At 35.9% G+C, this 60,948-nt stretch overlaps 1 long non-coding RNA gene across 4 annotated transcripts; it reads left to right on the top strand.

Moving 5' to 3' along the window:
- The first annotated feature begins 7,859 nt into the window (after window positions 1-7,859).
- On the top strand, window positions 7,860-50,529 carry LOC106550333 (uncharacterized). 4 transcript variants are annotated; one of them, XR_015697296.1, is made up of 6 exons: window positions 7,860-7,911; window positions 14,364-14,428; window positions 28,780-28,839; window positions 30,726-30,863; window positions 40,544-40,674; window positions 48,719-50,529. It is a non-coding gene; the product is annotated as an uncharacterized LOC106550333 (long non-coding RNA). The 4 variants fall into 4 exon arrangements; XR_015697298.1 differs by having other exon boundaries at window positions 7,860-7,894; XR_015697299.1 differs by lacking the exon at window positions 14,364-14,428 and having other exon boundaries at window positions 7,860-7,894.
- Window positions 50,530-60,948: the final 10,419 nt, after the last annotated feature.

Raw genomic sequence — 60,948 nt, forward strand, 5'->3', positions numbered from 1 at the left:
GTGAAGTCCCTGAACCTGTCAAAAATGCCGGTCGCACCATGTAAGGTCCTGCCACCGTCCCCACCTCTGCGGCCGTGCTTTCTGGTGGCCATGCGGCCCTACGCTCTAAGCAAACCCGGGATCCATGCAAGGCCGCAAAAGATCACTGGACTCACTTATAGTGCAGGACCGCAGCAGGCTGCTCCAGATGGTCTGCCGCTGCCCCCCCTGCCCTGCACTTAGTTGCAGCTTACTTACCTCCTCAGAGTCGGCAGGCATCAATAGAGAGCCAAGCAGGAAAAAAGGTAAGTGGGTTTAGATAGGGTTCTTAGAAGCGGGCGGGGCGATTGGTGACCCAGCCAATCAGTGAGCGGTGGGTGGGGCTAGGATAGTGCAGACGGGCAGGGGGAGCGAATGATGGAGCGGCTTCCGGATGGGCGGGGGTGAGTGAGCGAGTGACAGGACTGGGGCAGGGGTTCCGGAACTTACTTCAGGAACCTCTTCTAACTGGTTTGGTAGATTTGACAAACTGGTTCTACCGAACCGGTGCAAACCGGTAGGAACCTACCTCTGATCTGTATGTACATAAATCCTGGAAAAGATATATTGAAATGCAGGTCTTTCCTTTACAGAAATCATCCTTTTGTGCTCAACACTTTTTGGCCTTTTAGATTCTTAAATAATTCTACTGATAATGATGGGTCCTGACTCCTGCTACTAAATTGGAATCTAACCTAGCTGGCTTATGATCCTCTGTATTTTCTTTTTTAAAACCATGTTATCTAAAATTTCTAATGTATGTACTTTCTCCTCAGAATGTTTGCAAAGACACAGAATTTGAGTTCCTAAATAAATAAATCTTAGAAGTATATCATTCAAACCCAATGGACTTTTAATTTCTTTGTATATCCTAACATTTTTAATTTTATTCTATTTCATTCAATAGTATCGCTGATTTAACACTATAAATTTATCTTTATTCAAGATAAATATGTATTTCCTTATTTGTTCATACCATTATTTTACAAATAACTCAAGGTGGCAAACATATCCAACACTTTCCTTCTATTTTCCCACAACAACAACAACAACCTTGTGAGGTATGTTGGGCTCAGATAGAATGAAGATTACCCAGCTAGCTTTCTTGGCGAAGATGGGTCTAGAACTCACAGTCTCCCACTTCCTAGCCTGGTGCAATAACCAGTAGCACAAACTGGCTCTAGACTCTTTAAATGTTTTAAATATGTCCTGCTGTATGATTTCAACTTTTCTGCCACCTTATAATTTTTCCACCTCCTTTTTGAACTAACAAACTAAATGAGCAAAATGTTTGAATCATCACTGCCATTGTTGATGTTTATTTAGTTACTATATTTTGCACATTTTATTCCCTTCATCAACATCAATTTTCTTTTTTTAAAAAATAAATATTGATTGACCCACTTACTTGTCTCGTTAATTATAATTTGCCTATTTTCTTGCATTTGCTGTATTGCTAGCTCTATTTCTTTCTTTCTCTACTGTTTCTTTCAAAGGCTCATATGTTTGGCAGAGATACTGGCTTGAAAGAAAGCTGAACAGGCCTAACCAATTAGCAAGTGAAGGAAAGTTTATTAACATCTCAAGTGTCAGTTTTATATCCTAGGTTTCAAGTGCAAATCAGTTGATTCCAGTGACTTAGTTCAGGTTATAACCTTAGTAAGCAACAATAGTAGCTCCCAAAAAGATTATTACTCCAAAGGAGCATTTCCTTTCATTGGCATGTTCTCTGAGGATGAATCCACTGTGAGGTGTTTCTTTGAAGTTATAGATGATGACATCATCCTAGGAAGGGATCTTCTATATTAGGCTCTATAATAGGCCATGCATACTGTATGTGCTGTAGCTGCACAATACATTCACAGATATAAATAATAACATTCATTTTTTGGGGGGGGGAATCCAAACTTATTATGAATTTAGCCACTTGAAATGAAGCTAGTAAAACCCACCCATTATTACAAGTTAGGATTTTTATTTTTTGCTTTTTTCTATTTGCCTGACTTCTTTATCTAACAATTACTATAACATTTTGGTCTAACATTAATCTAATATTTTATTCAGTGTATAAAAAGATCTGGTTTTGTTATCGGAAGCTTTGTGGAACAGTTTGTGTGTGTGTGTGTGTGTGTGTGTGTGTGTATGTATGTATGTATGTATGTATGTGTATATATGTGTGTGTGTGTGTGTGTGTGTGTGTGTGTGTGTGTGTGTGTGTGATCACTCGCCACTCACATAACCATTTACCCAGCAGACAAAGGTAATGCCACAGTGGTGATGAACATGTCTGACTACCAAGCCAAACTATCCAACCTACTCCAAGACCCCGCTTAAAAACCTCTAAACACAGACCCCATCAACTACCTGGAAAAAACCACCAAATCCAAAATGAAAGCCTCTCTCATCAGTGAAGAGATCCAGCAAAAAATCATCCCCAGAGAGAAATCTTCCAGGTGCCCCAAACTCTATGGCCTCCCCAAGATACACAAAGAAGGAACACCACTCAGAACCATAGTTAGCTCCATAGGCTCACCTCTACAGAATCTTGCCAAATTCCTCGCCAAATAACTCCAACCCTATGCAGAATCCATCACCTCACACATACAAAACTCACTCCATAGAAACAATAAAGAAACAAAACCTACAACCCAGCGATCTACTCGTGAGTTTCGATGTCATATCCCTCTTCACCCAAGTGCCTATAAAAGAAGCCTTGACAGCTATCCAGAACAAACACAACCCCCCTAAACACATCCTGGACTTCACCAACCACTGCCTAACCAACACATACTTCATCCATAATGGACAAAGATACAAACAGATAGCAGGAGCACCCATGGGATCACCCCTCTCACCTGTCATCGTAAACTTATACATGGAACATTTTGAAACTAATGCCTTAGATAAATCTGAACACAAACCCAAACTCTGGCTTAGATATGTTGATGACACTTCATGATTTGGCTACATGGGAAAGAAAAACTGGACAACTTCCCCACACATCTCGACAGCCTACACCCCAAAATACAATTCACCATGGAAATAGAAGCAAACAACCAACTTCCCTTTCTGGATGTCCTAATCTACAAAAAAACCAATGGCTCCCTAGGGCACACCATCTACCGGGAAAAAAAAACACCAACCGCTATTTAAATGCACAATCCCATCACCACCCTGCACAGATGAACTCTGTAGCCAAGACCCTCATCTCCAGAACCAAACGCCTAGCCGACAAAGACCACCTGAAAACTGAATTACACACTCTCACAAACGTATTAATCTCCAACGGATACCAAAGAAAAACAATTACCAACCTAATCCAAAGGGAGACTCCCCCCAAAAACCGAGACACAGAACAGGACAACGGCATCGCCCTCCTCCCTTACATCAAAGGCACCACGGATAAAATCAGCAAAATTCTCCACAAACACAATATCAAGACAGCCTTCAACACTGAGCAAAAAATAGCCAACATCTTAAAAAACCCCAAAGACAAAATACAGCTAGAAAACCAAGGAGTCTACGAAATACCATGCAAAATCTGCCCTGCAACATACATAGTACAAATGAACAGGAGAATAAATGCACGCATCACAGAACACAAGAACGCAGTAAGAAAAAAGAAGAAAAAACTTCCTCCCTTTTCCAGCACCTTAAAGCTACAGCACATGAAATTAATTTTGAAGGAACCAAGTTAATCTCCAAAATTGAACACTTCAACAAGAGAATAATTATGGAAGCCATCGAAATAGAGAAACACCCCCAGAACATGAATAAACATGACAATACCTCCCACCTACCAAACATCTGGAAACCAGCCCTAGTCAACAAACGAGCCCCACCCACCACCCAGACAGTTTCAACACGAAACAACAATGTACGCACAGCCAGCACCAATCAGCAACAATCTACCAATCATGATACAACCACACAACCAATCATTCCATTTACTGAAACAAAGCCAGCACTCCACACACCCCCACCAAGATTTATAGAAAGACGGCAGCTCTGATCACACTTTAAGCCCAAAACCCAGCCTGAAGATGGCAAGTGAGACCTCGTTGAAACGTTGCCAAGACAATCTCAATCTTACATGGCAAAAGACCCGAATGTGTGTGTGTGTGTGTGTGTGTGTGTGTGTGTGTGTGTGTGTGTGTGTATGTATGTATGTGGATATATATATAAAATAGTTTTTATTGAATGTTTTAATCTTTAAAAACAGAAAGAAAAACACAAGAAAAAACAAAACATACATAAAACTATAAAGTAATTATACAGCCTTCTGCATCTGCTTTCAGGTTTTGCCTTTATTGTTCTCCATTCTGCATTGCCCTCCTATTGCTTTTACCTTGTCCTATAGTATAACAACAGTAGTACTAACACTTATAATAATATTAATTATTTAAATCACCATATATTTACATTCTCTATTTTCTGTTTTGGCTTCTGTTTTCTAGCCACTTATAAATTCTATTCCATATTTTATAGAAATCTGATTCTTCTCTTTCTTTTAGTTCTATTATCATTTTGTCCATCTCTGCACATTTGAGTACTTTTCTAATTATTGTTTCATCTGTATTGATTTTTTTCCAGTTTTGTGAGAAAGCAATTCTAGCTGAAGTGAGTCTGTGTATTATTATGTATTGAAGTTGTTTATCCATTTTTTGATCTAATAGTCCTAATAAGAATGCTTCTGGTTTCAGTTCTATTTTTACTCCGTAATTTCTTCCAACCATTTCCGAATTTTGCACCAGTGTTTCCTTATGATGGGGCACATTCACCACATATGGTAAAATGTTCCAGACTTGTGGCTACATCTCCAACATTTTGGAGATAAATTTGGGTACATTTTGGCCAATCTCACTGGAGGAAAATGCCATGTATAAAACATTTTATAGAGGTATCCTTCGTAAGCTACTGCTGTCGTAAATTTATAATTTCTCTCCCATAATTTCTCTCATTTTTCTAACTCTATATTATGGCCAAAATTTCTTCCCCATCTAATCATTGTCTCCTTTACCATGTCTTCCTCCATTTTATATCTTAAAAGAAAATTATATAATTTTGTAATGATTTTTCCTCCCATTACCTATAATATTTTTCTAATTCCATTTGTTTCTCATGTATTCCATATTGTTCCCGATCTTTTTTAAATCTTGTTTTAATTTGTAAATAGGGTCACCATTCCATATTTATTATCTTGTGTTTTCAGCTCTTGTACTGATTTTAGTTCTCCTTTTTCATCTAACAGTTTTGCTGAGATCTGTAGTATTTGGATATGTCATCCTTTTATATTTTCCAAGTCATTGTACTTGTTGTTTATTTGTTGCTCATATATCCTTGAATATATGTCTTTCTTTTATACAGTTTATACCTAGAGATAATTGTGGATTCTGTCCAGTCTACCAATTTTCTCATAAGTGTGCCATCTTGTTCTTATTTCTTATAGAAACAGGCACTCCAGTTTGCCTTTCTAAGAATATGATATAGTTCTATTGTAGGATCGCAAGGCAACTGATTAATTAGATTTTGTTAGGAACACAAATAAGAAAACAAATTGATTTTCAGATTGGAATACAACTCAGAATGTAATAGATTTTTTAAATCTATTCATATTTCTGTGGCTTGGTTGTCTGTAGATATACTTCAGTAATGTTAATGTCATTTACAATCTAGAAAAGTCTTTTCTTCTTTTGTTACTTTGTACCATGTGTACCTTTAAAAGCTATTACTAGATATGCTCCTTCTGTAATTGATGTTCTGATGTTTGGCAATTTTATCTATTTTGTTACCCATAATAGGCAATTTGTTCTGTAATACACTCTGATATAGAAAATGCACCACTTTCTTTTAAGTTTTGCAAGATTTTGCAAAACTTGTTTCGCAGCAAGATGGATGACAAGCAAATCAAACAACTAAATAAATAATCTTGGTATTCCCCCCCCCCCCCGCTCCATATGCACTAGTGGTGGGTTGCTAATTTTTTTACTACCGGTTCGGATGCACTTGCGTGCACGCTCGAACGCTTCTGCATATGCGCCGAAGCATCCAGGCGGGTGGGCGGAGCCTCCCACCACCATTACTACTGGTTTGCCCGATCTGGGCTGAACCGGGAGCAACCCACCTCTGATATGCACACTAATTGTTCTTTGCTAGTCAGAAAAGGATTTATGTAAGCTAGCTAACAGGTAGCCAGTATCTGTCCATGACCTAGAGTTATTCAGTGTTTTCACTAATGCAACTAAATCCATAAAAGTCACCTCAGGCACATGTATGTCATTTTCTGTTTTATTGCCTTTTGTTTTCAGATATTCAATCTAATGAATGGATTGATTTCAAACTGATCTCTTAAGGTTAAGCCAATTGATATCAACTTTGTATTCAGAAAATTGTTTGTTGTTGTTGTTTTTACTTCTCTGAATAGCAGTCAAGTCTCTTGGCAGCAAGAGGTTTTGTCCTGTCAACTTTTAAGGTCCAATCTAAATGTTTATCACTTTCCTAGTTTAATGAATAAGTCAGGATTTACCTAATGTGAGCAATTTTTTTCTTGTAATCATGCAATCTATATACTCTTTATAACCTATAACAACTGGGGGCAAATCTTAGGGCTTTGAGCTAAATTGAAAAATATGGCAAAATAAGGAAGTGGTAAATTACTTGCATATTATTGTCCAAGAAAACTGCATGGTTGTACGAAGCACAAATCAAGGCAATCTTTACCTCATGTCTAATAATAAATAGTTCTATTGGTTATGCAGTACCAGATCCTGGAATCAAATGGCTAAATTGTAAATATTTTAATAAAATAAATAGCTCCACCATGTTTCATATTTTATGTAAATATATACATATATACATATATGTGTTTGTGTGTGTGTGTGTGTGTGTGTGTGTGTGTGTGTGTGTGTGTGTGTGTAGTATTTGTGCTGATAAATAAATAAAGGGAGACTAGTATAGATCTATTTCAAGCTATTTAGCTCTCATCAGCTAGCCATACCCTTACTGGGATTCGAATATCAGCACAAATACTACACAAATGTAACAAAAGGCAACAGTAAAATATTGGGCTTTCTGTCTGAATGGTCTCTTGTGACGAGCCGATAGACAGAGAATGGAAGCAGTTAGCTTCCTCCCATAATTAGGGTATACCAGGGGTTGTGACTTTACATATATATATATGTGTGTGTGTGTGTGTGTGTGTGTGTGAGAGAGAGAGAGATATATATATTTGTGCTGATAAATAAATAAATAAATAAATAAATAAATATTATTTATTTATCAGCACAAATATAACAAATGTAACAAAAAAGGCAACAGTAAAAAATATTGGGTTTCTGTCTGGATGGTCTCTTGTGACGAGCCGAAGGACAGAGAACGGAAGTAGTGATCTTCCTCCCATATTTGGGCATACCAGGGGTTGTGACTTTAATATATACATATACATATACATATACATATACGTATACGTATACATATACATATACATATACATATACATATACATATACATATACATATACATATACATATACATATACATATACATATACATATACATATACATATACATATACATATACATATACATATACATATATATATATATACACACACACACACACATACATACATACATACACACACACACAAACACATACACATACAAGCACACACACACATACACACATACATACATACATACATACATACATATATATATATAAATCCATATAAGAAACGAATATTGATGCATCAATAAAGGCAAAGTTATTTAATATATTTATGTTTTGTCACTTTTCTTCTGCAGTTATCTTCTGTATTTTCTCCTGTCCTTTGAGGGAAAGTATCTCTTCTGAAAAGAAGAGATCCACTTTAGGTATGTATTTGAATAAGGTATGTATGCATAGAATATATATAATATATTATATATATTCTATATATGTTTACATGCTGTATTGCAGGTGTTCTTTTAGTTACTTAAGTATTCTTTTAGATACTTAAGTTTGTGTTTGTGGACATTGTATATTGAGTTAATGGTGGGTTTTGGCCAGTGATTCCCAAACTCATATGTATGAAACAGAAGTGTGCCTAGAAAAAAAGCTTTCTTCTCTGTCTTCCAATTTGTTGGTATGTCATAAGAATCCCAAAGGTGCTTTTTCAAGGGACACCTGGACTTTTTTCTTTTTTTCTTTTGAAGACATTTTGCTTCTTGGATGAGAAGTGAAACGTCTTCAAAAGAAAAAATAAGGAAGTCCAGTTGCTTCCTGAAAAAGCACCTTTGCAACAACCCTCACCTGGATGCCTGAGAATCTCTACAGACTTATGTTATAAGAAGCATCACTTTCTCTTGTTCCTATCTATATATGGGCAATTATATTACTATAACAAATAAAGATCAGCTTGTCCTGCAGTTAACTGAAAAGTAGGAATTTCATACGCATTAATTATGTTCAAATTGCATATCTTGTACATATCTTAATAAGCATAGTGTCAACATATTTGACACTATTTTTGTCTAATGGCTTTAAAACCACCTTTCAACCTTATATAGAAAGAGAGTATTATCCAAATATTATTTTGGCAATCCCTAAGCGCAAAAGACTATTCTGAGAACTTTTTAAATGTTACAGCATAGTTAATATTATATTATTAGTAGTAGCAGTGGTGGTACTGTTACGTTTTTAATCTACCTTCAGATTATACTCCAATCTGAAACTCATAAATGTTCTCCATATACCAGACATTTGTGAATCACTCTGCGGTGGGTGGGTGTATTTGGCATCATAATTAAGATATATTATGTATGAAAAAACAGATACTTTTGCATGTTAAAAAAGAATTTGTAGGTTTATTAGACTGTCATTATTTTGTTTAATGTATATGTGTTTTCTTCACTGAATACATCCCAAACAGTTGACATATAAAAAATATACATTTTTTTTTCAGTAAGGAAACAGGCCATCAGAAGCCTTTACAACTAATTTCCTATTTATAATAGCATTGGTGAACTTAACGAGTTAGGAACTTGACCTGTTAACTCTACACTAGAAGTGTTTATAATTATGACACACACCAACACACTATTGATTTTCACATATGTTTTGCTTCATCACTTTTCTACAAATGGATCATTTAGTTTAGCAATCATTGATAAGCTTGTTTTCAACTCAATGAGTAAATTCTGGAAGTACCATAACATAATATCAAATAAATATATTTTGAATAAAACTACAGTCAGTATAAACAGTCAGCAAGATAAAGTTTAATTTGTTAACACCCACTTGTAAGTTTGTCAAAATTGCTCTTTCTAAGTATAATCAGAAAAGTTTGGGGTGGGTGGGGGTGGAAATCCCATTGGTGCCAGCGATAAGTTTTGTTTTATTTTTCTTAATGTAGTTTGTTTGGTAAGATAAGATTTTTTAAAAAATTAAACTGAATAATAGGGGGGGGAAAGGAACTAAATAATGTGGTTGAATCCTGTGTGCTATAATTCTGAATCAAAATAAACTTGTCATCTTTATTGTTCTATTTCTTTTTTAATCCACGAAGTGCTATTGCTTTGAATGTTACATTTGTTATGTCCATCATTGGGTTGATACAGTTTAATTTTCAATTTGGACACAGTATAAAAGATTGAGTTTAAGGATGGCTCCCATATGATGCAAGCTCTTGATAGTTGATGACTCACTACCGAACATATAAAATGACTCCTGAAAAGGAACAGATTTGAGATGGTTTGTCATTTGCCCTTGGTTGCCTTTTTTCCCCTTAACTATAACTATTTGTGATTATATTTAAGAACATGTATTTACCAACCTCTGGAGGAATGTTAAAAAGTAAAGAGGGTGATCTAATACTGTCCAATCATGTATAGCTGGAGGCATTTTAAAAAAAAGAGTCTCTAGTATTAGGCTCTGCAAAATGTAGTTGGCCTTTCAGGAGCTGTGCAACTCTCTCTTGCAGTTTGAGTATCTTATAACCACACTGGGTTCTCACTTTGTGGATGTAGCTCTCAATGACACTAGACAGTGGTTGCATTGAGCTTCCAGCTGTCTCTGTGGCCATTTTAAAGGGAAAAGAGCCTCTAATTTACTTGGCTTACAATTCTAACCACAACATCAAGGAATAAGCTTTTTTCCCCCAATGGGAGGTTTTCTTTTGCAGAAACAAGTCCTGCTTCTAGTTATTAAATAGGATACTACAAAATTATCTTCCCAAAACCTTTCCTGGAAGAATTTAGACTATCAAAATCACAGCAGAAGTAACCCTTATCTGTTAATTTAGCAGTATGTTATTGTACTTTTTTAAAAAAAGTGTCAATGTTGTTCCCGATTTGCTATATAAAATCTTTGGAGAAACTTTCATGGCAGTATACTGTCGAGAACTATAGGTGGATTCAAATCATGTTTGCCATTTCCCCCCATTCATAATGGCATTAGCAGTCACCCGGTAATGATAATGTTTAAATTATAGCCAGTATATTGGAAGAAAAAATAGCAGGATGTGCATGCTAACGCAAGTCACAACTTATCCTAGTAATATTAGAAAATGGTGTTATGTAATAGGACTATAAATTCTTACAGGGGATTTCCATCTTAGGACCCTGAGCCAATTTGGAACTAGTGGTCTGCTTCTATGAACCCACAAGTTGGGCTTTCTTTGAGAGTTGAGCTAATGTCTGACAAGACATTTGAAACTGGAGGTTTGTGAGACTTGTGGGCAGTTTAAAGGTATTTTGTCACCTCCCTTCTAACTCCTGACTTTGGGTTTTTCAAAGGGAACAGTGAATATATGGCCCCTCTCCAGCTCCCTTTTATATGACCGATTCTTTAAAAAAATTATACTGCTGTGGGAAGCTACCCCTCTCCTAAAAGAATGAAATATTTTGAGAAATATTTAAAAAGGCAGTGTTAAGTACTTGGAGTAATCTACATGTAAATAGCCTTGTAAGTAGTTTTCACTCAGGTCCGCTGTTACCAGCAGGAACTCATTCAAACCTGATTGGTTGGAGACCCTGCCTGAGCCCTATAAAAGGGCTGTTGCTGGATTCTGAGTCACTAATGAAGATCTTGTTGCTGAAGCCTGAGTCTGCCTGATCCATTCCCACGATCTGACAGGCAGGATAAAATATTTCCCCTAAAAGAGTAATAAAAATCTTAAGGGAGACAGAAACTCAGAGCCCCAGTTCCCTGCCCCCAGCAGATATTTCTCCCCATTAAGAAAGGCTGGGCCATCCTCTTTACAAAACAAAAGACCTTCAGCTCCAGGATGATGAGATTAAGACATGATCCTTTAGGACATAATAGGATTAATCCACTACCATAAAGCAGCAGAGCTCACTACATTGCACAATCTCCTATGGGCATTGCATCATCCTCCAGACTTCAACCAAACTTACTGTATTTTTTGGAGTATAAGACTCACTGGAGTATAAGATGTACCAAGATTTTGAAGAGGCAATTTTAAAAAAAAGCTTTTGCACTCTGCAGACCTCCCAAAAATGTGGAAAAGGGCATGAATAGCCTTTAGGAGGCTTGTAGAGTGCTGCTGGAGGGGGGACCCAAAAATGAGCATAAAACAGTCTGTTTTTTGCAAAAACAGGCCCATTTTTTGTCAAAAAAAGAGCATCCTTAGCCTTTAGGAAGCTTATAGAGTGCTCCTGGCAGCTGGGGTGGGGGAACAAACTTGAACAAAAACCAGCCCATTTTTCACTCATTTCTGCTCTCCCCAGATTTTCAGCCTCCTTTTTGAGGGGAAAAAGATGTGTCTTATACTCTGGAAAATAGGGTAGCTCAGACAATCTATAGAGCCAGCTATGATCCCTACATAACCCCTACAACAGCCAATAGAATACATTCTCTTGCACACGAACAGGAAGCTCAAATGCAAAGCCCACGAAAAGGTATAAAAACCCCTCACTCTCAACTCCTTGTGGTCAGCTACCTAGAGCCAAGTGCTTGGTTGTTCTGCTTCATCAATAAATGGACCCTCTTTCCAATCAGCCTCCATTTTGTCTCCAGTGTCTTCCTCCTGGCTTGGAATTTAACCAGATGGATATTTCTTCCAACACTGCCAAACTCAAAAGCAATTCCTAGTAGTTGACATCATAACAATGTTGGAAAGGTTTGGATGTTGGGACAATAGCAAACAATTTATTTCACTTTTATATGGATAAAGAGATTTTTGTTCCCTGAAGGACCTGGGTGTCAAGCCTGTAATTTTTGTGAAGTTGGTAGTTCAAGAATGCCATGCATGATCTTCAAATAGTTTTTGAAAGAATGGAGAGAAGTAGTGGTGAGATGGAAGTGTTCAGAGGGTGAGGGTTCTTTGCTCTGGAAGATCTTGACTTACCAGTGTAAAAAACCCTAAGAAAATACTTTATTGCAACACACACCTTCTCCATTGGCTATTGCTCCAGAATTGCATCATCTCCATCCTTGCAAGGTGATGTTGCCATGTAAATGTGTCTTTGATATTCAATCTTTTATCTCAGTCTGTTAACACTCAGTTTACATCCATCTTCCCACTCTTGTCTTCCATTTGCTTTTGTAACCTCAAAAAGCTGGGTGGATGAAGTTGCTTCTGGATGTCAGGACCAGGGTGTGGCTAAATTAACACAGATATAGTATCTGATTTACTTCCAGAAGTATATGAATAGCCTCAGCACCTGTATAAAAAATATATGAATGATATCTGTCTTTTAATATTACATTTTCAAAATGCTAATCAAGTTTTTGTCAATTCACACTTAACATATAACCTTAAATTTTAATTTGTCAGTAAAAAACCTCAACATAAAAATGTTAAAATGTGGATCAATTTAGAGTTTTTATTTTACACTGTTTCTTGAAATTTTAGAATTTGGATTATTAGTGAAGGGAAAATTCTGTGAGGAATAATGTACATCAAATCAACTTTTGGAAGAGACATTAATAATGGAACTCACTGATCTATCTCTTTTTTAAAAAATAAATTTTATTTTAAACACATATACACATAAACAAAACAGAAACATAGATTAAAACAACAAAGGAATCAAACATTCCCTGATGGAGCAGTTCCATATGGGTATGTATATACAATTGATCGTTCACCTCCTATACATTCCTATCTTACATTCGTGGTGTTCTTATTCTATATTTATTTATACTTAACTGTTTATATTAGAACATCATATTACCTATATTGTACTTTGTGTTCTAACTAACTCTTAACTACTTTTCCTTAATTTATCTTAACTGTATCTTATCTTATCCCTCTCTCTTAATAGTTCTATTACATCACTGTTTTAGGTTTCCTTATTTTTTATTTCTGTCCTCTAACCATTTGTACCATTTGTTCCAGGTTAAATAATATTCTGATTCCTCCTTTCTTTGTATTTCTTTTATCAGTTTGTCCATCTCTGCACATTCTAATTTTTTTTCTTATCACCTCATCTTCCTTTGGTACTAGATTGTTTTTCCAATTTTGGGCATACGTTATTCTGGCTGCAGTTATAATAAGCAGGATTAGATATTGTATTTCTCTACTATATTTTTTTGTGATTACACCCAATAAAAATAATTCTGGTTTCCAATCTATATGGTCCCCTGTTATTTCTTCAAGCCATTTTTTAAGTCCAGTATTTTTTTGCCATCTCGCACGTCCACCATGTATGATAATAAGTCCCATATGCATTTTTACACTTCCAACAAATTGGTGATATATTTGGGAACATCTTTGAAAGCCTTGCTGGTGGGAGGTACCATCTATAAAACATCTTGTACTGGTTTTCCTTGTATGTCGCAGATATACTTTATTTTCCAGATTTTTCCCCATTTTTACAGCCCACTTTATCATTGTTTCTTTGACAACTTCATCTTCCATTTTGCAGCTCAACAAAAGTTTATATATTTTCCTAATCAATTTTTTATCCATACCTTGCAATATCTTGTCTATTTCCTGTTGCTCCAACTAAAACTCATACATTGTAATGTCGCTGTTATATCTGGACTGAATTTGTGTGTATGTAAACCAATCTATATTTATGTCCTGGTCTTTTAATTCTTGTTTGGTTTTCAAAATACCCTGTTCTTTAATTAAATCCTTGTACCTTAATAGTTTATCCATATCTATAAAATTTGAACTCACTGATCTCTCTCTTTTCAAGCAAGCTTTTCTTCTGTTTTCCAGATTACAGAAAAATAAAACTAGATTAAAGATTAGGAGAGATGAACTAATATGTTCTAGATGCTTTTACAAAAGAAATACTTACTTCAGGGTCTTATAAAAAGTTTGTTTCTTTATAAATAAATTTTTGTGCAAAAAACTGACACAATTTGTTGTGTTTTTTCTCATTTTTACAGAGAATCTACATGGGAAATACAAAGTGTATCATATCAAAATATTAAAATAAGACATCAAGGAAAGCGTAAGAAATCATATATTGTTCAATGGCTAAAATTTTATTGTTGGAGACATAGAAGATGGACAATTCTCACTCATAGTGTAAACAAGTCATTTAAGTGGGTTTATCTAGGTACTATCAAGTGCACTTACGTTTGCATTGGATGGTGGACAATGAAGACTGGGGCACTTAGTAAAGTTCATGAAGGGCAGCAACTAACAATTGCCAACACAAACAGGAGGAATGGTTGTACTTTTTGTGATTGTCAACCAATGGCAATAGGGATTTAAGAAGCAAATTGGTAAATAGCATTACTAAATTCACACAAATGGAACACCTGTGTGAATGTATCATCATCTGGCAAAGGACGGTTTCTGGTAGCAACATATTTCAATCTTCAGTTTCATTACCACTGAATAAAAAGATGGTACAAAAATGCACAACACAATCCAATTTATTTACTTTATTTATTTGTAAAATTTATTGGCCACCCATTTCATCACAGGGCAACTCAGTTTTTGCTGAGCACAACAGCAACTCCCTTGTTGTCTTATAATTTTAAATAATCAAAATAATGGACTATTCAAATGTGCATTGTTTAATCTTGTAGAAATCAATGCAGTATAATGTCCTAAATATAATTATGTTGAGCATAATAGGCTGTTATCACACTCTTGTTTTCTTCCTAGAATTTTCCACCAATGCAGTTTGCTTTTTTTCAGATCAACTAAATGTTGATCCATTGGTTGCGATAAGAATTGACCAACTGGCTTGTTACCCAAACCTGACATTGTGGGCAGAAAGAGGGTGACTGGCCAAAAGCCACCGAGCCAGGTTTCATGTCTGAGATGGGACTAGAACTCATGGTTTCTAGCTTGGTGCGTTATTCACTGGGTTAGACCAAACTAGTTCTCGGGCTGTAATCACACTATTATATCTAGTTATCTTATACCATGTTTTCCCCAAAATAAGACAGGGTCCTATTTTCTTTTGACCCCCAAAATAAGCACTTGGCCTTATTTTCAGGGAGGTCTTATTTTTGAGTCGCAGGAGACGGCAAGCATGGTTTCCTCATGGCTGCTGCTGTGTGGCAATATTATCGGGGAGGGCTTATTTTCAAGGAAGGCTTATTTTAGCTCATACGCTCAAAAGCCCATTTGGGCTTATTATCTAGGGAGGTCTTATTTTCAGAGAAACAGGGTAATTATATATTAAATTGTACAATATATAATTATAATAGCTTTAATTATTAGATAGCTTTATAATACTGAATTCTGTTTTGATTTTCTTCAGTCTGAATCTCACCCAGATTTCATAGTTTCTAACAGTGCAAGAATATCACTTTTATAATTAAAAAAACCCAGAGAAAAACAAACCAGAAAGAAATAACAATCTCTAGATTTTAAATATAGAGATTTGAAATTCTGCTTCACTTTCAGATCTAACTCACAAATCAGCTGCACTGGGACAGGATGACTGAAAAGACTTAAGAACACAAACATATTATTTCAATTGATTGACAAAAATAATGTCTGTGTATCGGTAATCCTCAAGTTACAACATTTCTTTTAGTGATTGTTCAAAGTTACACCATCACTGAAAAAAACTGACTTATAACTTGTTTTTCACACTTACAACTGTTGTGGCATGTGATCAAAATTCAGAGGCTTGGCAACTGGCTCAAATTTATGACAGTTGCAGTGTTCCAAAGTAATATGATCACATTTTGTGACCTTAAATGGGGAAGCCAGATTCTCTTAACAACCGTGAGACTAATTTAACAAATGCAGTGATTAACTTAAGAACTGTGGACAAGAAAGGTGAAAAATTCACTTAACCCATGTGTCACTTAACAACAGAAATTTGGGGTTCAATTGTGGTCATAAGTTGAAGATTACCTATAGTGTCGTATGGCTGCAATATTATTATTTATCCTTCTTATCTTCTTTACTCACCCTGTCTTATTGGTATTATGATTATAGCAATAGCAATAGCAGTTAGACTTATATACCGCTTCATAGGGCTTTCAGCCCTCTCTAAGCGGTTTACAGAGTCAGCATATTGCCCCCAACAACAATCCGGGTCCTCATTTTACCCACCTCAGAAGGATGGAAGGCTGAGTCAACCCTGAGCCAGTGAGATTTGAACAGCCGAACTGCAGAACTGACTGCAGAACTGCAGTCAGCTGAAATAGCCTGCAGTGCTGCATTTAACCACTGCGCCACCTCGAATAATTATCATTATTCCATGGCTTTGCATGTACACTGGGAGCTTCTGCACCAGAGACAAATTCCTTGTGTGTCTAATCACATATGGCCAAATAAAGTGTTCAATTTTAAAAGTATGCTAGCATTAAATTACCTGCTTGATAGCTAAACCCTATCCTATTTGAGTAACAAAGTTGGTAAAGGATGATGTCCCTGTAGCCTTAATGCAGGTATAGTTTCAGGAAAGCTACTGGTGGATTCCTCCATTTTTTTTCCCTAACAAGCATCATTTGACAACAGGAAAAGCCACCAACAGCTTTTCTGAACCTGAGGAATATCAGGAGACTTTCATCCTACTTCACCCTGTAGCTCTACTCCATATCTGTGATCTGGCATTTGGGCTAATGAGCACTTAGATGACATGGGCTGAAGTAACTAACAAGTAACTAACAATGGCAAACTCTGTCTTTGACTGATGTTAAGAGAAAATGGTCCGGCAAGTTCCTAGAATGGGCAAATTCTACCAAAATAATAAAAAGTAAAAACACTACCAAAGTAATAAAAAGTAAAAGCAAAGCCGTGGATAGTTTATTATTGGTAGCAGCAGTGGGGAACTCATTAGTAGCAAAATCAGCAACACAAATTGTCTAAACCCTCCTCTGTTTACTGATTTGAATCAATCGTCTCCGTATCACAGATCTACTTTTTTAAAGCTGTAAACATATTAGAAGTCTGCACAGTATTTGACATACGTTTCAAAAAGTGTTACTCTTGCATTTCATAAGCAGATGCATCTATGGAAGCCAGATGTTCATCCACTCCCTATAGCCATGCCAAAATGTAACAGTGCCCAGCAACAAGAAGTGGAAGCTGAATGCAATTAATAGGGACTGGGTAGATCCAAACTCTTGATACATCAGCAGTTATTTTCATTGATGCTAGATCATATACATGGAAAAATTTCGATTGGGAGAAGAAAAAAACCTCTAACTTAAAACTAGACTCACCAAAAATAATGTTAAGCTGTCTCAGCTCTGGACTGGAATGAAACGAAGGTAACATCACTAGAAATAGTTACCAGGATAGAGTTGGGTGCAAATAGAGATCTGTGAAAAGGAACTCTGAGGTAATTTGCACCTTATAATTATTAAAAGAAACCAAAAATTTCAGACATTATGTCTGTTTCTTTTAAGCCCTCATTTCAATTTTAGTACAAGGTTATTTCAAAGTACTTTGCTCTTCCAGACAAAATGGCCTTGTTTCCATGTTGCATATACAAGTAGCAGCTGGATGAGTAGTTGAATTTATATCAATACTGTTGACAAAACAGCCTTACCTGAAGTAGCAGGTTATATTAAGGGAATATCATTATGTGAAGGAAAAACTGTGTGGTATACCTAATTCTACCTTCCTACAGAGGAACCAGCTGGAGAAGAACAGTCTAAGAAGACATCAGCACTGCTCCTAAGCACCTGCCACCTGAAGTAACCCTTGCTTTATCTAATAATATGGGTGATTCCAAAACAATCAGTTTTAAGCAGATTAAAAATAAAGAGGAACTATATCTGTAATTCTGAAGTACAAAGTTAATTTGATGACAAAATAAATTGAAAGAAGACAGATACTGTTTTTAAAGCTTTATGTAACAAATATATGGTATTGTAACAAGACTAGTAATATTGCATTTTTAACTATTTATGTATAGAGTTATCAAGAAACCTATTTCTTAAAGTTATTGAAAAAAATATAGCAATCATTTAGCTGTTCTTGAGAAGCAAATTCTCTGAATTTGAAAAAAAAATGCACTAGCATTTAAAACATGTAAGAGTAATTTGCCCCAAAATAAACTTATGGAAACCTTTTCTTTAATGCACATAATGAACTTCTAACATCATCTGAGTGGAATTGAAATTCAATAACAGTGCCTTAAAAGCAAGTCACTCTGGACCTTGGTTCTTTATAGATAAAATGTGTAGTTTATTATATGATACAAAAAAGAAAACTAACCTCAGAATTAGCAGATACTTTCCATTTAATAGGACCACAGTACATAACCATGCAAAGGTACATTCTGTTTATTTTTTAAACTAAAAATAGAATTAAACTGAAATGAAGACATTTAAGGAGAAAACCACATGCAAACTCTCTTGAGGAGAAGCTACTTCCTTTAGATAGTCATGAAAGTCATGGCAATATAAAATATCCCAAAGCAGATATCTAATTTATATAAATCAATGGACTATTGGTAAGGTTTAATGCCTGCATCTAATTATTTGGCAGGATTCAGTGGGGATTACATCCTAGTACACATAAACAGGATTGCATTCAAATGGACTTACTTCTGGACAGATATGGATTAAATTTCCTGAGAAGACTGCAATTTATCTGCAGATCTTCCTGAGACTGAGACTGAATTGAATGCACTTCACAGTAAGCATGCAGAGAAATATAGCAATAACAATAACACTTAGACCTACATACTGCTTCATGTCACTTTACAGTCCTCTCTAAGTAGTTTACAGAGTCAGCATATTGCCCTCAACAATCTGAGTTCTCATTTTACTGACCTCAGAAGGATGGGAGGCTAAGTCAGCCTTGAACTGGTCAGAATCAAACTCCTGGAGTGAGCAGTGAGTTAGCCTGCAGTACTGCATTCTAACCACTGCGCCATCACAACTCTGTTAATAACTTGTTAAATAGCTTTTGTTCTGATTAACACTGTAAATATTTCTAAATATAGTATTTTCTGGCATGGGAATTAATAGTCCAAATTCCATACTGTTAAAGCTGTATGAACAATGATTTTTTTTCTTAAAAAATTACCTAAATACTAACAACTTTTAAAGGATGGGGGAGCTTACCTTTAACAAAATGGTTCTTGTTTTAACATTTTTTATCTTCAAAAATTCCATACTAGTTATTATAATGCACATGCAGTAATTTGTCTCAAAAGAGATCAAAAATATTTTCTTCCAAAATACCACAAATGTTAAGAGTATTATTTGATTACCTGGAATGAAGTGAAGGGACAATCCATACATTGTTCCTTAAATACCGGTAATCTTAAAATGTCAATTTTTATATCAATTTGCTTAACCTCTTTCTTCTAGTATGGAATGAGCTGTCCCCAGAGCTTCGTATAATCCCCGACCTCCGGACCTTCCAACACGCCCTAAAAAGTTGGCATTTCCAGCAAGCCAGCCTAGCCTGAACAAAACAAAATAAATTATCGATCATTGTTAATTTTAATCAATTTTTTTTAAATATTGTTAATCTGATTTGGGTTTGTTTGGGATGTTCTATTTAATTCTTTTTAACTTTTGTAATATATATATTTTTTTAATGTTGTACGCCACCCTGAGTCCTTGGGAGAAGAGTGGCATATAAATTCAATAAACCAAACCAATTTGATAAACTTAAGATTACTACGAACATTTCAACTACAAAGCACAAAAATATAAAAAACATTTTGAAATAGTATTTGATTTTTTCATTAAATATCATTAGCATTTTATATTACATATGAAGGATTTTAAAGAAAAAAAACTAAAACCAATGTTTGACTTGAATAGGAATATCTTTTGTTTCATATACCGAATGAAGCAATGGAATTTTTTCCCCTTTTTTCAAGTATTTCCTGGGTTTTAAATTCTTTTTTATGTGACTTTTTAGATTTTTTTTGTAGCAAGAAAATGCAGTATATGGATATATGCAGTATATCCATACCATGTTACAGTCTAAAGAACAAATTGACCTGGTTGTTAAACAGATCCGTTTAGATTCTCTCTCTCTCTCTCTCTCTCTCTCTCTCTCTCTCTCTCTCTCTCTCTCTCTCTATCTCTATCTCTATCTCTATCTCTATCTCTATCTATCTATCTATCTATCTATCTATCTATCTATCTATCTATCTATCTATCTAATATGTATATGATTAAAAACATTTTCCTAATGGAGATAATTTAAACTATAACTTTACCTGTCATCCATTTAAAAGTTGGATAGATAGATAGGAATTCTTACCATAGATAGATAGATAGGAATTCTTATCATTGAAATCAAAAGCACAAGCCAAAAAACATATAAATTCAATCTTGTTTAGTTCTTCCAAACTGTATGCTTTTAATCCAACACCCTAAAGCTCAGAATATAGAGAAATGTCATTTTAATCAATTCATTTGAATCTACAGTGTTACAGTAGCATCAATAATCTATTATTACATTTTAGTTGAGCCTTAATTGTAATTAAAGTCATGTCAAAATAATTGTCTTTCCATGTAAGAAGTACTGCTAGGTACAGAACTATATGCTGGTAGTTCAAAAGCTACTGCTCACTTAATTTTACTTATGATGGAAACATTTGTTAATATAACTAAGAAAAACTGTCTGTGTCTTTTTCAAATTAAAGACCTTGCCATTTTCCAAATTAAATGGAGCAGTATAAAAGCAGGACAATAGTAGTATTTTAGATAAGGATGAAAATTATCAATCAAAGTGTAATCTATATATTGCATGCTTGCAAATTTTACAAAAGGAATGCCTGATCTATTTAAATTGAGTGCAGTAATTAAGATTAGACATACTGAAAGAATTTGTTTAAATGACTATGATCATTTCACTAAATATGAAATATGACTTTGAATCAACCAACTCATGATTCAGATTATATGATATATTAGATGGTAATACCATCAGATCCTGATTATGGATATAACATTGTTTACACTGTAAGGAAAAAAGAATAAATTTAAGAATAGATTTTCCCCTGCTTTTTATGAAATCGACTTCTTTTGCATCCATAAACTAGGATTCTAAGAATGACAGTGAGTTCTTTTTTCTTTCATAAACGTATCACTTTATATTGAAGTTTGCTTCTGAAAATTCCACTCATTTCAGTAATGATTGCTTGTGGTTCAAAAAAGTATTTCAAAAAATGGTAAATTTTTCAAAACCAATAAGTCCTAATGCAGAGGAAATATTTAATTTTCATGGAATCAAATGAATGTACATATGAGTAATGTATTTTATACCAACAAACTGGTATAAACAAATCTAACACTTTGGACAGCATTAGGACCATTATTACCTCTAGCTTGTTGGAAATTTCAGATGGACCTTTTAAAAAAATGTAGTGGCAATAAGTAGAATTAGTAAAATAATAAAGGATCTCCTATCAATTAAATCTTCCACTTTGGAAAATATTACAAAATTATCTGGAATCACTGAACTAATTTATATCACATGCCTTCTAATACTTCACATACAATATAAATGCAATTGCTTTGCATATTTTTGCTCTGATTTATAAACCAGGATGTTTGGCTTGGCACATCTATGATCCCATCTAAAATGTAGTACATTTTGCTTCCATGAACTAAAGCAAATGTTAAAGATACTGGAGGGTCTGCAGTGAATGGTATTAATGGAACTCAATTTCCTAAATAACATATCATAGTTTAAGGATTTTGGATTCATGAAATAATTTGTACTTAATGTTAAGTTCATGTTTCCTTGATTTCTATGGAGATTCTCCGTAATCCAACACTTTTGGGACTACTGTGGCTTGATTCATGCACTATGATTAATCACATATAAGCAAATTATATTATGGACCATTCAGATATATAGCTCCAATCAATAATTTCACTGAATGTGATTTGTTTGGTTTCTTATCATATAAAGTAGGAATCCAACTATACCATTACATAACAATCAGGCCCCTACAGTGTATTGATCAAGTTATGATAGGAATATATAGTTTAGTATTATAGTTTATGCCAGATTCTTTTACAAACTTTGGCAAGAGTCACTCTACCAAAAACAATTTAATTAGTTTTTCAGTATCACGTTTAAGACATTGACATAAAATGGAAGACCTGATCTAAAATTAAATTTAATACTATAGCCCAGTAGATGGTTTAGTTATATATACATTTAGGTTTCCTTAATTTTGACTTAGAATTATGGCTCCTATTCTATTATATTTATTCAATAACCAAGGTTAAGTAAACTTTATTATTTGTATTAAAGTAAACTTTATTATTACTATTTGTAATGAATATTTCAATGAAGGATCAGCTTGACCATAGTTAAGGCACTGTACTAGAAACCAGAAAACACTCTGAAATCTAGTCCTGCCTTAGTCTCAAAATCACAAACCTGACCATTAACAGTTATACAGTATTCATTGTTTAATTCTTCACTTATTCAGGAAATGGATGTCTTGCCTTTCTAATGCTAGTTTATCCTTCAGGATGTTCAGGGTTTAAATTCAAAATAAAATACTGTGCCAATATAAGAAGATAGATGCTTTATTATCTTTGATATTTACGGAACATGTCTTACCAGCACTCTCTGATTCTTAGACCAAGGAATGGTAAATGTATGGGTGACCGTGTGTGTGTGTGTGTGTGTGTGTGTGTGTGTCTGTCTGTCTGTCTGTCTGTCTGTCTGTCTGTCTGTGTCTGTGTTTATGTATGTGTATGTCTGTGTATATATTCCATCTAAGAATGTTTTGCCTTTTTTTGCAGCAAGGATAAAAGAGGCAGTCAACCAAATGCATGCAGCTATCTAGCTTGACAATACTATATGCCATTCTACTTTTTAAGTTTTTAAAACAGTATTTGTTTGTTTACATATTTAAATGACCATCTATATTGTGCCAGATAGCTCTGAACAGGTAACAACAGTAACAAAAATGCAAACAATTAAAACAATGCAAGATAAAAATCAAGAATATGTTAATTTTAAAATAACTAAATTTTCAATAATTTTGCAGTGCAAAGCCTCTAGTGTAAGTTTGGCAATTTAAGATGTGTGGACTTAAAATCCTGGATTTCTCCAGCCAGAGTTCTGGGTGTTGAAGTCCACACAAAGTTGCCAAGTTTGAAAAACATTGCATAGACTAAAACAAAGTCAACAAACTGTACATTATCATTTCATATGAGTTATTTAAGCTATGGGGTTATGACATAAGCTTTCATAGACAAAATCTATTTTTGTAATTTAGTTTGCTGTATCATATAACTAAAAAAAAACACAATTGATTTTGTTAGCTTTTATGATACAATAGGACTGGGTTTTTTTTCCCCAGAGGAAAAAAAATTGAAGTTCCATATCCCAATAATTTTTTTCAGCATACAGAAAAATCCAAAGTCTGTTTACAAAGGTGTATATTATAGAATTCAATACAACACATTTCATTATACTTCCACTATCATCTAATTATTAATTTTCCCCTACCCAAATCTAATAACTCCTCCATTTAATTATTACTCCTTTTAAAGAAGTTAAAGCAGTATTTTAATCTTGCAAACATGTAATGATTAATAAATTATGTTGGGAGGAGGTGAGTTCATTAAAGTTTGTTTTAATTTTTTTTTGAAGAATAAAATTATTTTGTGATGATAAATTCATGCAAAATGTTAAATGATAAACAATTATTTGCAAACTAAAATGATTTTCAGACATTATTCCAAACCATTATTATGGTTTCTTTGATTTGTCTGCTATAAAGCTTTGTAAATTAGGTTTTCATGGTTGGAATACCAAGTTTCCATCAGTCTTAATATTCTAACCTATTATTTGCCAATCTCATGCTTTTTATAACTTCTTCACTATGATTCTTACTATCTAGGCCAGGGGTATCAAACTCAATTTCATTGAGGGCCGCATCAGGGTTGCATTTAATCTTGGGGGGAAGGAGCTCGACGTCATTCATGTTGGGGGCGAGTGACACTGCTTCTTGACACTGCCCGCGAAAACAGGCTCCCAAGCTGTTTTCAGCTGCCTCCTGTAACCCTCTGCCAGCTAAAACAGAGCTTGGGAAGGCTACCTGTTTTCACTGGCAGGGGCACTTCAGGCCGGTCCTTTGCAGTTTCCAGGGCAGCCCCAAGGGCCAGATCTAAACACTCCGTGGGCCGGATTCAGCCCCTGGGCCTTGAGTTTGACATCTAGGCTGTTAATCATATTGGCTAAGCTGATAGGAGTTGCAGTCCAGAACAATTTGACTGATCTGTATTAAGAAAAACTGATGTAGCTGGTAATCCAAGCTGGCTCTGACATACAAACTTTTTAACCAGGCATAGGCAGGGCTACAATACCATATTTTTTCACTGTTTTTTCCCCCCAGTGGACTTAATATTCTTTTTTTCTCCTTCTCTTTTTACTATTAAGTTATTTTAAAAAATATTTCCAGTTACTGACTTACATTTTAAGTTATTATTGTTTAGGTCATTATTATCTGCATGCATTTTTTATTTATTCAGAATATTTATATGACTGCCCATCTTAAACAAGTAACTTGAATGTGTAACAAACCAAAATACAGGGGGGGGGGGCATAAAACCAATAAAAATAAGACAAAAACTACTGTTCAGATTATTTATAATAGATTAACTGATGTGCTGCATGACCAACTTGCCACTCCAAAAACACATACATTATACTCTGCTAACAATTTGAGTCTAAACTTGAGGGAAAAGCCACTTTTTCATAGCATCCTGGAAGATCAAATAAGGCTGGGGCCATCGAGATTAGTTTTGAGCTATATTGTAGATAGTGAAAGTCGGACGGTTTTAAACCTGAAATAAGTAAAACTTACATGCCCCTACTACTTTGTTTAATAGTTATTTAATAAAAAAATAATACATTTTATTTTATTTTATTATATACTAGTCACAAAAATCTAGGATGAAACCAAACAACCAAAATTGCAGCTTAATTTTATTTGAATTTTTTTGCTGGAATTAATGGACAGCCAATTAAAAAAGAGTCATGGAAGACTATTTTTATATATGATAACTCGTGCAAGATCATTATATGTGCAAAAATGGCAAGACTGAAAAACCCACAACAGAAAATGATTGGTGAAGATGATAGAAGTAGCAGAAGTTGCAAAATTTACTTGTTTGATTAGAGAACGATCAACAGCTACATTTATTTGTGACTAGAAAATCTTTAAGGACATTTTTTTAAAAAGGAAGAAGTAACTTGTAATTATGAGTTTAAAGATGGGAAGAGAAAATTATGACATAACTTTAGAGAGAGGGGGAAAAATATAAATGTATCTGTTAACTACAGTCAAGAAGATCATAAGGTGTTTTATAATCTTTATTTTCCTTTCTTTTTAATTTGTTTTACTATTTTCTATTTTCTTGTCTTTCTTTTCTTGTTTTTTGTTAAAAAGTTTCTCAATAAAAATTATATTTTTTAAAAATCATTTTATCGTCATCACTATGAAAGATGTAGTATTTGTCCAGTTAAGATTAGGAAGTGTTCTTGGAAGTCTGTGGTTCTTAAGGACAAATATTAGTTTTTTCATTCACCAAGCATTAATAGAGCAAATCTGCTTTCTTCAGGTGCTCAGTTTGATCTTGGAGCTTGGCCTACAAACCTGTTTCTGGAGATTTGCACCAGAAAGCTTATTGGGAAACAAAAAACTTGAGAAAGGATGGTGTAGTTTGATATCCCAGTAGATCTCATCACTTTAATACTGCTTTTTTATTTTTATTTATTAAATTTATATGTCCTCTCACAAAATGATTTTTAATGCTTTTTTTTAGTCTGATATAGATTAAGATATTGAGGGACTTTTGATGCAGTGAATTTAAAATCCCAAAGGAGACTGTTTTTTCTTTGAAGATGTTTCGCTTCTTATCCAAGAAGCTTCTTCAGAGCTGAAGAGGTTTCTTGGATAAGAAGTGAAACATCTTCAAAGAAAATCCAGTTGCCTCTTGAAAAAAAGCACCCTTTGGGACAACCATGACCTGGATGACTGAAAATCTCCATAGACAGTGAATTCAAAACTTTGGCTGCCATAACCATGGAATAGCCCATCTGGGACTTTCTCCTAACCCTCATTGCCAAGAAAACTTCTAGCAAACTTCTAAGAGTTAGAGCTACTCTCCTTGCATCTTTATTTAGTGACTTAATCAGGAATTTTGGAACTTAAACTATTGGGTTTGTTTGCTTGTTTTCCAAATTTTAAAAATAAAAATAAAACAAGGTGAAGCATAAAACAGGTATGGGGAGAACAAACCTGAAGCTCCTAAGTTACAAGTTTATTTAAATCTGGTAATGATCTATGGCATGTTTTTCCTTTGTGACTTGTCACTAATCTAAAATCATGCCTTTTAAACTGCTGTGCTTCTTATATAATGCATGCAAATGGCATGAGAGGGAAACAATATGACCAAAATAGCAATCTTCACTCTGATTTCATTAATTAAGTTCACAATTGTGGTTGATTTTGGGCAAGAGGAAGTTTAAATACATTTTTAAAATGTTCAGCTATAGAGTTTCAAAAGATAACTTAACTCACCTTAATTCTACTGTTTTGTATAAAGTTAGAGAAAGGGGAATTTGAAATAACCAATTTTGATACATGCTCAAAGTAAATCTGTTTTAAATAGTGTCAGATGTGTATTAGGATAAAATTTGGTTTTTAGAAATTCATCACACAGAATGCTGGGCGGTAACGGATTTTATTGAGACAAGAATATTTGCATGTGTATAAAGAAGATCTTTTTAAAAAATAACAATAATAGCTGTAAAAAAATAGCAAGCATAAATGTAATTGTTAATTTTTTATGAATACATTGAAAGCAATTTAAAAGTAAACAACACATCCAAAGCTGCTATGGAGGAAAAGTAACAAAAAACAAATGGTTTAGAAGTAGAATATTCTAACACTTCTACCTTAAATATCAAACTCCCTAGCAAATAACATTTAAATGTAAATCTGATTTTCAATATCTTCTGTAATATTAAAAATTAAGAAAATATTTCTTAAGCCCAAGTCAAGTGGGAGAATTTAAACTGTACCTTAGAACTTTTGGCCTTTTGTCAATTATATTTACTCTAAATTGTGAAAGTCTGAGCTTCCTCTGTTTTGGGGAAAGCTATAGGTACCCTCAAACTAGCTCTGCTATACTGTTAAAACCTATAATAGCTTTTTATGGAGATTTTAATAAGACAACATGAAGAAAAAAGTTGTTTTAGTTGGTGGTGGTTTTTTAAATTAGAGAATACTTATTAATTCAATTCCTGGAGGGAATATTTCTTGTCAAAACTAACCAAACACAAAGATACTATATGAAAACAAAGAGTGTTATTCATTCAGTTCATTCTTCACAGATTCAGGTAAAATTATATATCAATTTTACTAAACTAAACTAAACAAAAACAAAAATTTAGTGATCAATAAATTGTAACAAAAGTTAAGAGAAAGAACTGGGAGAAATATTTGAGACAGTATTATATTTATTTAATTTTTAAAATCAGAGAGAAATGGACTTTGTCTTAGGGAAATATAGCTGAACCTCTACAGTAAGAGTAAACATAAAAGAAGAATATATCAACATATTTTTATCAGGATTAAAATCTGGAGAGAAAAAAGGCTATTAAATCTGTTTTAGTTCTTGTATTGAAATCCCAAATTTTCCCTTTGAAAAAGAGAAAGGTACTGATTATTAATTGAGTCTTTAAATGGACCTATATGGACCTTTATCCTTGGAATAGTGTGCATTTATTGCCTAAGTAATATGATATTAAATGAAAAAGAAAAGAATAAAAAAATAGAATTATGAAAATAGTAGATATATAGTAATGTTGAAAAAATGCCTTTATGGTGAAAAATTAAGATGAATTATTTGCAAGTAAATGCTATACAGCAGTATTCATGCAGCATTATTTAAAATGTTATGAGCTGTTTTTGGAAATGAATGAGCATTTCTTCAAAAGGAGAATTAGCAACAGGATATTTCATTGGGTTTTTTTAAAGGAAAAAATAAGTTTTTTCAGCTTCATAAAAAGATATCCTGTAAAGACTTTTTATTTCCAAATAGGTTGCAGTGATTCCTTTTTTAAAAAAATGGAGAATATTAAAATCTGCATATTTTTTTTAAAAAGCTTGTATTGGTTGTGTTGATGAATACTTCTTTCCATGGCCTTGCATAAATTACATAGATTCAACAGTTATTGAACTTTTTTTAAAAAAATGTTCTTCAAATATCTTCTAAATAGCATTTTGATTGTTTTATTTCCCTCCCTTCCTAGAAGTAGCATTTTTAAACCTTTTGAAGACCTGATCATATTTTAAACATATATAGGTTTCCTGTATTATATCTGATTATATGGCAAATTTATTGTTACATCTCTTTCAATTTACAGAAGACATTCGAGACCATCATTTCACAGTATGTGATTGGAAAAAATGTAGGCAGATTACAGGTAAACTCTATATCGCTATTATTTAAATATTTTCTTGATTTGAAAAAAAATAGTTGTACGATAATTCTCTAATTTTAAATTCGCTGCTTTTATGATATTAAGCTATGCAAATCTCTTTCAATTTTTGTAAAATGTTTCAGCATTTTTCAAACTAGTTAATGATGATAAAATTGTTAAATATGCACCACAAGTAAGTAAAACAGTTTAATATAAGTTAAAAAGAGCTTAGCACCCTGAAACTGTGTTTATGTAAGTCAAATATATTTCAGAATGCGAATATTTAAGGGGAATATAGCTTTAAATTGTAGAAAAAGGAATTATAAACATAATTCTTAACAGTAGAGATGTATTACAATTTTTCAATAGATTACTTCGAGAAGTAACACCATCTACCAGTCATATTTCCTATGTAACTTTTAATGGAATGGATATATTCAATGTCTCTTTTGCAATTTTTTATTAATTTCTGTTGGATTGTGTGTACAAAATTCCCAGCAAGTTGAATAAATATTGTTTTGAAACAGATTCATTGAAAATTGGTTACGATGTAATGATTTTGATTTGCTGTGTTTGATGGCAATACTATTCCATAAAAGCAAATTTTACAATACAGAAGGTACACAATTTAACTTATATAAAAGATTATTGTATTACAAATTTAGCATTCCAGACTTAATATTACAGATTATTTTGTGCCATATTTATGGGATAAGAAGTAGTTGAGAGTAGAATGCTTTCTTGCACCTGAGTAGGTTAGCTGATTATATACTATAGGTTATTTATTCTATTGTGATAATAAAACATTATGATTATGAGAATTTGAAGTTTATGGATAATTATATTAGGAAAATAAATATAAAATAGAAGGCTATATATATTGTTCATATTGTTTCAATACAAAAAATTAAAACCAAGGAATTTTTAAAAAGATAATGCACTGTTTAAAAATAGTACATTTTTTTATATTTCAGTTCCTATAAAATATATTCTAAAGTATATTAGAAAGTGTAATTAGTGGTCTTCATTACATTATTGAAAAAAACAAAAAGAATTCTACCAGTAGCTGAAAATAAAGATTGTAAGGAAATCCTATCTATATACCTTACCAAAATATTCACTCTCCTTTTTAACTTCAATTTCTAAACTATCTGGACAATGAAATTACTTGTACTTTAAAGTTCATGTTATGTTTCCTCCCTCTTTTATTTACATGTAAAAATCACATGAAGTCTTTGCTCCCTTATTTGTGAAATTTTGGAAAAATAGACATGCACAGCTGTGTTAAAGCCTTCAATTATATTAGTAAGATAAAATTAACTGAAATACTAATATCAAGATAGTTTAGTAAGTGTTTTTAAAAAACTCATACTCATACATGATAAGTTCATCCATATATTGGGCAGATGTATGTCCCAAGAGAGAGATTTTATATATTAAATATGGTATAACTAAGTCTCTGATGTTTCTGGCTTATTTACAGTTCTTGTGTTCTGTGGTGCTGTTCATGACTTTAATCCATGTATTAAAATGAAAAAAAAATCTATTATTCTGTTTAAAAGTAAAAAACATAAACAAAAAATGTGCTATAGATCTCTAGTTGTTGAAAGGGTTTTAAAAAATAGAAATACTGAAATCTTTCCTGTTGAAATTGGGTGTTTCTGTGGGAAGTTTTGTGTAAAATTTAACCAAAGAACTACTGCTTAAAAAAATATGGTAAATAGATGTACCACTGTTATTAAAAACTTGCATTGGCTTTGGAGGTTATATTACATATTAACAGTGTGATAAAACAAAGAATTTAGATTTTTCGGGGATTACATATTAGTTTGGAAAAAAAAACCTGTTTTAAAATTGAAAGCGTAATAGAAGTGTTTTATTTTACTCAGCTCCGTGGCAGCACTTTGTGAAAGAAAGAACGAAATAAAGGAAGGAAGGAAGAAAGGAAGGAAAGAATAGAAAACATTATTCTGCTTTGCTTTGATGGATTAAAATAAATGATAAATAGAAAAAAAGCTACACTGACAGTAAGTGAATATTTTTCAACTACTTGTACAAAATTAAGTATTGCATGAGGAATAGATTGATTTGAGATGTTTGAATTTATTTTAGAAAGCATTGACCAATCACTTCTTATGTAACTATAGCATTAGGCCACTAAAAGTCAAAAAAAACTCTAGCCATATTATAGTGAATATTGCAGCACAAACTATAATAACTGGAATGGCTCTTTTGGGGGGGACAATGATATTTTATCGATACTCAATAAAAATAAGAAATATGTTTTTCAAAAAAAGAAATGTCATTTATAGTTATAATTGTTAAGGCCACTCTATAAAGATGCGCTTCATGACCTATTGTGTTTCTTTTAAAATACTGTTTCAGGTTGCACATTTTGTTTGTTTTTGTTTATAAAACTAATTTGTTGGCTTATCTAATTCAAAAGTCTTTGAAAAACAGTAGAAAACCCTACTAATATTTGGAATATATAATTCTCTGTTGTATAGAGAAATAATTTATTTGATGTTAGAGGATAAAATATTGTGAATCTGAGAAAGAAAATTGACTACTTTAAAAATTGCTAGGATGATCAGGTTTAATTAAAAACTATAAATTCTTTCTTTCTCTAAGGTACACAGAAGGATTATGTATAGAAAGTTTCTGAGATTTGCACAAAAAATAAGAAAAATACAAATCATTCAGATTAAACTGCTGATGATTGCAGTTGCAGAACTATTATTATTTGCTAATATTTATTCCTAATATTATTATTTGTGAGCAATGGTATATATTGTTTGCTTAAAATTCTCAAGGATTTCTTTGGAAGTCCTGTTCGGGGGAGGAGTGTGAAAGATGCAGGCGTGCGTGTTGGATTCCGGCAGGTGAATGTTTTTAAGGTATCTTCCCCTGCCAGATGCTGGCACTAAGGGAAAAGGACAAACTACGGTAGATAAAATGGACCGTGGAGTTTGGTGGAAGAAAGTTAGCTGCGGGTAATAAAAGGGTTAACCAGGGCGGTGAGCAAGTGCAATATGGGAGTTGTAGGCTATTAGGATCCTGGGAGATGTCGTAAAATTCTCTCGCTTCCTCTTGCAATGGCTTCCTGCAGACAGGACTCAGAACGTTATTCTCTCTAATAAAAGCTCGTTTTTCACAAATCTCAGGACAGCAAAGTGCGCACAACTAAAGCGATATAGGTCTCAGGACAGGTTGCAATTAATTAAGTAGCAAAGTGGGTTGGAAGAAAGAGAAGAATTGATTTAGACGTCTCTCCGTTGCCGATGCAGATGTGATGCTGCCTGTTTTGCTGACTTGAGGGTTTGTTTGTTTGTTTGCTGGCTTGGTGTCGTTGGCAGAAGCTCTGTATTTTTGTTTCATTTCCCAGGTTTTCATCCTTGTGGGTATTTTTTCCCCGTTTTTTTCCGCTTTGCGCGTTATTTATCGGTATATAACTATATCCCGTTAATCGCGTTCCCCTTTTTCCTTTCCAGTTTGCGCTGCTTGGAATTTCGCGATTGGAGCGAATCAATTGAGTGGGATTATTAATGTGTCTTCTTTATCTTTCCAATGTGGGTTCATTGCGGTGTTTTTGGATGCTGTATTGTGCTAATTTGGATTTACAATATGTTGGTATTCTAAATGGGCGTTCTCTGTACCTTAGCAATCTTTGGAGCCTGACTTAGATTTAGAAAAGGCATTGTAATTTAAGTAACAGAGTTGGAAGGGATCTTGGAGGTCATCTAGTCTAACCCCCTGCTCACGCAAGAAACCTGTACTAGGGATTCAAACCACCAAACTGCAAAGCTCAATGTCTTAGCCACTGAGTTACCTAGCCAGGTGATGATCGGCCATACAGCATTACACGAGATATGAATGTTGAACACTTAAAAGTGATTAGTTTCACTTGAGATATGAAGCCCCAGAACCTATAAGAAGTTAGGAAGAAATATTTTCCTTGAGGAGGCTTTTCCCCCCTGAAAAACTGGATCTTTTCTAGTTCTTATTTTACATCATTTGTAGAATGTTTTAAGAGGTAAAGAAAATTAGCCTAAGTTTAAAAATGCTCAAAACAAAAATTATAAAAATGTAGAGATTCTTAGTCAGTGCAGGAATACCTATTTTCAAATAAAAAATTGTGTTTTAAAAAAGAAACAAGTACTAGAAGCTGTTTATAGGATTAATAGTTTAGATTTACAAAATAAAGCTGGCTAGACAAATTTATTAAGATGGGTGTCAAACTCAGGGTGTCAAATTCAGGACGTCATGTGACGGATGGGGACTTTCCCCTCACTAAACCGGCCATGGCCAGGTGTGACACATCTGACCCACGGGTGTGACACATCTGGCCCACAGCCCTGCTTAAGAAATACTAATTGGAGCTTACAAAAGCCCTCCTGATCACATCTGTATAAAGTAGGAAAATGGCTTTGTATCAGAAGAATTAAAACTGTAATACATCTGTTTCAATTTCCCAGCAAATTTCCAATTTTTTGAAAAATAAAGATTTCCAGAAATTCAAGTCCTTTATTTCACATGAAGTTCCATTCAAACAAAGCATCAAAGTGTGATTCATGGATGCCTAGGGTGCCTCCTCAAACCCTCTCAGTCCTCTGCAAGATCAAAATTATTTTCTAGGTTCTTGAAAAATAATACAATATTAAAATGCCATCAAATAATTATGAAAAGCAGTATGGTGGCACATATGTCGATTTTAATTTTCCACATGGTAAATATCAGTAACTGTAACCCATACAAACTAAAGCTTTGGTTTTCTCAATAATTTTTAAAGGGGGAGGTTTCGTGAGAGACAAATGTTTAGGATATTCTAATTTATTGACACCCCTTGTGATGCAAGTAGCTGTCTAAATAAAAGGAGCCTCCCTCTTTTATAGTTCCAGTTTTTCCAGTCAGGCCAGTATATCAAATTAGTGGATGTAGAAGAAAAGAAAGCAGAATCTGAATTGCAAATAGTCCATTCTGCTGAGTGGCACTTAAAATTACATATTACACAATAGCCCTAAATTAAGACTTAACTTGAATTCAGGACATACTTACTGACCTGGTACATTTTATTAAGGCATGATGGTCTAGCGAAGGATATAAGAAGCATTATCTAGAACAATTATAAAAGCTAAAAGGCCAAAATAGTCAGATAAAAAGCAACTTCACTGGCCTCCAAAGAAGAAACCTAAATATTTTGGCAACTATCATGTTCTTAATATAGGGCCTAAAAATGCACTCCATAACTTTTAAGAAGAAAAAAATAGGATTAAGCTATTTTAATCAGAACACGATAAAATAAAGTGGCACCAGATAAGTTTCTTTTGGAAAGATATGCCATACATTTAAAAACCTTCAGTAAAAAAAAAAAGAGAATTCTATGAGGTTGTTGCCACGTGTGTCTTCCTTCGGCTGGCAGACATCTATGTTCGCTTAAATTTATAACAGCAGGCAAACCTCCAACTACTAAATGCCAAGTCATAAGTAAGATAGTCCTCGACTTACAACAGATCATTTAGTGTCCATTTGAAGTTACAGCGGCACTGAAAAAAGTAACTTATGACCATTTTTCACACATGGTCATTGCAGCATCCTCGTGATCATGTGATTTACATTTGGATGCTCAAAAACATTCTTATTTATGGCAGTTGTGGTTTCCTGGGGTCATGTGATCCCCTTTTGCAACCTTCTGACAAGCAAAGTGAATGGGGAAGCCAGATTCACTTAACAACCACGTTACTAACTTAACAAGTGCACTGGCTCACTTAACTGTGGCAAGACAAGTTGTAAAATGGGGAAAAACTCACTTAACAGATTTCTCACTTAGCAACATACATTTTGGGCTCAATTGTGGTCTTAAGTTGAGGACTACCTGTAGATTCATACCTGTGTTTCCGGTATCCCTGCAATAGATAAATGGCATGCATAGTTTGCAGTTAGAAAAAAGAATCAAGTTCTCATTTTTTACAAGAGACAATAATTATTGTCCTGATATAAGTGCCAAGTCGAGAAATCACTTAGCTTTATTTCTAACAAGAAGAGAAAGGTCAACGCAAGCACAATTCACTCAGGTTGCAAGTCTGATATTACTTTCTATCAGCATGTTATTGTTAATTGTGAAGTTGTGTCTGACCCATTGCAACCCCATGGACAATTCCTCCAGACCTTTTCTATCCTCTACCATTCTCTGGAATCCATTTAAGCTCATGGCTACTGCTTCAGTGACTCAATCCAGTCACCTCATTCTCTTCTGTCCCTTTCTTCTTTTGCCCTCAATCTTTCCCAGCAGTAGACTATTCTTACTATATCAGCATACATCCATCCTAAACTCACATCAGAGTGGATATTTCACCTGTTCTACAAAGTTGTCCAATGCCAGTTGCAGGTATTAAAGCTGTTGAGTGAAATCATAAGCACTCAGTGCAGAATAAAACTGTCTTCTCATTTGTCTACATCGCCGCTGTCCTATTTATCCTTTTCTATTCCCTTAGTTGGCAGACTTAAAAATCATAAAACCATATAGTATCTCAGGATTAAATCTTGTTTCCTGGCACTAGTTAATTCATTGATGCTTTCAAGTGATAATCTTTTTGAGGTGATGAACAGCTTTACGTATTCCTGATGAAAGAAAGATAAAGTTGAGTGTCATCATGATCTCTCTCTGTCTCTGTCTCTTGTCTCTGTCTCTCTCTGTCTCTGTCTCTCTCTCTCCCTCCCTCTCCCTCCCTCCCTCCCTCCCTCTCCCCCACTCCTCCCCCCCAGTGCTGGGTGGTTGCAGGAAGAGCTCCTATGTGGGGAGACAAAGTGGATGGAGAGGATACAGAACCAGGACCCAAGTTTAAGTAAATTGCTAGATTTACAGTTATTTTTAATCTGTGTTTTCCCAGGCCGTGTTTTACAAGACTTTTCCTCTCATAGCAATCTGGAGGTGGCCCACACATGCATAGGCCTTGCCAGTCCTGTGTGATTTACCTCCACCTACTGAACTACCAAACCATTTCCCCACTAAGCTACAGGTTCAAACTGAGTAGGCGAGGGGGGGGGGTCATAGGTTACAATCCCCCTTTCGTTCATGACAATTTTATTATTCATAAAATTAAGTTAACAATGTTTTTTTAACTTTCTCTCGTTCTGTGCCATCTTCTTTTAATACGTAGTTCTTTTAATAATTTGCATCATTTCGTAAGTTTTTCTCACATTTATTTCTTTTAGTCACAAACCCTACCTGGGTAGTGCAGCCAGTGCTGGTGAATCTATCAGATGTTTCAATTCAGTACCAAGAAGAACTCTTGGAAATGCAAAATGATGAGTCACTTAAAACTTTATTCAATATAAAAGGAATGATGGCATGGCTTTGTGATGAGACACAAACTAAATTCCCAAATTCAACCTACTTTGCAAGAAAACTGCTGTTACTGTCCCCATCTTCATATTTAGCTGAATGTGGCTTTCATTTAGTGCTGTAAATGATTTGCTACTGAACAAAAGAAATCGACTGGATATTACTGAATGAAGAGACTTGAGAATGAAGCTGACTAAATTGGATCCTAATATAAAATCTCTCTGCAGCAGGCATCATGACAAGGATCTCAATAACTTAAGTAGACTAAAGCTGCAATCCTACAACATTTTCCCAGGAATAAGCCACATTGAAGACAATGGTACTTACTTCTGAGTAGACATGCATAGGATTGTGTTGTAAATATGATCTCAAGGTGAGCTCAAATTGCACTTTGAATTTCTTAGGTACCTTTATTTTAATATGTATAGAAATTAATATGATCAAAGTATTACAGAAAAAGCTTTCATTAAAATTACTTTATATTTATACATTTCAGACTTCTAATATATGTTTTGAAACTTTATTTGCTGTTTGTCCATATCCCTTCATACCAGTGGTGAGTTTCAAAAAATTTTCCTACTGGTTCGGAGGGCATGCCTAGGTGGGGAGGCATGTGAATGAGTGGGCATGGCTCACTTGACATCACTCACAATCACATGACCCCACACCACTACTAAGCCACGCCCACCAAAATGGTAATGAAAATTTTTGCAAGCAGGGGGGTGGCAGGCCGGGGCTCTTCGCTGTCTCCTGGAAGGCCCTGGGCTCTCGCTCCTGGTCCTAAATCTTGCGACCTCTCCGCCCAGCCAAGCACGGCTCACCTGCGCCAGGAGGCACCTGGTGACGCTGGTGGGTCTCCTTGGCAATGGGTGGGTGGTTCCAGCGGCACCTCCTCCAGCCGGGTGCGTGCCTTCGAGCCGAGACCTCAGGGCTCCTGGAGCAGCCCATGTGCGGAAAGTGCTTGGCTGGGCCTGGCTCTGCCTGGGCTGGAGGAGGCGGTCGGTTACAGCTGCGCCTCTTCCAGCCCAGACGTGTGCCTTCAAGCCAAGGCCTCAAGTCTCCTGACGCAGGTGAGCCATGCTTGGCTGGGCAGGGGGGTTGCGAGGCTTTGGGCCAGGAGTGGGTGAGCACGGCCACCCCACTGAAAGGAGCGCTTGCCTTCATTGAGTTTATTGCCTCCAAAGGGCCGGAGCAGGGATGCCGGGTGGGACTGCATGAATGGCCGTTTTCTTCCTCCCCTCCAATTGGCCTCCTGCAGCCATCTCCTGGCATGCAAGTGGCACCCCACCTGGTTCACTTCTCAGCCCCCATGGACCCTCTAGGTGAGTGGGAAACCCCCGGGAGTATGGCAGCACCAGGCGGGGGCAGAAAGCTGCTACCATCTTTGCACATGTGTATGCCTTGGACTTGCAAGTCCAAAGGATGTGCATGTGTGAAGATGACGGCGACGGTGACTCTTTCTTACCAGCTGGCCGGAGCCGAAAAGTGTTTTGTTTTCACATTGTTGCTGAGCTCCTGTAGAACCATGCTCATGCTGGCGATCCAGAGGGCAGGCATAACCGGCCGCTGTCTCCTAGCTCGGGAGCCAGCTGAGGGTGAGCCAGGCAGGGGCAATGCGGAGTCTGGTGGTCGGGGACGGCAAGATTAGTGCGCTCCCTGCGAAACTCTACCAGCTCAGGGCAGTGGACTCAGCTGCAGGCCAGAGGCTGCAGGGACCCCTCTGCATGTTGCATTCCCCTCCCAGCCTTCGCCCATGCCTCCACTCCATTTTCAGGCGCCCAGCTTGCCAAGCTGCCCCCATGCCCATTGCAGCTGCAATGGGGGTGGCTTTGGGAGACGCTGGCTGTGCGGAAGTGCGGGCAAAGTCTGCCCCCCTCTGCAACATGCGGGAGGCTCCCCACACTTCCTCAGCTCATCAGGGCTCCAGCTGAGCCCTCTGCCCTGAGCCGGTGGACAGAGGCACCACAGGACGCGGTTAGGAGCATGTTAACCTTGCCCTCTCCACTGCCACTGCCCTATCCTGCTGCTGCCCTTTCATCCCGCCGCCACCCTCTCCAGCATGCAAAGCTTGCCAGGCTGCAACGGCGATGTCTTTGGGAGATGCTGGCTGGTGGGGAGGGGTGGGGGCTAGGCTAGTGCAAATACCTCTTATCTCTGTGTAGGCAGGAGCAGGCAGTTATGTGCATGCATGTGGCAAAGGTGAGGCAGGGCAAGCATCTGAGCAGACCGTTTCAGGGGCATGGCCAGTCAGCCATCACTACCGGTTTGGCAACCCATGCCCAATTATCACTACCGGTTCTCCTGAACCGGAAGCAACCCACCTCTGCTTCATACTATTATTTTTTTAAGTTCCTCAGTATTTCTACTGTTTTTTGTTCTTTTATTTTTCTCTTTCATGGATGCCATGTTCTTTAGAACCTTGTTTAAACCAAGTTAATGGCCTTTTAGGCTTCCTCCACATGAGTAGGAGTTCACTTTCTTAATAGTAACAATTATATGTCATGGGATGGGAGCATCAGGATTTTAGAGATGTTTAGGTGGAGCATGGGCAAAGAAAGGTTGCGAACCACTCCTCTAAATCCTTTGCGAATCAATATCATCTAGTTACTAAAGGAAGGGAGGAGTCAGATAAATTCTTGTAGGAACATACAGTGCAATACCCAAAGGCGTATTTAACCAGCTACTTAATGAAACTGGTTCCTCATATATGGAGTATATACTGTAATGATCTCTAAGCTCTTAAATCACAGAGAATTTTCCAGTGAATATCTTGCTCAAGACATCATGGAGTATTGGCACATTTTCTTTTGTGCAAAATATTCACTTCAAAAAACCCTGAATTATGTTACATGCATACCTTTTTTTATGATCAGTTGTTTCCAAGAAATAATCTCCAGAGTTGGTGAAATGTGCTAGATTATCGTCAATAAGGACAGGCCAAATGTTTTAGCTTCAAAAATGGTTGCTCAAAGTCTTCTTCTAAAAGAAACAATGTGTATTTCAAGAGTTTTGTTGAACAGTTGGAACAAATACTTGTTTTAAGAACTGGAACAAAATTTGACTGTTTCAAGCAGCCTTGTTCCAAATACACTTAGATTAGGCTGTTATTTGGGGTTTTTTAACTAAGGTGGTGGGGTGGGTGGGTTGCTAACTTTTTCTAGTTTAACCAATTAATTAATAAAGCAACAAAGACCAGCTGGTTTGGAGGTTTTCAATGACAAAAGCAGCATTGTGCATTGTAATATAAGCACTAACATTTGCTATGTGTGGGTAATTTGACAATACACATTTAATAAAAGTGGAACTTTCATCATTCATCTTCTTCCTGCCTGAGCTGCGCTAATGTATTAGTTTAGATTGGGTGAAAAATGTTGAAATATAAGGCAAGCAGGAAACCACTCACAATTGCATACTATGAAATAGAACGGTTCATGTGGGCAGATGAGTATTTATTTATTTTATTTATCACATTTTAAAACTGTCCATTTCTCTCATAGAGGGAGGTGCTATGTGTGTTGTGATCTTTATTTTGCTAGCAGATAATACAGAAATGTATGTATCAGGTTTACAAAATATGCCCTAATTAATTTATGAGCCTTGAGCCAAGTTTTAAAAGAAATCCAGTCATTTATTAGGAACACCATTTTGGCAATACCTCATTGTCAAATCATAAAGTTGCCAGTAGGCATGTAAGTACATCTGTGTTTCACCAATAAGTATTCTAATGCTTCTGGGTTGTCCAAATGACTATATCCCTAGTACATTGCTAGTAAGCTTTATTTATCCAAATGACTATATCCCTAGTACATTGTTAATAGGCTTTATTTAGTAGCTGCCTTGTTTAGTGATTGTTTGTCTTCAGAGGATGAGCCTCATCACTTGGAATTTGTTTGGAATTTGCTTGGAATTTGTTTGCAATAATGAAAAAGTAACTTTGCTAACCATCCTCATATTCACAGTTTTTGCAGGCCTTGTAAATCGAAAGAAACCTGAAGTAAGATCATAAGTACAGTAACAGTTTTGCTTAATACCCAAGTTCCCAATTCCCAGTTGTGGTTGCTGAACAAGGACTATCTTGTTAAACTTTGATTTGCACATACACTTTGTACATGCTATTGTGGCTTATTGATATCAAGCTTCAGGATGCATTTAAAAATACAAAGAAGTTAGGTTGTTGTGAATATGTGTTCTATTATGTTATGATTTGGTAGGGCAGCAGAAATCTGGATACAACTAAGTAGTGCAAAGGGTTTATGTCTTCTATCACTTTGAAGCTACCTGGTGGTCCTCTGAATTTTTGCAGACTAAATATGGTAGCATCCATGTGATATTCATATAGTCCTTTTGTCGTTTTTATTGTTTCAGCCAGCAGCCTTCTGTTTATGCATAACAAGGGAACAAAGAACAGCACAGTTGATATCTCCTGGCTTCTGGACTTTTTTCTACAAGGATAAAAGAAGGAAAAGGATACCAACTCTGCTTGATCTTACTAAGTAGTAAGTGACAAGTCAGCAGGCACAGAAAAATTGGTCAAAGAAACTTTTTAAAAGTTCAGTCTTTTACTTTTAAATCTTATAAAGGATGTCTGTGGAGATTCTCAGTCATATAGGTCATAATTGTCTCAAAGATGCTTTTTCAAAAAGCAACTGGACTGTTGTTTACTGGAGGAGGAGGAAGCCGTTTTGCTTCTCATCCAAGAAGTCGCATCAATTCTGGCAGGATGGTGGTGATGGTGATTGGAAGGATCATATTTCTTTGCAGGCATCTTGGTCTTAGCACTCTCCCTGAGAGCTCTTGAGGCCACTTGAGGGTTTATTGATGCTCTCAGGTCACTTGTATCAGAATGCAAAGGGGGTAGAATCTTCTTGGATCCTGTTGTAAACAGGATAGGTAGTGTCTTATTCCTCCTCCTCTTGAGAAAGAGCTGCTCAATGGTAACATAAATGGTCTCTTTTACTCCTCTTTCAAACCAATGGTCCTCTCTATCCAGAATGTGGACTTTGCTGTTTTCAAAAGAGTAATCTTTGTCTTTCAAATACAGATGAACTGCTGAATCTTGTCCTGATGGATTTGCTCTCCTATGTAGTGCCATGTGTTTGTGAAGTGGTTTTTTTTTTGTCTCACCAATGTACAGATCTGCACGTCACATTGCATTGCACATATCACATTCTCTGTTACTGGATGTTTTATGGGATAGACAAGCTTCTACCTTTGTGTATTCTTGGGTTTAAGGTGTGCACGTATGTTGTGTTGGTTGAAAATCCTCCTGAGCTTTTCAGAATTCCTGCAATGTATGGAATGCCAACATTGCTTTGCTTGTTGTCCTAGTCTTCGTCTGTTATGGAGGAGAACCTGCTGGTTCTTTTTCTAGATTTGATGAAGGCCCAGTTGAGATAGCTACAAGTTCTGAGTTTGTGGTGTATTTTAGTTCTTTTTCTTTTCCCTCTTAACTGTTGGCAAACTGTCCACCCTGTCTTGTAAGGTTCTGATCAATTCCATTTGGTACTTGAGTGGGTGGTGAGAATGAAAATGTAGATACTGTCTGGGGGTTAACATTAACATTGAAATTAAGAGAAGGAATTTATAGTACTTAATTAAACCTGATCACCCTAGCTTTTTTTTTTTTTTTAAATATATTTTATTCAATTTTCACATTCCATTTGCAATCATTTATATACAGGGTATTCACTATAAGAAAAGAGAAAAAAAAAGGAATAAAACGAACAGATAAAAAGGAAACACAACTCATCATTCACAACCCCACCTAACCCTTCCATCCTCCATACACCCCATCTACCCCCTCCAACTTTCCTTTCTCCCTCTAGCACTCCCCTCCTACTTCCCTTTCCCCTCAAACCTTCCTTCTCCCCTTACTCCCCAGACACCCTCCTTACATTCCCCTTACTCCTTACATTCCCCTTACTCCTTCCTTACTCCTCCCTCTTCCTTCCCTCTACCTCCCTCCTTGGTGTATGCCTTTATTCAAGTGTTGTTTGATCTGATAAAGGTAAAATGAACCAAGGAAAAAAAAAAGAAATAAAAAAAGGGAAAAAAAAAGAACCACCGTATATAAATACATTCTTGTTCTTATTAAGGCTATGTTAACACCCCCCCACCCCACCCCCCACAAATCCCCATCCCTAATCCTCCCGACTTCCCAGGGCCCACACCTGGCGCTACCTTCTGTCTAAAATATCTTGTGTACATATGGATTAAAAAAATAAAAAAAAAAAAGTAATATATCAAAAGAAAAAAAAAACAGAGAAAAAAACAGAGAAAGAAAAAAAAAGGGAAAAAAGAAAAAAGAAAAGAAAAAAAAAGCGGGAAACCACTCTTTGTGTTGATCTCAGCCCCCCATCTTTATCTATGTTTAAATAGTATAAATCATTCTATCTATATTTTATTCTCGTCTCTTACTTCTTTGCTATTTACCCCAACCTTCTGTAGGTTCTCCCGTTCCTCTTCCTAAACCTCATGATCCCTTCCGATAAAATTTAAGCAACGTGGTTCATGCCATATATTCAAATATAACTTTACAGACAAGTAATCAAACTTGTCAAGTAATCAAATTAAGCAGCGTAAATCAAATATTACTTTTCACAGAAATCAATTTCTATCTTAAGATAATTCCAACCAACTTCCTCTTCTGATAGGGTTTAAATAACGTAATTCATTCCATATGCATTTTACCCTCATCCCTTACTTGTCTGATATTTTTCCCCTTCAAGTAAAAGTTAAATAGCATGGGTCATTCCACATATTCAAATAATACTTTCAGCAAGAGTCAGTTAACCTTCTATTTTAAAGTAGTCCCTTCTAACAAAGTTTAAACAACATAAATCATTCAGCATTCTTTTTACACATTATCTTAAAATAATCCCAACCGACTTTCTGTTCTAATAAGCTTTAAACAACATAAGTTTTACCCTCATCCCTTGCTTGTCTAATGTTTACCACAAATAACGTAGTTCATTCCACATGCATTTTACCCTCATCCCTTACTTGTCTGATATTTACCACTATCAAATTTATACTAGCATTTGTTTAAAATGTAACTCAGAGCAATTTCAGCCAACTTTCCCTTCATATAAAAGTTAAATAGCATGAATCATTCCACATATTCAAATAATACTTTCAGCAAGAATCAGTTAACCTTCTATTTTAAAGTAGTCCCATCTAACAAAGTTTAAACAACATAAATCATTCCGCATTCTTTTTACACTTATCTTAAGATAATCCCAACCGGCTTTCTGTTCTGATAAGCTTTAAACAACATAAATTTTACCCTCATCCCTTGCTTGTCTGATGTTTACCACTATCAAATTTATGCTAACGTTAATTTAAAATCTAGCTCAAAGTAGTTTCACCCAGCTTTCCCTTCTGGTAAAAATTAGTCCGCTTTTTCTACCGGAGAGAGGTCTCAAACCTCCATTCAGTCCTCAACTTTAGCAAGCATTTTGAAATGTCTAGATTCTCGATCTCCGTTTTTCTGCTTCTCCGAGGGAGGAGGGGCTACCCCCTCCATCTTGCAACCACATGGCCAGCCGCTTGGCTTCTCCTTCCGCTTGTCTCTCCACTCTTCCAAGCGCGTCAGGAAGTCCCGCCTTCAGAATCCTACAATAGAAATCTTGAGCCTCCGAAGCAGAGTTAAGACGAAATCTTTGATTCTCAAATGTAACCGTGATACCGGCAGGGGCCTCCCATCTGTATCGAATCTGTTGGCTCCTAAGCTCCTTAGTTAAAAAGGCGTAATCCCTTCTTGCTTTCAGCATCTGAGAAGGAATATCTTTGAAAACAATCAGGTCTTGGCCGTCAACTCGGAGACTGTTATTATGAAACTTTTGCACAATCGCATTTCTAGATTCTTTTGTAGAGAAATGTATAATTATGTCCCTCGGGAGCTGTCGCTGTTCCGCTATCAATGAATTCTGGCGATAGATTTTCCGAATCTGCCAATCAAAGTTGAGTCCCGGGCTTCCCAGCGCGTGGCTGAAGGCTTCAGCAAAGGTCTGTTTCAAATTCTCTTGCTCCTTTTCCCGGAATCCTCTGACTCTTATGGCAGATGCCTTCTTATTAAAATTTATCATCATAAGCTGTTTTTCGTTATTTCTAATTTCTTGTTGTAAAATTTGAATATTGGTAGTCAAATTAAAATTAGCCTTCTCCAGACTTTCCAATTTGTTCTCTATTTCAGCAGAGTAATCTGACAGGGCAGACACAGCTGCAAACGTATTCGCCTTCATTTGATTAACTTTAGATTTTAAATCATCATATAATTCCAATACAAATTCCCTAATTTCTTTCTTAAAAACATTAAGCATTTTAAAGAGATATTCCTGTGTTAAAAGTTCCCCAGCAGAGGGCATAGGAGACAAAGGCTGTGTTTCCAATGAAGATTCTTTAATTTCTTTAGACACATTTGTAGCAAGACGCTTCTTTGACTTGGGTGGCATAATAAATAAACAAGTAAGCAGAGCTTCGCTCCCCTCTATTTCCAAAAAAGAAGAGTTTATTTTGTTAAGGAGCGGTCTGCAGGAAGATAAAGCCGGCTAAGTACGTCAATCATCCACGGAGAGAAATCGCCATTTTGAGGTCTGTTTAGACAAAGAAGTCTCTAAGACGAATGGTGCTGGTATTTACGATAGTAATGAAAACATAAATCTCACAGGGGTGGGACCCGCCCGTATCAATTCTAGCTTAAAAAAAAACTTTGTTTTGTCCTGGGGGGGGCTAGCCTGTCTGGGGCTGCCAAAAAAAAAGGCAGCTGAGAAGAAATGGCTGGAGATAAAAGCTCCGCTTCAGCTGGATCTAATCTCTTTCCACAGCCAAAAAAAAGAAAAAAGGCTGTGGCTTACGAATAGACCCTAACCTACGGAGCTATCCTCCCTGCCCCTTTCTTAGCCAGAAAGGGGTGCTATCTATGATCTTATTTAGATATACAGACCAGATCTCTGAGGAGTTCGGTGGAGCCCTCCTCGGCAACAGGCCACGCCCCCAGGAAGTCCCACCCTAGCTATTTTTAAAGTAGCCAACTTTCTTTTTTAGATTCAGAATATTTTATCCTCCAATATAGTAAAAATAAAGATTTAGGAAAAAATAATCTCAAAGAAATTATTTCTTTATACAATATAGAATTATATATTCCAAATATTAGTAGGCTTTTCTACTGTTTTTCAAAGACTTTTGAATTAGATAAGTCAACAAATTAATTTTTATAAAAACAATGATAAAAAGTGCAACCTGAAACAATATATATTTTAAAAGAAACAAAATAGGTCAAGAAGTCTTTTAGAGTGGCCTTAAAAATTGTAGCTATAAAGGGCTTTTATTTTTTTGAAAAATATACAGTATTTCTTATTTTTATTGAGTATCAATAAAATATCATTGCCCCTCCCAAAAAAAACCATTTATATAAAAGTCAAAGGTCACTCCTTTAAAGACAGAAAAGTCCACATTCTGGTTAGAGAGTACCATTGGTTTGACAGAGGGATAAAAGAGCCATTTATGTTACCATTAAGCAGCCCTCTCTCAATAAAGGGGGAAGGATAAGATACCAGATGTCTACAAGAAGATTCCACCCCCTGTTTGCACTCTGATACAGATGACCTAAGAGCACAGATAAAACCCCAAGTGGCCTCAAGAGCTTTCAGGAAGAGTACTAATGACCAGATGAGTGCAAAGAAATATGATTCTTACACACACACACATGCACACACACACAGAGACACACACACACATTCTAATCCCTCCATACCCCTCACCATCCAGCCAGAATCGATGAAGCTTCTTGAATAAGAAGCAAAATGTCACCTTCTTCCTCTTCAAGGAAAAAAAAACCAGTCCAATTGTCTTTTGAAAAAGCATCTTTGAGACTTATAAAGATATGTGCTAACTGAAAATAATACCAAACGGATTATTGGTTTTCTTTGTTCTGTAACTGAATTATTAAAATTGAAAAGACTTCTATCAGTATTCTTTATAGAGAAAAAGGATTCAGTTTTTATAATAATTCTATTATTTATAATTCTACCTTATACCAAGTCTTTAATAGATGAAATCAGTTGATTTCCAATGGATGCTGTAAGGTTTTTTTAAAATGTTAAAAATTTGGCTGAATTTTCTGCAGTTCATGTTGTAGATAGCATTCAATAGCCCAACTATCTTTGTGGCTCTTGAGTAAGAAGAACCAGCAGATGGTCCTGAGATAATACTGTTTCTATTAGCCAGATCTCCTAAAATAGTTCTCATTTCAACAGTACATTCCAAACCACTTCAAGTTTTAGTCTTATCAATTTTTCTGCAAGCTTTGCTTCACTACCTTTGGACATGAAGATTGAAACACATCCAAAGAAAATGAGTTCCTGAAAAAAGAGGCCCAGGTTACAGAAACTCGCATTCTTGTCAAATTACAAATTACTGAAATGCATTCTATATAGGATTACCCAGAAGTTGCAGTTGATATAAAAAGCAGCAACCTGCTTGTTGGCTGGTAGGAGCTACTATTTGTGTATAGTGCAATTGCTGTCAACTCTCCCTGATTAATGTCACAAAGATGCTTTTTCAAGAGGCAGCTGGACTTTCTAGTTTTTCTTTGAAGACATTTCAAAAAAGAGATCAAGAAGCTTCTTGGTTGAGAAGCGAAACGTCTGGAAAGAAAAATCAGAAAGTCCAGTTGCCTCTTGAAAAAGCACCTTTGGGAGAACCATAACCTGGATAACTGAGAATCTCCATTGACTCCCTGTTACTGATAGACTTCTAGATACAGTTCAAAATAGAGATTTTAACCAATAGAGCCTTGTGTGACGATACATAGCATTTACAGAACTGGAATGTCTGCTTTAAGTAGTACCTGGGATATAAATTCTGTTTCAAAATATATACCATCTTCTATTTAGACCAAGATAACAAATGCTAACATGTACTAAAGAAAAGACAAGAATTAGAAAAGGAACATGGGAGATTTGGTGGGATCAGGGATCTCAGTTATGATCCCAGCCCTATCAAAAGACTTCCTCTGGAAATCTAGCAGTGCTCCCTCTTCTGATTTTCAGGAAACCAATTATTGAAAATAACTTTTAATGTTTTAAAGTGTCAAAGTGGGATGTATAAATTTAGCACATCTGCACATTTATGAAAATTCCATTGATCAGGTACAAAAGGCCACATTGTTAGGATCCAAACGTATACTACACCAATACATTATGACATCCAGTTCTTGGGAAGAACTTGCTGCAAATGAAGGCCAACACCAGCTAAAAAACTGTCAGCTGTGATTTTATATGTCTGTGTAGGTAATGTGATGATACCTTTAACAATATCAAACAGCAACATCTGCCTATCTCAGGTCCTTGGGACGGAGTAAATAAGTAGATCAAAATGTCAAATCCAGTCTAAACATTCAGCTGACTGTGCAACAAACCACAATAACCATATTAATTAAGTACTTTTAGGGGATTACCATATTTTTGGAGTATAAGATGCACCTTTTCCCCTCAAAAGACGCTGAAAATCTGGGCGCATCTTATACACTGAATACAGCATTTTTTGCCTCCCAAAACCCCGCCCCCTTCACCAAAATGGTGATTCATAGCTTTTAGAAGGCTTTCAGAGAGCCCCTGGGGGCTGGGGAGGGCAGAAATTAGCAAAAAATGGGCTGTTTTTTTGCTCAATTTTGCCCGTCCTGCCCCAGCCCCAAGGAGCACTCTATAAGCCTCCTAAGGCTTTGACAAAAAATGGGCCAGTGTTTGCGAAAAATTGACCATTTTTCCCTCATTTTTGGCCCCTCCCAGCCCCCCAGGAGCACTCTACAAGCCTCCTAAGGGCTATTCATGCCCTTTTGAAGAAAAAAAAAGTGGGCCCGTTTTTCACAAAAAATGGGCTGTTTTTGGAGGTTTGCAGAGTGCAAAAACTTTTTTTAAATTTGCCTCTTCAAAACCTTGGTGTGTCTTATAATCCGAAAAATACAGTATGTTGTTTTATTTTTATTGCATGAATCAATTAGAACAAGGGTCCAAGTCGCCAAGCTGCAGACTGGTACCAGTCTGTGGTCTATTAGGACCAGTTCGTGAAAATGGTGGGTGAGCAAGCAAAGCTTCATGTGCACTTTTGCAGGATCTAGGTTGTGCACGAAACCCCACCCCAGTCCGTGGAAGAATTGTCTCCCATAAAACCTAGTGCCAGAAAGATTGGATCACTGAGTTAGGAAGTGTGATAGTTAAAGATACATATTCATTTCAGATTTCATTTGAATTAGGGTTAGACTTTAATACTGCCACTTCAACATCCTCCTCTTCACAATTAATCTGGTGGAATGTGTACTTTCTTTGAAAAAGACTGAATAAATGAATAACATTTCTTTTCTTTATTAAATTTATTGGTACGTATCATCTGCTGTTTATTTTGAAGATGCACAAATAAGCCTTTTTTGTTATCCATCCTTTGCCAGATTAAGTTTATTTTCTACAGTTCTGTATGTTAGCTATATGTTATCTTAGTGGCTTATCTTTCTTTAACTTATATATGTCCTTTTATTATTTCCAGATGCACAGAATGTTGGGAAAAATTATGCAAACAGGTTTGGGCCTCTGCTTGTATGTTCTTCCAACACAGCAAAACAGGACCAGTTTTGGTAGAAAGGACCAAGGGAAGAAGCCATAAGCTAGAACCGAGTTTGAAAAATGAGCCAGATTTCGCTGAGGGAGAATAAAAATGTCCTCCAATATATCCATTTGGGAGAGGACATTGGAAAAGGATTGAGAGTACTTGTGACTACAAGGACACAGAATCATCTTAAGGCAGAAGAAAGAGTTTTAAAACACCAAAGAATTAGCCTCTGCAATTCTAGGAGACAAAGGGGTATTAAATAACAGGTATCACAGATAGTGCACACCCTAAAAGCAAAAGAACTGTTGAATGTCAAGGAAAGCTATGACCTCATAAAATTACAATCTCATAAATTTAGTACAGAAATTGGGCAATCAATTCAAGATAATCTTCACCAATGTAACCCGAACAAGCAAATAACAAAAGAAGAAATTGTATATGAAAAGCTATGGACCAGACTTTCCGACTTCTATATACTTTAAATTATACAAATCTGACATAATTGCATCCCTGTAAGAACCCAACATACAATTTTGTCAACAAATTCAGACATACCAAAGATGGGGCCAAATATTCATTAATTGACGTTTACAGTGCCTCATGAAAAATGAAGAGTTAATAACTGAAGAAGATGAAATCATTTAATGCCATTGTGGTCTTCCCATCCAGCGATTCAAAACAGGTGCAGGAATTTATTGCACCACTCCTATATAGCACACCAATCCCTAACAAGTAATATAAATATTGAAATTCCAAGATGTATTGAACTAATAGACATGGGCCTTATCACATGCTTGCAGTTTGACATGTGAGTATACAAATATTGTGAACCATCAGTGGGATCAACCATCTTCAGATTCTTAGTAGAAATAGTGATACAATGTATAGGAAGTAGCAATATTCTTATGCATATCACCCAAAACATGGATTTTTTTATGTGGATATTTTTGTCATAATCAAGAAAGAACAATTAAACAATACACACAAGACAATCCATTAACATCTTTGATGAAATCAAATTCAGAACAGTAAAATAGAACAATAACAAACTACCCTCCCTGGATGTTACCATCAGCAAAGAAAACAGTGACAAATTTCCAAATCAGGTGCATCATAAAGCAACACATGCTAATCAAGTATTCAACTACAACAACAATCATACAGGACACAATAAGAATCATATTCGGACAAGCAAAATTGCTAATATTAAATACCCAGGACTACAAAAAAAATATAAAAAGATTATATAACCTTCCAATGCAGTGGAGATCCTCACAATCAACTATTAGCCCTACAAGATAGATCAAGCCATAAAGTCACTTTCATAGGATGTCTACAGTTTTTATTGAGATTGGCTATAGTAACAGAAACTTACAAGTCTGATATACTGATATAGTATATGATATAGTATATTATACAGTATAAACTATATACTGCTATGATTCCCCACTCAACTCATTTCCCTTTTCATATTCTATTCCTCTTTAATTTTAGATTTACATTAGATTTTAGGCACTCCCAATTTGAGAGTGCCTAAAATCTAATGTAAGAGAATCCTCAGTGAATCCAAAATGCAAACAAACCTTTCCAAAGAAAATCATTTTTGAGATGGATGGACAAAGTTCTAGTTTTCCTCGGTTTTATTTTCTATTTTTCTATTACCAGTTTGTGATTTCTACAACAATCCATATGTATATTATGTGTAGTTATACTACACATAATATACTATACTTACTTATCTGTATCTAACTTACACATTTATTATACCTCTGTTGATTTACAAAATAAATTGCAGAATTTGAAAAGTTTTAATTTTGTTGTCTGACTCATTCTAGTTGGCATAAATAAAAATAGATAAAGGTGAATAAATTTTCCTTTCATTCTTATGGAGATTAATAGTGCTTATTTTGTAATAGACGATTGTTATCATTTATGAAATTAAGATAAAACAATTATTGCATTAGGAATGGCTTTCATAAAACATGTACAAATCACAAGCATGTGCAAACAATGATCTCGGGGGCCTAATTGCAGTGTGGGTGTTTTTTTTGCTCCTTCTAAGATTTTACAATCTGAATGTTCCGGGTTATATTCTGTTTACGTAAATACTGTGTGAAATCCAAAGATATACACTTAGTAAGTTAATTCCAACAAGCTCAATTCATTCCAGCTCTAAACTTATTCCAAATGATTTATGAAATATTCACATGATTCAATTGAATAGGAGTTAACTATGATGTCAGAATACTTTATCTAAAATTATTGTTTGTAGTATTCAGGTTTTCTGACTATATATCAACAATATTGGCTCTGTCAATAAGAGATAAACAGATAAACAGATTGAAAAAGCTGCTAAAGATCATCTCTTTTATAATAGCCCCTCTGGTAGTTCAGACTAAGACATCAATTCAAGAAGGCTAAGCTACTTCATTGAAATTAGCTATAAACAGAATCTTGCAAGTAAGATTATATTGCACCTCCTTTTACTACTTACAGGTTCTTAACTTAAGACTGGTTACTTTCTTTGAAAAAAAATAAATGAATAACATTTCTTTATTAAATTTATTGGTACGTAAATTAAACTTGATTAATTTGGTCAATTCATTTTACTATATTTATTTCCCTGAGAAACCCACAAGTAAATTCTCTTTTATCTGGCTTATCCAACTAGAATAAATATCCTCAGATATTTAGTAGACTCAGAGTTACACGGTATTATTCTAAACATCTTGTATGCTTCCATATGTTATTACCAACTGATGAAATAGTAGAATAAATCCAGTGTATCGGTTGATTATTGTATGGTTTACACATCTGGGCAAATATATTTATTAGTCCTGGATAGCTTAATGTAGCAACAAATTGTACTCAATTCCTGTTACTTAAGCAACCCAAATGTCATCAGATTGTCCTAGGTTTGTTGTTGGTTTCTTTGTTTATTCAATTCACACAGCCACCAAACTCACATTCATGACTATGAGCAGCTTAAAATGAAAATATAAACAGTAGCAAACCTCTCTCCCCAACACAATGCAAACATCAAAACAAAGATATACATTACAGTTCCCTGAACAATACAGCCATTTTATGGTTTCCCTCTGATCTTCAGCCTAAATGCTGCAGCTGGGTCTTCAGGTCCTTCCAGAAAGCCATCAAGGTTGGAGCTAGTCTGACTTCTGGGGGAATGATGTTCCATGGGGCAGGTGCAGCAGAAGAGAAGAACTACACCTGGATCCTGACAGACAGCATTCTCTCAGCTAATAGAAGCTACCACAAGCCTCTTCTGTTGGGCTTGATGATAGGGATAGATAACACTGATAAGAGGCAGTCCCTAAATAATAGGGTAGGGCCTTATAAGTTATCAGCAGCATCCTGAATTGGACTTGGAAGCAAATTTGTAACCAATGTGGTTTGTGGAAAGAGGTGCAACATGCACAGATCTAGGCATAGTATGAAGATAACTGCTGGTGCTGCTGCATTTGGTACTAACTGAAACTTCCTAATACTCTTCAAGGGCAGTCCAATGTAGGGTGCATTACCATAATTCATTTGGGAGATGGCCAGTGTATGAGTGACTTAACTGTAGTACTTTCTGGTCCAAGAATTGTTTGAAGAAGAATTACAAAGAGCTGATCTACTTGCTGGATCTTCATTTCACCACAACTGTCAATTCCACTTTTAGCAGAGAGATTTTCAGTTCTCTACAAGTACCCAATTTAAATAAACCCTATGTCAGGGTTTCAAGTAATACATAGCAAACAGAACTCCAAGGCAAGCAGTTTCCTGAAAGAACATGTTTATTGGATATATCATATTGGCACAGGCTGGTGAAAATCGACTCTAAAAGTTCCCATGGTTTTTACCTAATTAAAAGTAAAAGTTCTTCCCCCCTTTTCCCAACAATCAGTCACATGATCTAATCACATGGTGCTGTCCGGTTGCTTGGAAACTTCACTCCTCCTCTCCTCAGCCATCTGTGGGAATGTCCTTGGTTCTCAGGGTATGTATTTTGTTTTGGCTACAAAACCCCAGCTATCTCTATTTCCCCTCCCTATCCCTCAGCCCCATTGTGGCAACATTGAAGCCTCTAAGATAGCCTCAGTCAGGCTAGTGTCAAACCTAAAGCTGACCTGGCTGTGGCCATTTTCTTTTCTGTAACTTTTTCTATAGGGCTTTTTCTTTACATGGCTTCAGGTTTGACACAATAGCAATAGCAATAGCAGTAGACTTATATACCGCTTCATAGGGCTTTCAGCCCTCTCTAAGCGGTTTACAGAGAGTCAACATATTGCCCCCAACAATCTGGGTCCTCATTTTACCCACCTCGGAAGGATGGAAGGCTGAGTCAACCCTGAGCCGGTGAGATTTGAACCGCTGAACTGCTGATCTAGCAGTAGCCTGCAGTGCTGCATTTAACCACTGCGCCACCTCGGCTCTTAGATGAGGGGGGTGTAGAGATAATTGGAATTTTGTAGCAAAAACAAAATAGTTCTCTTATAATCCAAGGACATTCCAACTGCTGGCTGGCCAGAGGAGGAGAAGAGAAGTAACCAGGCAACCAGCCAGCACCCAGATTGGACAATGTGACTTATTGTTTAAGAGAACAGGAAACTTTCATTTTTTAATGAGGTGGAACTCTCAGAGTTGGAATTCCACCAATCTTTGCCTTAGAGTTCTATTTGCAATGGGTGTATTACTTGGAACCCTGACAACTAGCTTCAGAGTTGACATCCTATTTTAAAAATTAAATAATACAATCATAAAGTAAAATAGTATAAGAAAAAAATTGAAATCTATGATCCTAGTCATTCCACCAAGATAATTCTACAAAATAGAAAAAGAGTCACCTAGAGCCGTTTTGAATAATATGATAAGTGGCATATAAATGTAATATATAAATGTATAAATATGAACTGAAAAACATAGAAAAACGTGGGTTTGTTTTCAAAAAGAAAGGAAAAATGTATGCCTGCAAGTATTCTCAACAGAAATTTGTAAACCACACAAATATCATTCTCCTTTTCTCCCAAATTGAAAAATCAGATGAAAAAGAAAAACCCTTCCTCCATAGAACTGAAGAAACTTCTGAGAAGTGAAATGTTATCAAAGGAAAAAAACCAATAAAGTTCAGTTGCCTTTTGGAAAAGCACCTTTGGGACAACCATGACCTGGATGGTTGACAGAGAATTTCCATAGAAACCCCTCCTCGATCTTCATTGAATGAATCTGCCTCTACGTATTTTCTGTAACCATATAGAAAATTGATATATAACCATATAAAATGGGTGGGTTCTGGCAGGCACTACTGCCGATTCACTCGTGGGCACACTGCACACTTGATGTGCTCTGTGAGCGCATGCACAGTGCAATAAAAATAAATAAGTGAAAAACAAGATGGCGCTGCCTATTCTGCCACCTGGAGAACTAGTTTGGAGGCGTGGCAAACCTGGGTCACTGCTGGTTCCAGTGACCCAGACCACCAAACCATTACCGGTTCTGCCAAATCAGTCTAAACTGGTAGGAACCCACCACTGATATAGAAAATATATTTCTATATATGGTGTTTCAGTCAGTCCAGATGAGCAAAAGGTTTTATCTCCGGCTATCTGGCTTTGAGATACGATTATTTGGTGAAATAAAGTAAAAAAATTACACTTGGGAGTCAAAGAAATCACATTAATATCAACATGTTGTGGCACGACAAAACAGCGCTTGACTAAGCCGCGCCCGATTAAACCACATTGCTGACGTCATCAACAGGGCGACAGCAGCGAGCGCAGAGAAAGAAGGGCTCTTTAAATAGCGCTTTGAAAGCAAGCCGATTCAACTTAAGGTAAGGGTTAGGTTTAGGGTTAGCTTTAGGGTTAGGTTAAGGGTTAGGGTTAGGGTTAGGTTAAGGGTTAAGGTTAGGTTTAGGGTTAGGGTTAGGATTAGGGTTAGGGTTAGGTTAAGGGTTAGGTTTAGGGTTAGGTTTAGGATTAGGTTTAGGGGGTTAGGTTTAGGTTTAGGGGTTAATTTTAGGTTTAGCGTTTACAGCGTGCTTCTGTCTCCGCACTGTTGTCGCCCTGTTGATGACGTCAGCTACGCAGTTTCGTCGAGCGCGGTTTAGTCGAACACGGTTTTGTGGTGGAACCTCAACATGTTGCAGCGTAACTAATTTCCTGGGTGACTTCAAAATGTAACCACATTTGGACCTCACCAAAACACCATGGCAGCATTTGGGAGAGAGGTAGTCCTACAAATATATTGATTGTTGCTTTGTGTTAGAAAAAGAAGATAGAAAATTAGAACATTGGATCAGGCTTGTAGGATATAGTTACAGTTTAGAGCTGAATTTACACAACTAAAGAAAATATGATTGTGAGTCTATTAGAGTAACTCAAATTTCAAATTGATAGTAAATTAATAAGGAGACAACAAAACAACATGCACATCTGATTTTAGCTGATGAGCTAGAGGAAATCAACTTCAACCCAAAAGACTCATGGACAGTCTTAGAGGAGAAGCAACAACTTTATCAGATGAACCAATAGCAGTCACCAAATATTTCAAAAGTTTCTAGGTGTGGGCTAAAGAAAACTGACCAATCAGCAAGTTTAATTTTGTATGATGCAACCCAACCATCAAGCCAATTTACTCCAATTTACAAAGAGATATAATATGACCTGTGCCATAATAAAAAAAAATCAAAGGAACTTCACTATCACCATCATGGTTAAAATGGGGTTTCTCTGTCTCACTGTTCTAATATCTGTTCCTAAGATCTTTGGTTTTCTACAAGAGTTGGACTGGCTATTTGTGTAGAGCTCACAACTTGAGTAAAGAACTTTATATTCAGAAATATAGAACTACTTTCTATGCTAAGAGAACTAACATGGATTTTTGCTTTGTTCTTTATACTTTTTTATTTGTTTATGTTTGAAATAAAGCACTGAAATTTATTTTGTGAACTTTTGAGTTTCTTTCTCTCTTCAGAATACCAGAAGACATTAAGTGGATACCTCTCTGAAACAAACAGAGAAATAGTTAATTCTTCATTTTCATAGACTATAACTTGCTCCTTCTGAATTAGCTTTGGGATAATTTATCCAGGCCAGTTTAAAAGGAATAAAGGAAAGATACCAAGAGATGTCAAACCATTTCATATTAAATCCTTACAGAATACAAAACAATAAAACTAATAAAACAATCAAATAAATTAATATAGTATAATATAATAAAATCACCCCTCGCCTCCCAGTAACAGCAGATCACACAAGCCATTTAATGGGCTCCATCTCACTCTGGGTTCCCCAGGCCCACTGGCAGAACCAGGTCTTCAGCTCCTTCCAGAAGTGTATTAGAATGGGGGCCGTTCTAATCTCTAGGGGAATGATGTTCCAGAGAGAGATAGCCACCATGGAGAAGGCTCTTCTTCTGGCTCCTACCAGATGTATTTCTTTCAGAGATGGGATTCACAGCATTCCCTGCCTTCCCCTTCTGATGGATTGGATAGATGTGACCAACAAGTGATGGTCCCTCAGATAACCTGGTCCCAAGCCATGAAGGGCTTTAAAGGTTACAACCAGCACCTTGAATTGCACCTGGAAGCAATTGGCAGCTACTTACTAGAGAAGAGAAAGACCCGCCTGTCTTGATAAGCTGCACTGGAAAGCTAGCTATTTATCACAGCAGACAGAGGGAGATATTGCTGGGGACATGTTTGTTTTCTAGCTGTGTGTTTTTGGTCATCATGTCTCGTGCGAAACTCCGGATTGACACTGTGTTTGGAATTGATTTGTCCCTTGGAGACTCTGAAGTTTTCTTGCTTTGTGAGCTCTCTTCTGTGTGGATTTAAGTTTGTTTGGTGGAATTACTTTGTTTGAGCAACTTTCAATGACTTTGTGGACTATTGGGCAATTGCTCTGTGGACTGCTTGTGGCTGAATTTAATTGGGATAATTTTGGTGAAGGTAATTGCTGAGGAATATTAATAAATTCACTAAACCAGAGTTATGTGTGTATGTGTGAGAATGAGCGGGGCAGCACACCACTGCATTTGAACATGACAGTTGTTTTTCCTAGCTTTCCACATCTTATCTCGCTCTGTATTTCTCATGCTTGATGTTAGATAGCAATTAACTGTTCACATAATCAGAATTCTTGTCTCCAAAAATCCTAACTACCAACGTAATTCCCATGCATAATAATGAAGACAACTAATTTGTTTGCTGCTTCCTCAGAACAACATAAATCCTTGCTTTATCCTTAAGCAGCTGAACTCCTGCTTGCAAGAAAACAGAGGAAAATGAAGTTGATGGTGAAATCTGTCAAACCTGCTGCTCCATTTTTTTAAAAAATAAATCTAAATATAAATCTATATATATGAAGGGAGGTGTACCTATTTACAGTATGATTTTAAAAATATATGTCTGATTTTTTAAATATATAGTCAGTGAGGCTTGAACAGGAGAAGAACCATGATGTAGCAGTGATTAGAATGCAGTATTGCAGGCTAACTGTCCACAGCCAGGAGTTCAATCCTAACCGGACTGAAGGTTGATTCAGCCTTCCATCAAGTCAGTAAAATAAGGACCCAGATTGTTGGGGACAATATGATGGCATTGTAAACCATGCAGAGAATGCTGTAAAGCACTATGGAGTGATGTATAAGTGTAATTGCTATTGTAAACACAGGAATTTCAATTTATCTTACATAGAATGCATAATTCATGTTGTGAAAGAAATCCACATTTATACACCCAAAATGACTTAGGATGTAAACTTTATCTTGGGACTGACCAAATGGGAGAAAGCTTTGAATTTCATTCTAAATGTTGATCATGAATTGATGTGAGACATAGATGGTATCAAATTGGACATAGGAACCGTAATGCAATTACAGCTAGCATACATGCAAGTGGGGTCTAATACAATCACAATATTAGTTTATTAAAAATCAGGGGATTGCTGAAAAAGACTGAAAGGGAGAGAACCAAATCTCGTCTTAATGTCAGAGAGTTATTTAAAACCACAATAACCAAAGCTCAGTTGGAAGGTATTCCACCACGTAAGTTTGGTTCGCAATTAGTGTCCATTAAGGTATAAAATCAAAGGTTTTCTTCAGAAAATGGAAACGTTGCCTTAATAAGAAAAAAATGAGGTAATGTAAGGCAAGACAGAAAATGCATAAGATATAAATAATGTGTGTGTACATATATAATGAAGTATGGGCCAAATACAACCTATTTTCAATGAGGAACACAATAGAAAAGCAGGTCAATAAGAACCACATGTGGTGTGATGGCTCCTGGTCATCAGTGAATAAACAGTCTAGGGGGCTTAGTTGGTTTTGCTAGACCAGGGGTGTCAAGGCCTGGGGGCTGAATCTGGCCCATGAGCTGCTTAGATCTGGCCCACAGGTCCACCCTGGAAACAGCGAAGGACTGGCCCCCGGTACTTCTGCCATCAAAAATGAAGCTCACGAGGGCCACATGAGCTCTGTTTTAACTGGCAGAACATTGTACGAGGCTGTCAAAATCCAAAAACAGAGTCGGGAGCCCATTTTCTCTGGCAGAGCGCTCAAGCCACCACAGGTGCCCCTGACACAAGTGACGTTAAGCTGGCCATGCCCACCCTGACCATGCTCACTCTGCACCCCCCCCCTGAATTCAAATATAACTGTCAGCCTCTGCTTCGCTACTTGCTTTCGGCTGCCATTGAAACAGGGAGGGAGAGGCATGGTATTTGAGAGGGGAAGTTTTCAGTACAGGAGTGATTGTAAAAAGGGAGTTTGTTCTCACCATCTACTGCGCATGCTGCAGATAGTGGATTTGCTGCCAAGGCCAAGTGTCCGGCATACCAACCTGATGATGCTTTTTGAAGATGAAACCCACATGACACCTGAGGGGTGTGCGAATTGGACTATGGGATGGGGTTACCAGGGGGAGGGAGTTGAATCACATATTGATAGCTATGATTACGCGCACTTTTGCCTCAGATCTTGCTTTGCTTAGCTGCTATCTACTCATAACCAGTAAAAGTACTCTTAATTCTTCAAAATGGAGTTGAGTGGTTTCTTTCTTGATCACTGAGGGAGGCTGCCCTGACATTAACCCTGATGGGGGGTTATGAAACTGAGTTTGACACCCCTGTGCTAGACAATCAAGAAGGCTGGCTATAAAGTGTCTGCAAGAGCCAGCAAAGTGAAAGAAATAGTAAGTTGAAGAAAACCAAAGAATCATGAAATGCTATTTTTAATTAAACTTTAAAATGAGATGATTTCAAAACAAAATGTTTAGTATTGGGAAAAAATAAGTACCCAGACTCAGATATAAGTGAAATGAATGGATCAATAACAATTTATTCATAGATCAAAAGCTCTTACAGGTGTTGACTTTAAAAAACAAACCCACAAAAACTAGCAGAATGCTAATAGTATTGAATGAATGAAATGGGAAATCATTACATGAAAGAATATTTGAAGAGCAACATCAAATATTAGCAAGATTGACAACAAAAGGTGATTGAAACAAAATGCGATTGAAGACATGAAAACATTGAACAAAAGCGATGAATGCCAGTTCTTTGGCAGATAGATGGAAATAAGAAAATAAACATATAATAATTCAAAGTCATAAGAAAAAGCATTGAAATAATTGAAACTATCAAAATATGTAAACTTGGCAACGGACAATATTTTAACAAACACATTGGCTAAAACTAATCAATTAATATAGTACAGCAGCACTGATAACATCATAATAGAGATACTATGATTTAAAACAAAAGCTAATTTGACTGGCAAGAAAGATCAGTAAGTTATGACTGATATCAGCGACTTGAAATTTTTAAAGCAGAATATATATTTAAAAATAATATGAAAAAGAGAGTCAGATTGGTGTAATGGTTAAAGGTACCAAGCTAGAAACTGTGAGACTGTGAGTTTTAGTCCTTCTATAGGTACAAAACCAACTGAGTAACTTGGGGTCAGTGATACTCTCAGCCCTAAGAAGCAGGCAATTGTAAACCACTTCAAAATCTTGCCAAGAAAACTGTAGGGACTAATCCAAGCAGTCACTAAAAGTCAGAACTGACTCAAAGGCAGAAAAACAAAAGGGAAATTTCACAGGGAAATTTTACAGAAAATACATTACCTTGATATTAAGACAAGTAAGGAAGAAGAACTAAGAGTCATAGCTTGCTTCAAAGCAAATTAATAAATACAAAGGTAAGATAATAGAGCTGTGGTGGCTCAGTGGTTAGAGTGCAGGCTACTTCTGCTGATCACCAGCTTCCAGCAGTTTGGCAGATCAAATTTCACCAGGATCAAAGTTGACTCAGCCTTCCATCCTTCTGAGGTAGGCAAAATGAGGACCCAGTTTGTTGGGAGCAATATGCTGGCACTGTAAACTGCTTAGAGAGGGCTGTAAAGCACTATGAAGTGGTATATAAGTCTAAGTGATATTGCTATAAATCAGTTTTGACAAAATCAGGGGATTCAAACAAACCAACATTTGTTTGCATTACTGGGAAATATCGCAAATATATTGCTTGCCCTAAAAAAAGATGAAATATTAAAATTCTGGAAGGCAAAAGTAAATAGTAAAGATGCAAACTTGATAAAATATTTCAAAAATTGGCTTAGTCAAACTGACAATCAGAAATAGTTAAAAAAAAGAAAAGAAAAGTACTAAAGTATACCAGCAAAAGGTGAAGACCATGGATTTTGATTCAAATATCTGATGACTCCTTATTAAAGACTAGAAACTTGCTTTAATACATTATTATAAATTGGAAAAAAAACTAAAGAATAGATAACATTCTTAGAACATTCAGGGGTGACAGTTCTATTAAGCAATATTGCAGAGTGGGAATTTATTAGCTCTAAATACTAACTGAGAAACAAATTGATGGATTAACAAGTGCCTTGCCCAGATCACACGTGACTATGCTTATGTTCCTAATGCAAGAACCAAATTACAATATTCATCCAATTTCACCATATTATTAAAAAATAAAGTTTTATCATAAATCTCATCTTAAATTTAATTTTAACATGGTATTAAAATTAAAATTGCTAAATTCTTTTCTTAACAGGCAAGTATTATCAGTAGCTCTATTACTAAAGACAGGTGATTGCTACACATGTGGCTGGGAAAGAATTTTATTTACACGCCTATTAAAGTA

Source organism: Thamnophis sirtalis, unplaced genomic scaffold, assembly GCF_051295495.1.
Source record: "Thamnophis sirtalis isolate CommonGarterSnake01/CBP01778 unplaced genomic scaffold, rThaSir2_p1.2 scaffold_1, whole genome shotgun sequence".
NCBI lineage: Eukaryota > Metazoa > Chordata > Lepidosauria > Squamata > Natricidae > Thamnophis > Thamnophis sirtalis.